Source organism: Mytilus galloprovincialis, chromosome 11, assembly GCF_965363235.1.
Source record: "Mytilus galloprovincialis chromosome 11, xbMytGall1.hap1.1, whole genome shotgun sequence".
In the NCBI taxonomy this organism is placed as follows: domain Eukaryota; kingdom Metazoa; phylum Mollusca; class Bivalvia; order Mytilida; family Mytilidae; genus Mytilus; species Mytilus galloprovincialis.
This window is the reverse complement of record NC_134848.1, coordinates 53,500,417-53,572,505: the sequence shown is the minus strand read 5'-3', so window position 1 is coordinate 53,572,505 and position 72,089 is coordinate 53,500,417. Positions and strand designations below refer to the sequence as shown.

At 30.9% G+C, this 72,089-nt stretch overlaps 3 long non-coding RNA genes across 5 annotated transcripts; 2 read left to right on the top strand and 1 right to left on the bottom strand.

Annotated features, from left to right (window-relative positions):
* Positions 1-16,639: 16,639 nt before the first annotated feature.
* Positions 16,640-23,270, top strand: LOC143051234 (uncharacterized). Of its 2 annotated transcripts, none has more exons than XR_012970665.1 (3): positions 16,640-16,685; positions 21,520-21,714; positions 22,994-23,270. It is a non-coding gene; the product is annotated as an uncharacterized LOC143051234 (long non-coding RNA). The 2 variants fall into 2 exon arrangements; XR_012970664.1 differs by lacking the exon at positions 16,640-16,685 and adding an exon at positions 18,855-19,582.
* Positions 23,271-24,660: 1,390 nt separating this feature from the next.
* On the top strand, positions 24,661-34,526 carry LOC143052380 (uncharacterized). 2 transcript variants are annotated; one of them, XR_012971104.1, is made up of 3 exons: positions 24,661-24,732; positions 33,778-33,875; positions 34,428-34,526. It is a non-coding gene; the product is annotated as an uncharacterized LOC143052380 (long non-coding RNA). The 2 variants fall into 2 exon arrangements; XR_012971105.1 differs by lacking the exon at positions 24,661-24,732 and adding an exon at positions 32,983-33,092.
* Positions 34,527-49,626: 15,100 nt separating this feature from the next.
* Positions 49,627-52,398, bottom strand: LOC143051233 (uncharacterized). The gene is made up of 2 exons (XR_012970663.1): positions 52,178-52,398; positions 49,627-49,963 (listed from the first exon to the last, which is right to left on the bottom strand). It is a non-coding gene; the product is annotated as an uncharacterized LOC143051233 (long non-coding RNA).
* Between the last annotated feature and the right edge of the window lie 19,691 nt (positions 52,399-72,089).

Below are 72,089 nucleotides of genomic sequence, written 5' to 3'. Positions count from 1 at the left end.
TCATTGAGAAGGTTCTCTATGAATCTTCTTTATACGAGTACAAAAAAAAACAAGTCGGGAAGTAATGATGCACAACTTATACCCATTTGAACACGACTGTCACTTATCACATGATCACCATATGTTGATCTCTATTTTGTATGTTGTTGAATGAAAATCCATGACATATAGCCCCATTGCCAAACCGTCCAAGAATTACTCGTTATAATTTTCTACAAACTCACTACACTCATGAAAAAATGTAGATAAATGTCGATAAATAAAGATCTTCAATATGGCCCTACTGATAAAAATAATGAAAACCGCAACACAAAATCTTGAAAATTTGTTCCATTGAAGTAAAAGAGGTTGGTCCCTATGGATAAAGACCTGCAAACTTATAAAAATCAGGTAACTCCTGCTGAAACAAAACATGCAAACAAGCTACAGTGAGGTAATGTTTTTCCCGGTAAATAATTCCTGACCAAAATGAAATAGGTCTTACATTGTGAATGTGCGAGTGTATATTGGTTTTGGGGTTGAATCTTTTTTTTGTATTACTTATATTTACATGTATGCATATTTTTATATAGACCAAAGAATTGAAAAAATCTAAGAAAATTGCAGTTTGCAGTTATTTGTTAACCCATTTCAATTAATGTCATGTTAAAATAAACCACACATCCTTTCTAAAATCTTACAGGAATCTTTGATGACGGGATTTCTATTCCATATTGTAATTTTGTTTGAAAATTGCCCTGGTTTAAAACTATTTCCAGGAATATTGACCAACTTGAACATTTTGAAGGTCAACCTAAAATACATAATTTATATTTTCAAGGGAAACTGGACTTACATCTTTCAGAATAATCTCATTAAGTCAAACCGTACATTATTTTACAAAGATTTTTAATGCATTGTCTACTTTAATTTTTCATGATATATCTTGCGTGTATGTATACAGTTAAATAAATGTAGGTTATTGACAATAAAAATTACATCATAATATATATATACTGCGATTTCAAACATAATTGTAAGAGGTGAGCGCTAAGTGGTATGTGCCCCAAAGAAAATATATTCAATTTATATATTCTATAAGTCTAAACTGGCCGGTTCAACAGAATGATTCAAAATTGGTATTTACTGCCGTTCCGTTTTGCATGTGGCATTAACGTGAGCAAGTACTTGTCGGTTCGAAGTCATTGTAATATATATGGCTTGTTTAAAATTTCATCATGTGGACTAGGATATTTAAAAACCCGGCTCAGTATGTCAAAGGGCAATGAAGGGTTCACCTTCTTACTGATTTCTGACCTTCTACAATGAAATTTATGAGTACTATTGGTTTTTTGTCTACTGACAATAAATTAAAACAGAAACATCTCTATTGAAATTTAAACAACGCGAGTTGAACGTTATACATTTATTAAGTCTACTTTCAGTTTTAAAAAATCAAATATATTTGAATACCATACTTTAAAAGACAAATGAAAGATACCGAAGGGCCATTCAAAGTCAAAATAAATTGACAACGGTTTTGAGGAGGAAAATGTTTAATCAACATATACATTGGGTTGCTTAACTATATGATAAAATGCTTACCTTTATCGAAATACATAAACGCACTTATCGTTTTTCTTCTCGAATGACATTGCTTTGTTTATTTATTTCGACATGTTGTGTACATGTAATCTCAGCTGTTCCCCATTGTTGCTCATAAAACTGCTCAGGTAAGAAAACATAAATACCCGTCTTTGAAAATATCAAGTACTATATATTTTCTCGAGATGAGCAGTTGATATTTTTCTCTTAAAGACTGTTTACAAAAATCTGCAAGAAAACAAGAAGAAATTATTCGATTTTAAATGTAGAGACCTTTTCATAGCATATGCCCTCTATCTTACATTTGTAAATGAAAACATAAAAAAACTGAAGGGATACACAGCATTGCTTTTCTATGTCAGCGAGGAATTGTGTCTAACATATAATGAAAAGTAAAATGACAAAAATACCGAACTCCTAGAAAATTTAAAACGGAAAATACCTTATCAAATGGCAAAATGAAAAGCTCAAACACATCAAACGAATGGAAAACAACTGTCATATTCCTGACTTGGTACAGACATTTTCATATGTAGAAAATGGTGGATTAAGCTGGTTTTATAGCTAGCTAAACCTCTCACTTGTATGACATTCGAATACAATTCCATCATATTGACAACAATGTGTGAACAAAACAAACAGACATAATAGGTAAAAATGTCAAAAATAGGGGTACAGCAGTCAACATTGTGTTATAATCTTAATCACTATGAAAACAAACAAATAGTTTTCTCGTTTGAATTGTTTTACATTGTGATATCGGGGCCTTTTATAGCCTGACTATGCGGTATGGGCTTTGCTCATTGTTGAAAGCCGTACGGTGACCTATAGTTGTTAATGTCTGTGTCATTTTGGTCTCTTGTGGACAGTTGTCTCATTGGAAATCATACCACATCTTCTTTTTTATAAATATGTCAGCAAAGAAAAACAAAATGGCATATAGACAAAGCACATAAGCAAAATGAAAGACACGAATACAAAAAATGACGATCGCACAGTAATACAATGGCGGGATATATAAGTACCGAGTCACGTCAAAGGATATTACCAAACATTGAGTAAACAGCAAAGTAAATGATTTACAAAGACAAATAAAATAACACTATAACACGTAATTAAGATGGTAAACAACGTCAGTACTTAGAATTTATACTTCAAGACCATCATGTATTATTTGTGAAGTTGATACGGAATATTGAAATATTGTAATTACCTTATACAAATTATATAAACAGAAAAATAAGTTTCTAAAAAAAATTAAATAATCACATGTCTGTCTTTTATTATATCACATTATAATTTTGATGGAAAAAGTGGGCAAAGACATTAGTTCTGTCAGGCATTCATTATATTAAACTACAAATAGAAATGAATGAAAGAAAAATAGTTAAGTTACATTTTTTGTGTTCTATGAACATGTTATGGATGGTGGTTCTCAACTATTATCGCCTAAACAGATTTTTTTTCCTGATTATGTATCATCCAATCCAAGGGCTATTGGTTGTATATAATGCTGATTATTTCTTCATTTTTTAAGTAATAATGTTTACTTAGGAGCTTTATCGATAAATGTGACCAAAATAGTTAAAAATAGTGTGCAAAACGGTATCATTTAAAAAAGTTGAAAACTTAAAAAATTAACAGGTTCTGCTGTACCACACATAGCAAAGAAATACCATGAATATGATCATTTTACAAAACGAGAGACAAACCCAAGGTGTTAAAAAACAACCAAAGACGTAGATGTCTGAAAAAACAAATAATGCAAATAATATGAACAGACAAACAGCAATTCACAAAACACCACACAGTTAACCTAAGATTGAGCAACACAATTCAGACAAGAACCATTGGTGATCTGAAGCCGTACCGAATGGTTTATATTATACAAGAGGTAACAGTACCACTCCAGTACTATAAAAAGGCCTCACTGTGACATCTTGGATGAAGAATGACAAATTGTTGAAGTGATATTGAAATAGGAATTGATATAGAAAAGGCGAGTTTTATTGAAAATAGTCTTACTAGAAAAACTTCTAAGTTCTATCGAATATATTGCATTATTGATAAAAGATTTAAATTAGAAATGTTTTAAACTGCCATAGTTTAATAACGACTAAATGATTTTTTTTTCAGACATTTTCAATGCGATAAATCTGTGGAATAGAAAACTTCAGATTAGTCACTAGTTTGATTGATAACTCGTACATTTAGTCTACATTGTAGATATCAAAAGCTTTTTTTATTACAACTAAACACAATTTCCTGTGAGGATTTATTGAATTTGTAATCTATATAGAAGGCACATTCTGTTGGATTCTTTCAATTTGTTAACATTGTTTTACTATCGAATTTGTCCAAATTGTATTCAAAGGCTAAACTTTTGGTCACAAATTATTAGATATGAAAATCAAATTCGGTGGCATAGGCTTATACATATGTAAGTGAGCCACCTCTTTTCTCAGAGGTGTTAAATCGGGTACATTTAGATTATATCCCTCGTCGTTTGATTAGAATTTGCATATTCATAAATGATTTGTCTCGAAATAGCCGAACAAGGTGCGACTGATAATTGTGGTTATGTATTTAGGGGATTTTTTTCATGGTAATTTTATGACATAGGTATCATAATTCTTTATCATCGTATGTTAAACGGTTAAATTAGGATATACAAGTCATACAGAATCAATTGAAAGTATTTAAAGCCAGACGGACATATAATATTAATCAATATAATATTTTCAACTTATAAACTTACATTTGCAAAGCATTTTTCCTAAATTTTCAAACGTAGAGTAATTCACGAACCTGACATATTGTATATACCTTAAATATTGTTTATATCTTATGTAGATATGTTTTTGTTGCTGAGTTCCTGTAGCATTAGCGTAAACCCCAAATTTTCTGTTATTATCATTCATGTTTGTTTTGTTTATCATGATATGACATAGCTCAGCAAACATGACTGTATACATGTCTTAATCGGTTAATAAGCATATATATGTTGTAATCACTAAACCTATGAACATGACGAAGCTTGATTTCCGTCCTTTTACTATCACTTATAATTCATTCATAAAGAATTTTGAAATATATATTCATGTAATATCTAGATAAGCAATATGCACCGCATATCAAAATAAATCACTGAGTGGTGATATTAATAGACAGAAGACATTTTCATATTTGTTTCTCATTGCTAGTGCATTCGTATCAATATATTGTGACCGAAAATAGTTTGAGTTTTAAAACTACTATAAATAGTTGTATATAAATATGTGGTTAACCCCGTATTGATAGGATCAGCCTTTAATACAATGAGTCATTTTGCATGCAAAATATTTACATTAATGAGTCCTAAAATAAAGTTTTATTTCCGCTGTGAAAATGGGTGTTATATATTGTGGGCGTATAACTGTACACTCGACAAAAACTATGGTTACATGGTCATGTCTTACTTAGAAAAATATATCATTTTTTGTTAGTACATAGATCAAATAAGGTGTGCACAATGTTTTTCCTTATTACAGATTTTCAGAATTTATGGGAATAGAAGAAAAATTAGATGAGCAGTAAATGTAACATAAGTTGTTTACGAGAACCGTACTGATTGACAAAATATCCTTGAATGATCATTGATCAATCACCCAGAGCGTATTTAACGCATTTAAATGATTAAATGTGGGAGCTTTCGTGACAAGGATTAGCGATCGATCAGTCAAAAAATATATGCATTAATGTGCTGTAAACACACAGTTATTATAAAATTGAGTCTTTATTCGGTGAATACAAAAATAATTTTAAATAGTATAGTTTTCAGACAGGTCCTTTCAATCAGTCCATATATTCCCAAAATAAGATCGAAGTACCGATGCTGTGAGCTCCTCTGAAAGAATGATCAAACAGTTAAACAAACTAAGCTATCAGTTTATATCGTCGCTTTAGTAAGCAGGGGTATAACAAATAAGAAGAATGATGAAATAATTAAAAGAAGAAAATAGTGTGTGAAATTTAACAGAATTGCATCAATGTCAATAGAAAAGTACAAAATATAATTACATTTAAAATATATTTGATTTTGAACGTTTCGATACTTTTAATTTGTTTTGTTACATAATCAAATGTTCAAATTTAGAATTGTATTGTTTTAAAATTATGTAAGTAGTGAAACAATAATACTGGTGTCTTTACTTGACAAGAGAGAAAAAATAGCGCGAAAAGCCGTATATTTTTTGGACAATTTTTCATATCTGTTTGTATTTCTTTTTTCAACATTTTATACATCTTACATTTATTTAGAAAATATATGCATCTATTTAATATTATTAAAATCTAAACATTATCCCCCATTTCAATGATTAAAACACAGTTTGATTTATATTTAAATAATGCACGTTCATGTACTTCAGTAATTGCATTTCACATATTTATTTATGTTTTTAAATATAAACTTAATGTAACACATACGACTTAGTTATTTTATAAACAGTATAATGATGTTTTTTTTTAAATATTGATTTCTCAAATATTAATATACGACATCTTAAACTGACAGATACACCAGATTCAGTTTTGTTTAGGATCACACATGAGGAATCAGTAACGCTACTTTTATATATTGACAAACGAACCATTTTTTAAAATTAATTTTGACTATTTTAACTACAGTTATTCAATTAACATTACCATAACTGCAGGATTACTATTATTTTTACATGATTTTTAAACCAATATTTTATCAAAAGAAGAACTTGGTGACTCGTAAACCATACATTTAAACTTTGAATATTTTTTGCATTTAATATTTTATATTCATTAACATATACAACCGTTTACACTAGAACATTGAATAACGTTTGCTAAATATATAAAAGCTACAAATCCCGACAAACCAACATATTGCAATCAGTAAATAAGACAACATCATTCAAGATAGATGATCATTAATTTAAAAAGTGGAAATGCTGCTGATGCCTCTATCAGTACGTCTAGTAATATATTGTTGGGAATAAATAGGTTTTCCAAAACAGTAAGTTATTTTCCTAGTAATTCCGCTCGGAAAGAGGGATATTTAAGTAGATTTGGTTGTTGGGAGATGGTTACTATATTGATGTAAAGTAATACAAATGAGTGTGGTATGATCATAGACACCTCAATCACCGGTTATTATAATTTGTTCTAGTACTGGTTAATTAGTATGACATCTTAAAGATAAATCTTCTACAGCGCCACTTCAAATCGAATAAAAGATATTAAATATACAACTCTTCAAGAACTGACGATTAGGCACAGCGTAGATTTTAATTTATTTATTGCAATATCAGAGTGTTCCACTTGATAAATATGTAGCAGCTGACTAAAATAGAGTGGATTTTATATTAAGAAACGTACTGTGAACAATATTTAGACAGTATTTATAGCAATTTCAATTGTAAAGACAAAGAAAACTCTCTAGCGTTAAATTTGTAAAGTAAGATCAATGTATTCTGTAGTATTTTGTAATTCAATATGTAATTTGTAATGCAGAAATTTATTTAACAATATTATCCATTTCATTCCGATGATAATACATCAATTTCGTAAATAATATAAGATGAATGTATCTGTTTATAAATATCTTCTATTCACCGAAATTTACATTCACAGTATATAAGATTTTATTTTGTGGTAAGCTGTGTTGTAATACGATTCTTATAAAATATGTCATTCATACTAATTGATTAATCATCAATATTATTTATAAACACGCATTTAGATGCACCTTAACAATTGATAAAATATACTTCCTAAAACACATATACATGATACATGTGTATATGTAGGTATCTATACTATGATGTTAATCATAATAAAAAGTGTATGTTTTTAATAACATTCATTAGATTTATTTCACGAAGAATATCGATTCACATGGTTTACAATATACATTCTATGTGCATCATGACTACGTGCATATTGACTGGATCCCGACTGATTAACTCTTACCCTTTCAAACAAGCTTAAATTATAAATTATATGAACGTCCGGTAAAATGTTGTTGTCAAAAAACTATTCATTTAAAACTTTATATAACAACTATATTAGTCGTTAATAATGTATCATTTTCTCCCTCACCGACTTTTCTTCTTTCGACAATATATTTTGAAAGAAATGGCATCAGTAAAAACAACTTTGATATTATACAAAGAATGGTATAAAATAAATTCTGACCGGTGTCATATTCGCAGTCTTTCACTTACAAATAATTGTAAGCATGGTCAAGTCTTTATACAATAAGTAAGAAAAAACCTTACCGCTTCAGTTTATTATCTTTCCAGAACATATGTTCGACACTATTTATCTATGTATAAGTTACGTAATGTCATAACGACTAATTGAAATCACGTGATTAAGAACTGAAACGTAGCGTGATCAACTGAGAATCATTTCCGTTTAACCACAAATATTTTTAGATATACATTGTACTTATTTTTTATTTAAATATTTTCATTATTTGATAATTCTTTTAACATTATATGAGGTATATAATGCAGTTTTGATTATTTTTCTTTGATGCTTTTCGGTAAAAAACAATTTCTAGATATTAAGGATAAATTTTTAGCATGATTGTTGCCAACATTCTTTTATTTGGATTGCTTATTCAGAATTTGATTATAAGATTGTATTTTTATCAGTTTAGTTTCAATAAAATATGAAAATGTATACTTATTCAAATCTAAGAGATGTCGTAAAGGAGAATAAAACGATTAAAGCATATAATCTTATCTTGAATGTCATGCCTTCTATGCATTAATTAAATGTGCATCAATGGCAAAGTATGAATAACTAAATAATAGATTTACACCACCAAATCCACTAAGGATAATAAAACCGTAATAACAATAACAAATATTTATAATAATTAAAATGTCAATTGATCAAAAACAATTGAGAGTTTTTTCCTTTTCATAATGTGAAATATATGTTTAAATAGACGACGTAGAATGCATTGAAAAGCTTTTAAAACATAAAATCCTTAAATTAGGATCAAAGCACAAAATTCGCTATCCAGGACATGAAATTGGACCTTATGACCTGTGTAAAGGTCATTGGTCCCTGATGTCATTGTGAACAACCCATGGATTTAGGACCTTTGGTTTTATAGTTAAAGTTAATTTTGTCTTTTCGGAAATCGTTCACTTGGGTTATGCCCTCTACAAAAAGGCCAATTTTCTTCGATCACCATACATACAGTGATAGTAATGATAATAAGAATAATAAGAAGATCTTTCCACTAAAAACGATATATTTGGATAACATATTAAAGTCCTATTTAAAAAGTCATTTCCAAAGTCAAATGATAGCCTATTGTATGCTGATTCCAAAAATATATGAATTCTTAACACTTTGGTTTAAAATAAGTGAGATAATGTGTTACTTCTGGTTTGAAAAATGTTACTTTCAGTATTATCTCATAGTTTACTTGACACTGATTCCAAAAATATATGATTCTATATATTTTCACATTAAATAAATACAAAAAATAGCTACTTCCGGTTTACACAAGGTCATTTCCGGTTGGCCTTTTTGAATGTCATATGGCTAGCAACCTAATGCGAAAGTCCTATAGCTTTATCATATATGCATATGAAGTTAAAGAAAAAGGTCAAAATCTACAACGTCAACATTGCATATGACCTTGACCTAAATTTCAAGGTCATAAACCAAGGACCTCTAATCAAAAGACCCTAGGTTTTTATTATATATGATTAATGAGTTGTATCACCATTCGCGTAATTTCAAATATAAGAGGGGAGAAACTGCCATTTAATGTCAACGTACCCTTTCAACCAAAATTTATGTGTTACGACATGTTGCAACTAACAATTTAGCAAAATATGTTGTTGATATCTTAAAAGATTTTTGAAAAGATGTGAAAAAATGCCAAAATCAAAATTTAGAACATGACCTTGACCTTTGATCTTGACCTAATTTTCTTTTGATTGGACCAAAGATTTCAAATCAAAAGACCCTAGGTCTCTATCACCTGGTTTTTCCAGTTACAATTACATTTCACTTTTTTTAAATACAGAAGGGGAAATAACTCTCATATGGAGTCTACGGACCGCTTCAGTCAAAATTATTCTTAAGATCCTAAAATTATAACGAGCAAATTGGTAAATAATTTTGTCGTAATCTTTTAAGGTTGCAAAGGAGATGCGCACACAAGAAAAACAATTTGGAGAGATAACTCTTACAATAAAAAAAGTGGTTGGTTAAACAGGGTCAGATTCAAATTCGCAATAACTTTTCGATATCATATGCAAAAATCTAAGCGACATCTTGCAAAACCTCTATACACCGTAAGAAAAAAATGTGGCGGAAGAAGAAAACATAATAATAATTAAAAACCAATTGTTCAGAGAACAATTGAAGGTCTTTCCATCCAAAACTATGTGTTTTAATATGAAAGTTGTAAAATTAATTTTAAAATGTCATTTCAATCGTTAAATGATAGCTTAGTGTACGCTGATTCCAAAAATATATGGTTTCTATACTATTTTTTTTAAATAAGAGAGATCATTTGTTAGTTCAGGTTTGAAAAATGTAACTTCAGATAATATTTAAATATTTTTGACACTGATTCCAAAAATATCTGGTTCTATATACTTTTATATTGATAAAGTACCAAAAAAAGCTACTTCCGGTTTACACAAGTTCACTTCCGGTTGTTTTTTTCAAGGTTAAATGGTTTGATACCTTTTGCCAAAAAACTCATGGCTTTATCATGTATACATGTGAGGTAAAAGCAAAGGTCAAAATATAGAACGTATGACCTTGAGATCAATTTCAAGGTCATGAACCAAGGACCTCAAATCAAAAGACCATAGGTCTTAATTATATTTGGTTAATGAGTTATATCACCATACGCATATTTTGAAATACAAGAGGGGAAAAAAACTCCCTTCTATGTTCAACGTACCTTTACAATCAAAATTTACGTGTTATGACATGTCGCAACTAACAATTTAGTTAAAATAATTTGTTGATATCTTATACGGTTTTTGGGAATAAATGAAAATAAGCCAAATTCAAAAATTAGAATATGACCTTGACCTTTGACCTTGACCTAATTTTCATTTTTTAGGACCAAGGACCTCAAATCAAAAGATCCTAGGTCTCTATCACTTATGTTTTACAAGATAGAAATGCATATCACTTATATCAAAAGCATAAGGGGAAATAACTCTCATATGGAGCGTTCATATTGCTTCGGTCAAAATAGAACAAATCATGCGAAGGATATAATGAGCAATTTTATAAAATAAATTTGTCGTAAACTTTTACGGTTGCGAAGGACTTGTGGACACAAGGAAAACAGTGTTTGGGGAGATAACTCCTACAAAGAAAAGTATTCGGTAACGCAGTGTAAATTTCAAAAGCGTATAAACTGTTCGATATCATATACCAAATATCTAAGCGACATATTATGAAACAAATATTTATCGCAAGAACAAAATTAGGCGGAAGAAAAAAAAAGAAAAAAAAAATAATCAGAAGAAAAACAATAGGTCTTTCGACAGAAAAGTGGAAAGACCTAATAATAATTAAAAACCAATTGAAGGTCTTTCCACCCATAATGATTAATTTTGATATAGAACTATGAAAAATCAGTTTAAAATATAATATTCAGCGTCAAATGATAGCTTATTGTACACTGATTCAAAAAATATATGGTTTGTATAACTTTTTTTCTAAATAAGGGAGATAAATTGTTATTTCGGGTTTTATTTGATAGTTTACTTGATACTGATTCCAAAAATATATTGTTCAATATACTTTTACATTAAATAAGTACAAGAAATAGCTACTTCCGGTTTACGCAAGGTCACTTCGGGTTGACCTTTTCATGGTCACGTGTCTTGCAACGTAATTCAAAAATTCATTTGGCTTTATTATGTATACACATGAGGTTAAAGCAAAGGTCAAAATCTAGAACGCCAATTTTACCTATGACATTGAGTTCAATTTCAAAGTCATAAACCAAGGACTTCAAATTAAAAGACCATAGGTCTTAATTATATATGGTTAAAGAGTTATATCGCTTTATGCCTAATTTTTAATATAAGAGGGGAGAAAACTCCTATTTAATGTTAGCGTACTCTTTCAACCAGAATTTTTGTGTTTCGATATGTCGCAACTAACATTTTAGTAAAACTATTTTGTTGATATCTTATATGGTTTTTGAAAAGAATTGAAAATAAGCCAAAATCAAAATTTGAAATATGACCCTGACCTCTGACCTTGACCTTATTTTTTTTATTTTTGGATCAAGGACCTCAAATCAAAAGAGCCTAGGTCTCTATTACTTATGGTTTACAAGATAGAAATGCATATCACTTATATCAAATGCATAAGGGGAAATAACTCTCATATGGAGTGTTCATTTAGCTTCGGTCGTTATAGGACAAATCATGAGAAGGATATAACGAGCAATTTTATAAAATAAATTTGTCGCTTTCTTTTACGGTTACGGAGGAGATGTAGTCACAAGGAAAACAGTGTTCGGGGAGATAACTCCTACAAAGAAAAGTATTTGGTTACGCAGGGTAAATTTCAAAGGCGCATAAGGTTTCTATATAAAAAAATTGAAATAAGGGAGGTAATTTGTTACTTCCGGTCTGAAAAATGTCACTTCCGGTATTATTTGATAGTTTATTTGACACTGCTTTCAAAAATATATTGTTCTATATACTTTTAAATGAAATAAGTGCAAAAATAGCCACTTCCAGTTTACACCGGGTCACTTCCGGTTTTTTTTTTTCAAAGTCATATGGCTTCTAACCTAATACACAGAGTCCTATGGCTTTATGATCTATAAATATGAATTTATAGCAAAGGTCGAAATCTATAACGTCAAATTTACCTATGACTTTGACCATAACTTCAAGGTCATTAACCAAGGGCATCAAATCAAAGGTTCCTTAAGGGTCTTTAATATGTATGGTTATACCACTATACACATAATTCTATATAAAAGAGGGGCGAAAACTCCAATGTAATGTCTCCGCACTCTTTCAACCAAAATTTATGCGTTAAGACATGTTACAAATGACAATTTCTTACAAAGGTGTTATCAAAATATTGTACGGTTAATGAAAAGTAGCGAAAATAAACAAGATCAAAATTTAGAATATGACCTTGACCTTTGACCTTGACCTATTTTTTTTAACCAAGGACCTCAAATCAAAAGATCCCAGGTCTCTATCACTTATGGTTTACTAGTAAGAAATGCATATCACAAATATCAAATGCATAAGGGGGAATAACTTTCATATCCTGAGGATATAACGAGGATATAACGAGCAATTTGGTAAAATAAATTTATCGGTTTCTTATACGGTTGCAGAGTTTTAGAAATAGAGAGATAACTCTTACATCGAAAATAATCGGCTAAGCGGTGTCAGTTTCAAAAGCGTATTTACTGTTCGATATCATACCCATATCATATATCTAAGCGACATATTACGAAACAACTTAACAGCGAAGTAAAAAAATTAAGCGGAAAAAATAATCAGAACAAAAGCAATAGGTCTTTCCGTGGAGAAGTGGAAAGACCTAATAATAATCAGAACAAATACAATAGGTCTTTCCACGGAAAAGTGGAAAGACTTAATAAAAAACAAAAGAAAATCAATAGGTTTTTCCACTGAAAAGTGGAAAGACCTAATAATAATAATAATCAGAAGAAAACCAATAGGACTTTCCACAGAAAAGTGGAGAGACCTAATCAAATGTGAGAATTAAAGACACGAACATTTCTTCTGGAGGATAATAACAGCATTTGACAGACATTTTATAATCCCACTTACAAACTTATTATTCTCTATAGTCAATGTACTATAGATTGTTTATTCCCACGCGTATCTAAAATATTTTCTTTATTTTGTATCCTTTTGTTTTTACCTGCTACAAATCTTTTAATTATTTTTTGAACTCTTTCAATCTAATATATTGTCAAAAACATATCACGTATATCTGTTCTACCTAACAGAAGTTCTCTTGGAAATTGTAAAATAAACAATGCCATAACATATGTTCCAGCATTCTAAACAATCTACTCTTTTAGGAACAAATACTGTAATATTTGTTCCTGGGGAAATAATAGTCCATGACATTTCTTCCATTTGAAACTTATATCATGAGGAACTTATATTTCATGACACGTTAACTATATGCGTTTTACTTCTTGTTAAATAATTACACAGGATATTATTTATACAGTGGAAATATTACAATAACGATATTATGGTAGAAAAATTGTCTCAAAAAAAGTAAAATAACAAAAATACCGAACTCCAAGGAAAATTCAAATCGGAAAGTCATTTATCAAATAGCAGAATTAAAAGCTCAAGACATCAAACGAATGGAAAACAACTGTCATATTCCTGACTTGGTACAGGCATTCCCTTAAGTAGATAATGGTGGATTAAACCATGGTATATAGCTAGCAAAACCTCTTACTTGTATGACAGTCGCATAAAATTCCATTGTATTGATAACAATGTGTGAACAAAACAAATAATAAGACATAATAGGTCAAAATGGCTTAAAATATTGGATCTCGCAACGGAGTAATTATTGTAATTTTTATTATTTCTTGCAACAAGTTTGTATTATATTAAATAGCTTATGGTAGAACAAAATAACTGTGTAAGTAGATATAAGAAGATCTTGTATGAGTATCAATGAGAAAACTCTCCATTCAAGTCACAATTTGTAAAAGTAAACCATCAGTGGTCAAAGTACGGCCTTCAACACGGAGCCTTGGCTCACACCGAACAGCAAGCTATAAAGGGCCCCAAAAATAACTAGTGTAAAACTATTCAAACAAGAAAACCAACGTTCTAATCTATATAAATTACTAGAAACGAGAAACACGTATGAACCACATCAACAAACGATAACTACTGAACATCAAGTGCCTTGATTTCCATGAATTATGCTTATTGTTCATATCTCAGTATATGAAGAAATCGATATAAATGAACGTGAAGAACAGTGTCATTGCATGATTAAAAAATTAACAAAAAGCTATGGGTTCATATATTTCAATTGTCGTTCACATTTTGGCCTTCCAATTGATTTAATACGATAGGTACTGATGAGTCTTTTGAAAGAGAAACGCGTGCCTGGTGAAGCAACCACTAACATGTTATTTTCGATCCGTTTTTTTAAAGTTAAAATTGCAAAACATTCTTCGGGCACTGCCTTTACGTAGTCTGAAATTTGACGATTGTCCTTCAGTCGTTCCGTTGAATGATATACTGTGGATTCATAATTATTCGTTGGATACCAATTTTCGTGTTTTTCGTGGGTACAAGTGAACCACGAATTCAAATGTTCAACGAATAACACATATTATATAGGCTTTGTATGCAGAGATTGACAAAACCACGAAATCAAATATCCACGAAAATGCTGGTTTTCCGAAATCCACGAAAATTGATACCCACGAAAATAAATGAATCCTCAGTAGTCCCACGTTTGGTTTTATATCAGGTTTAATTGATTTCCCCCTTGTAGTTCGGTATTATTGTTAATACATTTGTTAACGGAATATGGACAACATCTTTCTGTACCACATTTCAACACCCTACATAATTGACGTTTTTGTAATAAAATGTCTATATCCTTTTGAACAATCCGGTTTAATATTATGCATTTCATGATTACACGTAAATCATATTTGATAACATGTCATAACCTTTGCCTCCAAAATGAAAATAACATTTTTAATGTGACAAGTCGAATTATACATGTTATAATTGAAAAGGGAAATCGCTTTAGCAGGTTTACAGTTTAGACGCCATTGTAATATATTTTAGAACGCAATACAAAATACTAGTATCAGGTTGGCCAGTACTCAACACTTTTGTATTGACAGGATATATAATTGTTATTTTCATTTTCTGTTTATAAAAGTTTGAAATATTCTAACCGATTAGGTTGTTCTAGCCAAAAGTATAGATTGACTTAGCTGACTATGCTGTATGGGTTTTGCTCATTGTTGAAGGCCGTACGGTGACCTATAGTTGTTAACTTCTATGTCATTTAGTCTCATGTGGAGAATTGTCTCACGGCTATTATACCACATCTTTTTATTTTTATACTAGCCGTAATGCATACAACTTTATGGAATTTTCGGTTATTTATGCTCTTCAATTTTGTAATATTTGATTTGGCTTTGCAACTGTTTGTTTAGAGCGCCACTGATGAGTAGACGAAACGCGTGCCTGGCGTAAATTTTAACTGAAGTATCTTAGATTTATTTTTAACTGAAATTATCAAGGAAATTGTATACATTAATGGTTAGAATGATAAAAGGACATATGATTAAGAATAATAAGAATATAAAACAAATAATAAATACTTTTTATATATTCTCAATGACAACAGGTATGACAAATCCGTACTGAGAACATCACAACTTAAATCTGCACGTTTTTATTGATTTGAATAAGGAGTTTTAAAATGATGTGAAACAAATTTATTAAAAGTATGTGTATAAATTTTTCCTGTTTGTACTTCTAGGGATTGGCACTGTTTCTGACTGTTAAGTGTTTCCCGTTAAAAGTTAATTACGAGTATTTGCTTCCGCATTAGCATTTGCTAATAATGCTAGCCATTTCGTATGTATAATGATCATATATCAATTTGATTATAAAAGTTGTCATATAAAATGAAAATGGAAACCTATAGCGTTTAATGTTCAGAATTATAATGTTATTTCCCTCCTACATGAACTCCAGCAGTTTCAATTTTCCTACGATTGGGGGTAAAGGTTATGATGATTGATGCACAAAACAGAAACAAATGGCCTATTGTTAAATCAATACAAATAATGACTTTGTTTTAGAAATTAAGGTGCTCTCTTTGATATGCATATTTTTTTTTTTAATTTTTTTTTTTTTTTATGAAAAACGTATTTAAACATCTCCAAATTGAATGTGTGTACATCAAATTTGCATTATCCAATCAAAACGGTTGTTTCAATATCAATTATGACATAGATAAGAATTCAAATAATAATCGGTCATAGCTTGTAACGCACAAAAAAGGTAAGAATATATTTGATCAGCTTAAACTTATTACTGTTATGACAGTATATGTATCATTCAGGCAATTGTGAATATTTTTATCATTAGCATTCATAAAACATCTTTTTTTTTAAGACGAATGAATTAATTAATAAAAACATTACTCGTTAGTTCTTAATTTTTTGTTTAATTTTGTAATTTACTAAGTGGTTTTTTTTTAACCTTTATTATTGATTTTTGCAAATAAATGAGTTTTAGAAATTCAATTATTCTTTTTATACTTTTACGTTAGAAACTTGTACCTTTTGAAGAAGACAAATACAAAGAATAACTGATCTCAAAGGTACCTGACACAATTGGTTTAGAATAGTTATTTCAAATCCTTAAAATCTATATTCACTTATCCGACCAAAACTTCCTTTTCTTAAACAATTATTTCTCAAAAACATAGACAAAAGTTATTTTATTTGTAGCATTATAAATTTGAAAACATGATTAACATACGTGTATTTTATTTTATCCACACACTATAGGCGTATTTCCTGGATTAAAGTCAAGTTTTGTTGTAGTTCGAAGATTTGTGCTCTGGTCCAGTATAAACTACTTTAGATAAGTAACTGCAATGTCTTTGTTTTAACAATTATTCCTTGCTTAATTCAGTGGAGTCACAGCTGATATTTCATTACAAAAAGCTTTTAAATTTCTTTGTTTTAACAATTATTCCTTGCTTAATTCAGTGGAGTCACAGCTGATATTTCATTACACAAAGCTTTTAAATTTCTTTGTTTTAACAATTATTCCTTGCTTAATTCAGTGGCGTCACAGCTGATATTTCATTACACAAAGCTTTTAAATTTCTTTGTTTTAACAATTATTCCTTGCTTAATTCAGTGGAGTCACAGCTGATATTTCATTACACAAAGCTTTTAAATTTCTTTGTTTTAACAATTATTCCTTGCTTAATTCAGTGGAGTCACAGCTGATATTTCATTACACAAAGCTTTTAAATTTCTTTGTTTTAACAATTATTCCTTGCTTAATTCAGTGGAGTCACAGCTGATATTTCATTACACAAAGCTTTTAAATTGTTAGGACGTAGCTAGTTTCATTTGTTTTCCCAGAAGGAGAAATATCACTTTATGAAACAACTGAAAGAACTAGTTTTTTTCAGTTTCTTTGTTGAACTTTGTCCCAGTTGTGTTTTCCATTATTGTTGTTTCTAGAAGCAGTGTTGTAATTTGTAGGATGCGATTTGAATGTTTTCATATGTAATGATCAAAGAGAAATAACTCAATGAATAAACTGGGGAAATGTCAATAGTGTAACATTATTCTAATATTACTCTTAAAACTCTTAGTCTGTATGTAAAAGGTAGCAAAAACAAGACGTAAAAGACATAACATTTCAATGCTTTTATTTTATTTCACTAGACAATTTCTATATATATGTGTAAGAACTATGGAAATAAAAATTTGAAATAGAACAATCATTAAAATTGCAATTCACAACAACCATTATTTCAAGTTATAGAGTGAAATGAAAAGACATGAGTCTCGTGAAACACTGATTAGAACCAATATAACAGTGGAACTTTTTTTGTTACGGAAGTGTTATTTTTTCGAAGTCCGCATTCGGGGCCGAAATAAATATGGATATATGATTTGCTCAACGTAAAAGTGAAAAATGGAAGACATGCTTTAAGTTTAGTTAAACATGAAATAGTTATATTTTTCTCTTTCGTATGAAGTGAAATCATAATTGTTTCAATGTTTGCAAGAATAAATTATTTACAGACAGATTTGACACCTTTTAAATATATACATTTAGCCTTTGACCTTGTGTATTACATCATGTACACAAATATCTATGGTAATTTGTATTTCCGTCAGTTTGAATTTATGAAGTTAAAATTGTATCATTTTATTCTTGTTTTTTAATTTAGTTTTGTCATCCTAAATAGCATGTACATTTCGAATACAATGAGAGATTAGATTTCTGATACTAGCATGAAAAGGTTTATAGATACAACATACATTGAAAGGATAATTAGGGAGAACGCTTTTAAATTAAAGCAATTGATTCTGGATATTTGTTTTTCGAGAATTGAAACAATGTCCTGTCAGCATTTCTCCCTTAAAATGGTAATCATGGTTTTGTCATTAGGTGTCAACTTAATATGTGGTTCGAGTAATACACGTAATAATCTGTGTCTTGTTTTTCAATAATTTAAAGGTTTTAGTTCTGTTCCTGATTTCATTTGTTGGGTTTGGTGTCTGCTTTGTGTTGCCCATACCGTTCTTTCAAATATTTATTAAAAATTCTAAGATTATTAGGTCTTAAATTCAGTTCTTAATTCTATCAATTGAGCTGAGCTTGGATCAATGATTGGTGAGAAATAAACAAGTACCATGAAATGAGTAATTCATGGTGAATGCTAGTACCATCTTCATTGATTAGAAGCCTGATTCCATACCCCCTTTTGAATCCAATTTTGCCAAAACTCCAACATAAACCTTACATTTGCATTTTGATAAAAGCATTGAATGCTATAACAAATTATGGTTAAATGGTTCTTACTTACCAACTAAACAATTTGAAACTATGATGAAAATCCAATTTCTTCTTTCTTTTTTATGACAAAGTGTTTTCATGTCATCCACAGGAAGTATTCAATGCAAGTGGCGCCCTCTTTTTATTAGAATTTGCAAAATAGTAAACATGGTGAATATGACACATTTCTTTAATTGCATTTGATAAACTATTTGTTTTTTAAATATTCGTGAAAATATTTCATTTCACTTTTGTACTTATTTTGGTAAACCATCTACGTGTCATTTGTTGCAGAGTACACATTCAAAAGCGCGCGAATTTTGGGGAAAACCCTTACATCAGACATACATACACTGCCAGCGACAATGGTGAATATACATTTATTTCATAGACATTTACATATACTGTCTCGTTTATATAGCATCACAATTGAGTCTTCATATATTTTAACTGTTGTTACATGGAACACCAAGGATGACTGGGGTCGTCATATATTTCAACTGCTTTAAAAAGCACACCAATGGTGATTAGGGAATAGAAAAATTGTCACTTGTGGTCTTCTTCTCACCGGCTGTAAAACAAAGATGGGCGTCTGTTTAGTTGTGTGGAATGTATAAATACGAAGTCACAACAGATCGGAACTGGGACTCTAAATCCGATGCCTCGTTTAGAGGGAGTGGCAAACACACTGCACGTTAAGAATCGTTGCAGAAAATCTATGAGTGATCCGTTGGTAGTCTATCGCTGGGTTATATTGTTACAAGACCAACTTTTTGTGTATTTGTCATGTTTGTTTTCATCATGATAATGCATGAATAATTGTAATTCGACATAAAGCAAACATCAATTAATCAATCAATTATTGTAACATGTGGAATCCTTGTTTTTTCAAATTAGCACAAACTATAATACAGAGGATAAGACCGTACACTTTATTTGAACTTTAACAAGATGTAAATCTCTGATTTATGCTGGGTTGTTGTAAGTTATATTATATAGAAAGACACAAATTACAGTGTACAGTTTCAAGTTTGCATTTTTAGAAGACTTTTACTACAGATTCTGAGGAGTTCATCTTGTCTAATTTCAAAAATGTCAGGATCATTGGGTAGTGATTGGACCAAGTGTTCTGTACTGCTCTTATAACCCTAGATCACTCTAACTTCTACCCCTACCTTGCATTATTGGCCTTTTTCTAAAGAATATAACACGATGATGATCTGCCTGGAAATATTGAATGTTTAAAAACTCCTTGTATTAAAGCAACAGAAAGAATTAGTTCATGAAATGTAACATTTTCAAAATATTATCTTCTGGGTATAAAACTATCTTTATGTATGCAAAGCTCATTATTATAATCAAACCGAATAAAATTGAAAGCAGCAATGTTTAAAGTGTAAACAGACATAAATAGCACGTGTTGCTTAATCACTATTCCATATATATTAATTAGAGTTGTTTCTCTTTTGTCATGTGTGGCAACCATAAAAGAACAGTTCACAATAACATCACAAAAGAATACAGATAATATCTTGTAATTAGCGATCACACAGTAGTAGATTGGTAAATAAATTATACCTCACCCTTAAAAAGAGGCGAAAGGTACCATTAGGACATTCAAACTCAAAGTCGTAAATAAACTTACACTGCCATGGCAGAAGAAGGAAACAAAAATACAAAACGACAAACATTTTAAATCAATTGAAACATTTTTTTTTTACACTTCTACATGATCGAAGCAAAGGTAAGGCAATCAAGAACATTATCAATCTCAAGTTTATTAGCATAAATGATTGATCTGTTTTCAACGCAACTTTCATCACTATAATGCTATTTTGTTGCAATCAGGTTTTTTACTGGTGGGGGAAGACGGAGAAATATTAAGATGAAATACAACACAAAACATTAAGCCCATAGTATCATTACCACCATTATAGACTAGGTGTGTAATGATCAATTTTTTAATCTCATTTTATTTGATATTCTGTTACTAAAGTTAAGAAAAAAATTGTGAACTTTAGTAAATCTGCAAAACCAAGGGCTAAGTAATTACCATTATCCCTTCCCCTTTATATGTTATGCTCATATATGAAATAAAAAGTGGGATTCGAGATTATTTCTGCATGTAATATGTGTACAATCCCGAATTTTACGATAAGATGTATATGCTTTTTATTAGTTCAAATACAAATCACATTATTTGTTCAGAATATATTTGTGCTTTTTACTGCATATTTGGATAAGGAAAAGTTAAAGCACTATATTATATCATCATTCACAAAAAGATTCTTTACATTTTTTTCAGAATGGAAACTCTCTCAGTGAGACAAAATTTAAAGGATTGATCAACAGCATTTCTATTAGAATTGGTAGAACAATACCAATTATACCCAATGATGAGTTTTACTCTTTACACAAGAACCACATTAAAGGGACATATCCATGGATTACACCTAAAGAGATCCACATAAAACTTGGAAACACAACTCCAACACATAAGGTAAATATAAGATACATACAATCGTCTTTAAATTTTGTTTAACATTTAAAAAGAAATAAAAGATTGCTAAAATGTCTTAAGTGGGTGTTATAGTCAATTTTAGTCAGAAGTTATTTGATTAGAATATACCAGGAGATGTAGATCTTGTAAAACGTCTATGAGCCTTGAGCAAAATAGTTCACTACAAAAGATACATACTTTTGTGAACCTTCTTCACTACAAAACTTGCATCGCATATTTTGTGAAGTTTGAGCGTACAATTTTATTCAAGGTACCAAATTCATTTCACAAGAAGAACATTTTGACAGTTGATGTATCTTTAATAATGCTTTAGGACAAAACATTTAAATATCCAAAACCTAAAACAAACTTTGAAGTAATGTTTTATTAAGCATATACGTATGCCGACTGACAAATCCTAAAATAAATACAGAATATCCATTGTATATACCGGTAGAAAAGGTTAGTTAAATATAAAAAAGAAGATGTGGTATGATTACCAATGAAACAACTATCCACAAAAGACCAAAATGACACAGACATTAACAACTATAGGTCATCGTACGAAATACATGTTTCGCATTTATCTAAGGTCTACCGAAATGGAATGTTATTTCATTTTGATTATTTAATCTAGATTGTCTAATCTTTTTTTAAATCAGAATCGATATAAATATAGTCTTACTGTGACAAAATTACCAAACGAAAATCTTCTTCAAATCAAGTATGCAATCCAAAACTTTACAATTCGATTAATTTGTCCCCCATCCCAAACAAACAGTCTACTCAGCTTATTTTTTTTTCTTAAGCAAATGTTATATCCTGATATTACTTCCAAACTATATATGTTTGGTTCTTATGTGGTTCCTTGGGTAAATCTTATGACATTTGCTTGTTATCAGTATTCTCATGATCCGACATCACACGCAGTTAATAAATTAATAGCATGTACATATAAACAAGCCAAACACAGGACTGAAAACTGAAAAGGCACGTAGTATCGATTGAACAAACATCTACTGCTTTGCATACATCAGCTGTTATAAAATTTCCAAAGACTCTCATTTCCCGAATAATAAGTTTTAGTGAATACGTGTACAAGATATGAGAACAGTAGTGTACAGATGTTGAAAAAATAATTGAATAATTTTGGAGATAATCGTGTAAAAATGATAAAGATCTTGCCTTTGAGTTTGTTTTTGTTTTAAACTTATTGTTGTGGTGCTGTCGCATTGACAACTAAATTACAAAAAACAAAACTTTTTTCTTTTATTTGCAGAATTTAGACGAGGCTGGAAAAACAACACAGTTAAAATGTTAATGAAATCCTAAGATTCTTTTGTACTACATGAAACTTTTGGAAAAGAAAAGTAATATGCAAAATAGGACGAAAAAGAACTTCGGTACAATCTAACAAAAACCTGGGAACTATCTTTTAAATAAAAGCAGAATACAAAGAAATATGTTATTAGTGATATGCACATGATAATATTTAATAAGTAAGTTCGTTTATTGTTTTTTAATGGTTTAACTTTGAATAAAAACGTTACTATTATTATTATTATTATTATTATTATTATTATTATTATTATTATTATTATCAAGACATTAATACATTTGAACAACAAGAAAAAAAGTATCAATATCATATGTTAATGTGTTGATTTGCACAATTCCCATCGAAAGGGCAATTCAGAAACGCACAAATTGACACTATTTGTAAAATAAGGTCCTCAACAACAAAAAAGTCTACACACTATGTAAAATTGTTAATCAACCCTAGCATATAAATAACTTATAAAAATGAGAAAGGAAATGGGGAATGTGCCAAAGCGACAACAACCCGACCATAGAGCAGACAACAGCCTAAGGCCACCAATGGGTCTTCAATGTAGCGAGAATTCCCGCACCCGTAGGTGTCCTTTAGCTGGCCCCTAAAATATGTATACTATATATTGTTTGTTATAGTTTTTGTTAACCACAGGATTGCAGAAATGTGTAAACGTTCAATGATGGTTCAACTAGCTATTGATTAACACGTGACGACAAGGTGTAGCTGGGAGAATGCTACAAATAATATGTAACATGTGCTTCCTGTTTATTTCCTACATAAATTTCACTCTTTTAAATGTCCGATTATTTGGTTTTAACCTTTGTGCGTCAGGTTGATAGTTTTTTATAAGAAGGATACATTATTAGAACTAAATATATCACACATTTTCAATTAGTTTATCTGGAACACACATGTTTGTCGTAGAAACCGGAAAAAATGGCAATATTGACCTTCATACAATTTAAAAAATGTTTATTTTTATAAAAGTATAACATATTAGAATGTATATGCAATCATTTGGCTTGATTAGTCGGAATCTTTCCATGCAAATACTTTGAGATGCACTGTTTGTAAATACAATGTAAACCATACAAATCAAAACAAGTATAAAACCTGTTATAAAAATAAGGGTTATTAAAAAGTTCATACTAAATAGCTAAATAATAGAACATCACCAAGCAAAACCATCCACTATTCATTTACCATGTTTATGTCTGAATTATTCAATTATTAAAGATGAATTAACCACATACTAGTAGATGGTGTAACATCTATGATTTGTAATACGTCAAATGATATATTTCAAAATGGGTATATTATTAATTAGACTTTCGATTTTAATCAGATGCATAGGAATTAGAATTTGAAATATGTATTCTGAAATACTCTAATTGCTTCCTTTTTCTAAAAAAGTTGAATAGTAAATTGTGTAGAGAAGGTATCATGCTTCTGATTATCAATGTTTGATGTACAAAAACTTACAAAACTGGTAAACAAGATGTAAAAAAACACATTCATATTTCCGTTTTCTGTTATTTATACACCCGGAAATTAATCATCAAAATAATCTATATATAATGAGGTGATTGCAATTCGTCTTCATCACATAACATAACGGATATAACGTGTCACCATTCTATATAAAACTGAGAAGTATCTGCGATTGGAATTTATTCGTAAAAATGGTAAGCATGTCTTGTGTACTTTGAAACATCTAACACACATTGGCTTTACACAAACAGTGATAAATGTAATTAACATATTGAGAATTTAATAGCTTATTACTAGATAATATTGCAATTCATTTAACGGACATAATGTCAAAGCGTTTGATTTGATAACTGTTTATTATTAAATGTAAATCTTTAAAAAAAAAATCAATAACTTTAAAAGGTAAGACATATCATTAATGACGCTTTATTCTCTTCGAAAGAACATGTTTAAGTTAAATAGTAATACCAGTATGCTTTGAAAGAAAGAAAAAACTTTTACTAGATATATAGGTCTTTGAAAAATCAAACGCCTCCTGATATACTACGTTTAATTATGTCTAAGTTTAATAATGTCTAACAATGACATTTATAAATTCATTTTTGTGTGATGACATATCACCGGATATGTAAACAACAGATTTAAACCAACAGTAGCATAGGGGTGTCACTAATGGAGCAGGAACTGTTTTTTAACTTTAAACACCTGAGTTATTAGCTGGGTTTTTTTTTCTGTGAGTTGATTCTTTTATATAGTCATTTTTATTTACCAACGTAGCAGTTTGAAGAGTTATGGAGCGGATTGGTTTTATTTTTCATAATCAAAGATTTGCTTTTCAATATCCATTTGATATCTTTTGCCCGTTTTTGATAAATGAATTAATAAATCATTAATTCATTATACGACCTATATATGTATAATGTTCGCTAGTATGAATACTGATTATTTGTAATGAAAATGAAAATAAAAGGTGTGGTCTGATTGCCTATGAAGCATCTTTTCACCAGAGACCAAAAACCGTTCGCAACATAAGATTACTGTAAGACCTTCATATGCAAAACATCATAGCTTGTGAATTTTATTCAGCACTCTTGTATAGACAAATTTTTATTACTTAGTAAAGTGCACGTATGATACTCAACAGTCTTAAAAATAAATAGAGATACGGTGTGGTATAAGTGCAAATAAGACAACTCTCCATCTACTTCACAATGTGTAAAAAGTTAAACAATTATAGGTCAAAGTACGTTTATACTAAAACTACTTTCAAATAGTATCCTCGGAAATTTCTCTTACGAAGCAGTTTTATGTACAAATATAAAAAAAAATAGAGAACATCTATTAAAGAACAAAACCCATATGATTCACTTTTGTTAATCCTGATGATTGCGTGATCAAGATTTTATATCGTGTTTTTAAATTTGAAAAAAGAAATAAAATCTGTACACTACAATCAAGAAATTTTCAAATGATCTGCAAAAAGATGTGTTTCTTGTGACGTCATTTTTTTCGTGACGCCACCACAGGAAATTACTCGGAAAGCAAACAAAATAGACGTCATCATCGAATTTTGCTCAAAGAACAGCTGATATCAAACGAACCACATGTTGATTGAAAAAATAATCAGCAGGTCAGGAAAAGGATAAATCGGGAAGGAATTAAAGAAATTGTCATATCAATACATCAAACAACATATTGATTCTGCAAGCATACTTTTTTGAAGATTTATTAGATGCTTAGTGTAATATTTAAACGCCATTTTCATCACTAGTGGTTAGTTTATGGCGTCCATTTGATATTGGTGGACAGAACGGAATTGCCCGGTAAAATCTACCAAAATTTTCAAGAAAAATAATTCAATAATAAATAAAACCAAAAGCACATTCCACGTAGAACTGCTTAGACCAAACGGTCATCTCAAAAATAAGAATAAATAAAAAAGACTTCGGCATTTATAAAAGGAATTATAACGCACCAATAATAATAACTTATGATAGATAATTATAATTGATATACTTTATACCAAGAGTCTGACATTTATTTATTATAAATGTACCAGTTTGCAATTTATGATATGCATGTATTAAATAGCGTTTTAACGAAGAACAAGATGTGTACATGTGAAAAAGGAAACTATTCGTGTAATCAGTTTCCGTCATTCAATTTAGAAATATAATGCACGGAAGAACATTTTTAATTCACACGGAAAGAGATAATTAGTTTTGAAAAAAATAGACATAAACGTTGAAGTAGAAAATGGCTTTATATAATAAGCTTGTAAAAATATAAAATTTAACAGTAAATGTTTCAAAAACAATCTGGGGTGATAGTAGAAGGGTGATTTACAGGTCCTATTAGGTTAAAAGTAACAAAAAATTCAAAAAAGTTTTAGAATTAATTTACAACCTTATTTTTTATCAGCTGAAAATATACTATTCACGTGCATGTTAATGATCGTAGTATTTAAAAGTTAAAAAGAAAATACATGCATAGAATAAAATGCAAGGTTTGAATATTTGGTAATTTTGTGTTAACGTCATCATCGTCATAATCATCGGATCATGATATCCGCCATTTGCAAAAAGATATACAAATTACATCTTAAAATTAAACACTTAGTCGTCCTCAGTTATATACAGCAATGACCAAACTTATACCGGCCTCACACAAGAGTGTATAGCTCCGATGTACACCGGGCGTGGTAAAAACTCATGTACGCTGCCAATACGATAGTAATATTGGATGCATTCAACCTGTCAATTATATCTGTATCGAGTGCAAAACGAGCTTTAAGTGTGTATTAGGCGTACGAGAAGCGTGTACCTAAGCGTTTATCGGGCGTTCAAGTAATGTATGGTGGCATTGCGTTTGTCTAACGTAGATGGAATGCACGCTACGAGGGAATAAAGACTCTAGAACGTATTTGAAACGCGTCCCGGTCGTATCTAGGACGATAATCTATGCTTTCGGCGTATCTGGGACGTTTTATTATGAAGTGTTTGATACAAACACACCCGCATACATTTCAGTAAAAGTCGAACGATCTTGAAGCGTATACAACGTGCCTTAAACGGTTCTCAAACTTATCTGTAACGTTTTTAAACGCGCTTGTAGCATATGTATTACGTGCGTGTAGCGTACAGGTACACGCTAGACAAACGCTTGAGCTAATTGAAAATTTGTGTGCCGCATAAACATTTCCTGGAGTTATAGCGTTCACCAAGCGTATACCTTTGCATGTCGACGTACTTCAAACTTATGCAACGCACGTTTAACGATTGATTTGCGTTCACCTGGCGTACAACTAACGTATACGGTCAATTGTCTCTGTACATCTGGGGCACAACGGTCTATACGCCAATTTGTGACACCGGCATTTACAAATGATATAGTTAAAAGATAAAAATAAAGTACGCTCCGATAGGTTAGTGGAAATTCAGTTTAGGTCATTATTCCAAAGGAAGAAAATTATTACTATTTTGAAAAAGTCAAAATTTAGTAAACAGTTAATTTATAACTATAGCATATTAGTTCTTACTGATGTCAACACAGAAGAGATGACATCTTGGCTGGTAATACCCTCGGGGTGGAAACCTTCACCAAAATACATCTTTTGATTTAAAATGGTGACTGTGTTTTTTTCTATCTAATTCAATTATTCATTTGTTAATACGATATGTTTTCATGATGCCACGAACACATCTGGAAAGAAAAGCTATATTGTAGTTGACGAGAAACACACAAATGTACAGTTCATATAGATTACGGATATATGAACCTAAACATTTAAATCATGCAAACTATCCTCATACAGGTATGTATATATCAAAATGCGGGCTTGACATTTAGGAAAACACCTAAATTGATTGCTATTTCGAATGAATTGTAAAGTTTACTACGATTACTAATTAATTTTTGTTTTGGCTAATAACAAATCCGAAATAACACCTTATGACAAGAGTGTATTTGACTGGTCACTCGATTTTTGTTTTATCATCGGCAACATAGCGAGTGTTTCTGATGTTGGAACCTTTTCGGAGCATCTGAGGTTCCTACCGCCTTTTTAGCTCACCTGGCCCAAAGGGCCAAGTGAGCTTTTCTCATCACTTGGCGTCCGTCGTCGTCCGTCGTCCGTCGTCGTTAACTTTTACAAAAATCTTCTCCTCTGAAACTACTTGGCCAAAATCATCATTGGGGTATCTTGTTTAAAAAATGTGTGGCGTGACCCGGTCAACCAACCAAGATGGCCGCCACGGCTAAAAATAGAACATAGGGGTAACTCAAAAAACCAAAGCATTAAGAGCAAATCTGACGGGGTAAAAATGTTTATCAGGTCAAGATCTATCTGCCCTGAAATTTTCAGATGAATCGGTCAATCGGTTGTTGGGTTGCTGCCCCTGAATTGGTAATTTTGAGGAAATTTTGCTGTTTTTGGTTATTATCTTGAATATTATTATAGATAGAGATAAACTGTAAATAGCAATAATGTTCGGCAAAGTAAGATCAACAAATAAGTCAACATGACCAAAATGGTCAGTTGACCCGTTTAAGAGTTATTGCCCTTTATAGTCAATTTTTAACCATTTTTCGTAAATTAAAGTAATCTTTTACAAAAATCTTCTCCTCTGAAACTACTGGGCCAAATTAATCCAAACTTGGCCACAATCATCTTTGGGGTACCTAGTTTAAAAAATGTGTGGCGTGACCTGGTCAACCAACCAAGATGGCCGCCATGGCTAAAAATAGAACATAGGGGTAAAATGCAGTTTTTGGCTTATAACTCAAAAACCAAATGATTTTCGGGAATTTGACATGGGATAAAAATGTTTATCAGGTCAAGATCTATCTGCCCTGAAATTTTCAGTTGAATCGGTCAACCCGTTGTTGAGTTGCTGCCCCTGAATTGGTAATTTTGAGGAAATTTATTATCTTGAATATTATTATAAATAAAGATAAACTGTAAAAATCAATAATGTTCAGCAAAATTAGATTTACAAATAAGTCAACATGACCGAAATTGCCCTTTATAGTCAATTTTTAACAATTTTTGATAAATCTAAGTAATCTTTTACAAAAATCTCCACTGAAACTACTAGGCCACAATCATCTTTGGGGTATCTAGTTTGAAAAATGTGTCCGATGACCTGGCCATTCATCCAAGATGGCCGCCACGGCTAAAAATAGAACATAGGGGTAAAATGCAGTTTTTGGCTTCTAACTATGAAACCAAAGCATTTAAAGCAAATCTGACAAGGAGTTAAATTGTTAATCAAGTCAATATCTATCTGCCCTGAATTTTTCAGATGAATTGGACAACTGGTTGTTGGGTTGCTGCCCTCCAATTGGTAATTTTTAAAGAAATTTTGCCGTTTTTGGTTATCTTGAATACTATTATAGATAGCGATAAACTGTAAACAGCAATAATGTTCAGCAAAGTAAGATCTACAAATAAGTCAACATGACCTAAATGGTCAATTGACCCCTTAAGGAGTTATTGCCCTTTATAGTCAATTTTTAACAATTTTCATTAATTTGGTAAATTTATGTAAATTTTTACCAAATATAGTTCTCTGTTACTAATGGGCAAAGTTCATTATAGATATAATTGTAAGAAGCAAAATCGTTCAATAAAGTAAGAACTTCAAACACATCACCATCACCAAAATACAATTTTGTCATGAATCCATTTGCGTCCTTTGTTTAATATGCACATAGACCAAGGTGAGCGACACAGGCTCTTTAGAGCCTCTAGTTGATAGATTCATTTGTTTCTTTTATCTGTATAGTGTATTCTTGATTTGTTTGTTTTGCTATGTATTGAAAATTTCGTCAATTTATTAATGCTTCTTTTGAATCATTCCCTTTAAATACAGAATAAGGCTTACAACAATTATCATGAATAAAAACTGCACACGCACCCCTATACGCAGATTTTTATTATGAAAACTTCCTTGCAAAAATCAAATGATAGAATTTACGTGCTTACAACACGTGTTTCTGGTATAACCTTGATCAGTGTATACTGTAAAACAACATTATTTTCGCGGATACTATATTTCGCATTTTACCCAGTTCAATCCACTTCGCGGCTGTTTAATTTCACGACTTTCTAAAATATTTGATGTACATGTAATCTATTAAGGAAAGATCCAAGTTTTATATATTCGCGACATTTTAATTTCGCGTTATTTTTTTACTCGCGGAAGTCGCGATAATAAATCGCTCGCAAAAATAAGTTGGTTAACAGTTTAATGATTGATCAGCAATGAAACATATATCGCTAAAGACAAAATGAAGCAGGGGAGAAAAACTATAGGGTATCATATGACCCCAACATGGTAAACTTCTCATACCAAAAATTGCAACGATTATAAAGAAAACAACTGACATGGCAAAATGTCTAACAATTCAAAAGTGAAAACCTAGGTAAAACGAAAAAGAAAAAAAAAACAACCATTACATACAAGAAAACCGATACCGAAACTCATAACACTTATCAGCAAACAAGTTTCTTGAAATCTTTTTTTCCAAATCAATTCATAACGTTTTTTTGAGAGCATCACATCAAGATAAGCATTTAGTTGATAAATGAAAATACCGTCAAATGTCAAACAAGACCTAGACAGACATGATAAACATATCATTTGATTCACACAAATCCCGAAGAACTGGTAACTAGATGGATAGAAAACCTATTTAACTGATGGTCTGTCAGTAGTAATATCAATACAGTTTTTATAACAAAAACTGACTGACTGTTTTTTGTGCGCATAACATTTTTTTTTATAAATATTCATCCTGTGTGCACGTGATAAACACGTGAAAGTCGCACATATAGAACACCACACAATATCGCTGATCCCAACTACCATTCATATGGCACCCATTCCTCTTTAAGCAACGAGGAATGAAAATTGATACACAACATTGAAGTAGCTACAAAAGGATAAAACAATGTGTTGCAAATGATATAGTTGTGATAGACAAACTATAAAAATATGGAAGCGACATGCAAATACAGACGTCAATCAAGGAGATGAAAGTATAAATCCGATAGGCACGTGTTGTTGACATCAAATTCAATAGAAGCATTGATAAGTATACATATTTAAGATTTTAAAAAAGAATAAAAGAATATAAATCAAACATGTTCTATTTTTTTCTAATTTCATAGGATTAACAAAACTTGGTCCATCAGAACGAAATTACTGCTCATCTATTGAAACTTGCATTACTTGAAGCATTTTAAAACAAGTATTTCATTTTTCTTAACTGAGCAGTAAAAATGACGTCTATGAAAGGACCGACACAAAGACAAGACGATTATTACTGAATCAGATGCATTATTTTGTTTTCTAATATATTATTGAGTATATGTTTAAGGTAAGTATAAAGGAATGTTATATTGTTGCTAAGGAATATACCAAATATATTAGCTTGTGACATACATTTAAAAACATATATGTACGAGGCTGTATCTTCCGATTGTTAAACATGAAGCAAACACAATTCATCAAAAAGTTTAAAAACAAAATACTCGAAAGGCATGTCGAAATATATAATGGCCGTGTGTTACCATTTACAAAAGTCATTAATTATTCCAGGGTATTTCTGTACATTTTTGTAAATACATGTATGCGTTTTATGGTTTTCACCAGTCAGTCATGCTTTGCATCATGCAAAGATATTAGTATAAATCTATTGATAAAGGCTTCCAATAATGACAGTTGTGCTTACCGTATTTATAGATAAAAAAGAGAGCAAGCATCTAATAGTTGAAAGTTTAGTCATAAATAGCAAGACAATTTCACAATTTCGTTAATGTTCAAATTTTATTGTAGTACCCTTACAAAAGTACCCAAACTAAGTTTGTGCACAAGTTAAAAACATTTTGAACACGTGTTGGAGGTGAAGACTCTCGGTTGTATGTATTACAAAAACAGTATATGAAAATCGGTTTATATGTACGGTTCATTTCCTCTAATAATTTATACGAGGAAATTATTGAACTTAAGATGTATCTGTAAATGCAGTAGTAAAAAACAGATTTAGAGAAGTAAATTTACAATTATAACATTCATGCAAAATTTCAACAGAAGGTTATGAAATTTTATTTTATAAGAAAATGTATCCGATTTTTTTTAATTTTTTTTTTAATATTTCCTATAAGTTATTGTATCGGTTTCCGTCATTTGTCGTTGACTATAAAACAAAAGAATAGAGCTCATGTAATTATGTTTGTCAAATTTCTTTGTATATAAAGCCTTTTATTTTTGTCGAGAGAAAATAACACGTTTTAATTACATGTGATAAAAAGAAACAAACACTTTTGAATGTATTCATTGATAAGGAATATCTGTGATGAAATACATTAAATAATTAAAATATTAAATAGTTTAGTGATCTTTATAAGTGATGTAATGGAGATAATATTGAATTGTAATTTTTTTCAGTACATTTAATGGAACTACCATGCATACCTATTAAGTAAAAGTAAAATGTATTAAACTGAAAATTGGTGTGAATAAAACAAGAGTACAGACAGAAAAATAAGGTATGTTGATTTTGATTTTGAAATAGTTTTGTGCATTGTGATAAATAACATGTCATTGCCAATGTATACTGTATATACTTCAAAATATCTATGCGAAAACTTGAAAAAAAACAATGTTTTTTTCTTTATACAACACACACGACTTAATAAAATTTATAGGTGAAGCACTTCCTATATTTGATGGCAAAATTTTCACAATTTCCACATGAACAAAGGATTATTTCAATTATAAACTGTAAGAATTATTCTTTTTTTAAATAATTTTTCTAAGGGAGTTTTTCAAAGGTTCTTCCAATACAACAAAAACTCGAATTGATATAATATTATTGTTTTTTGCACTGTGTTGAGGATTAATTTGTGGCCTTCGGCCGTTTTCGTCTCTTTCATCAGGTTGGCGTCTCTTTGACACATTCTTAATTTCCATTCTCAATTTTTTTTTTTTAATATCACTTAGTTGATTCAGCAAATTAAATCCTTGATGTACTATTTAAACAAAATCAAAACAAAACAAAACAAAAATTAAAACAAACATACATGTACTTTGAAAGACTGTTCCAGTTTTTACTTAATTTCTACTTGTGGAATATTTGTGATGAAATACATTAAAAATTAAAATGTCAAATAATTATGTGACCTATATCAGAGATGTAATGAGATAATATTGCATTATATTTTTTTTTCTCAGTATATTTAATGGATCCATAATGTACACCTGTTAAGCAAAAGTAAAAGGTATTAAACTGAAATGTGGTGTGAATAAAACAAGAATACAGAGATAAAAAGGTATGTTGAATTGGATTTCAAATTTGAATTAGTTTTTGATCATTGTGTTGAAAACATAGCATTCCCCTTGTGTACCGTCTATACTTCAAAATAACTATACAAGTACTTGAAGAGAACTTTTTTCTTCTTTATTCAACACATACGACTATAGACATGTATAGGTGAATTGATATAATAATTTTGTTTTTCTCACTGTGTTGAAGACCCATTAGTGACCTTCGGCTTCTTTCTTCTCTTTAGTCAGGTTCGTCTCTTTGACACATTCTTAATTTCCATTCACAATTTTATTATATCACTTTTTGAATAAGAAAAAAATCATTGATGTAGTATTTAAACAATAAAACAAAAGACAAACAAAAATAAAAGACTAACAAAAATAAAAGCAAAAATACAGGTACTGTGAAAGGGTGTTCCAGTTTTTAGTTAATTTCTACTTAAGGAATATTTGTGATGAAACACATTAAATAATTAGAATATAAAATAGTTAAGTGATCTCTATAAGAGATGTTATGGAGATAATATTGTATTGTTATTTTGTTCATTGCATTTAAGGGATCTATCATGTACATGATGTATACCTGTTAAACAAAAGTGATATTTTTAAACTGAAAAATGGCGTGTGTAAGACAAAAGTACAGACAGAAAATTAAGGTATGTTGAATTTGATTTTAAATTTAAATTTATTTTTGTCAATTATGATAAATAACTTTTCATTGCCAATGTACACTGTCTATACTTAAAAATTAATATACAAATACTTGAAAAGAACAATGTATTTCTTTACACAACATACACACGACTATAGACATGTATAGGTGAAGCATTTTCTATATCAAATGGCATAAATTACACAGTTTCCACATGAACAAAGGGTTATTTCAACAATACACTAGTATATCTTTTTTTATAAATAATAATGATCTACGAGCGGCAATCAGTAAATTAAATTGGTCAGACCTCTAGTATGTTTTTTGATCAAAGGTTCTTACAATACAACAAAAACTCGAATTGATATAATGATATTATTATACTCACTGTGTTGAAGACCCATTTGTGGCCTTCGGCTGTTTTCTTCTCGTTGGTCAGGTTATTGTCTCTTTGACACATTCCAAATGTCCATGCTCAATTTTATTATATCACTTTGTTGATTAAGAAAAAAAATAACTGATGCAATATTTAAATAATAAGAAAAAATCAAAAAACAAATCAAAACCAAACATACAGGTTCTGTGAAATAGTGTTCAAGTTTTAAATTTATAAGAAAAAAATCAAAAACAAATCAAAAACAAACATACAGGTTCTGTGAAATAGTGTTCAAGTTTTTACTTATTAAAACATCTCTGTTTATACAATTTTGAAAATGGTTGAGCATAATCAGGCGCTTTCGCAGTTTTTTCGCAAGGTGAATCTACATTCTCAGGATCAAACATGGCAAATTGTGCCACCTTGATATTTATCAAAGATGAATTGCTCAAATACGCCATTGTAACTAAGTTTTATAAAACAAAATATATTATATACTTAATAGAAATAAATGTTAAAATAGTGATGATATAAGGGAGATAATCATTAATAAAATTGATGAGAAAAAGTCTGGACTCTCTCAAATGTTATTTTGTTTGTCCAATTTCTTTGTATAAAAAGTCTTATATGTTTGTATGAGGAAATCTGAATAATCATATTCTTTTGGTTCAAATAACACATTTTTAGTAAATGTTATAAAAATAAACAAACACTTTTGAATTTTTTCAAAGAAAATCAATATAGTCATTGAGAAATTCCTACTTTAAGAATATTTGTGATGAAATACATTAGATAATAAGAATATAAAATAATTAAGTGATCTCTATAAGAGATGTAATGGAGATAATATTGTATTGTATTTTTTTTCAGTACATTTTATGAATTATCATTTATACCTGTTAAGCAAAAGTAATATGTATTAAACTGAAAATCGGTGTGAATAAAACAAGAGTACAGAGAGAAAAAAGAGGTATGTTGAATTTGATTTTAAATTTAAATTAATGTTTGTGCATTGTGTTGAAAACATGACATTTCCATTGTGTACCGTCTCTACTTCAAAATAACTATACAAGAACTTGAAAAGAACAATGTTTTTTTCTTTATACAACACACAGTGAAGAACTTTCGAAATTTAATGACATAAGTTAAACAATTTTCACATGAACAGAGGGTTATTCCAATAACACGAATAATACATTATTAGAATTATCTTTTTTTGTTAAGAAAAAGTAATGATCTAAGGGAGGTAATCAGTAAATAAAATTGATCAGACCTCTAGTGTGTGTTTTTATTCAAAGGTTCTTACAATACAACAAAAACTCGAATTGATATAATAATATTGTTTTTCTCACTGTGTTGAAGACCCATTAGTGACCTTCGGCTTCTTTCTTCTCTAAAGTCAGGTTCGTCTCTTTGACACATTCTTAATTTCCATTCACAATTTTATTATATCACTTTTTGAATAAGAAAAAAATCATTGATGTAGTATTTAAACAATAAAACAAACAAACAAACAAAAATAAAAGCAAACATACAGGTACTGTGAAAGGGTCTTCCAGTTTTTACTTAATTTCTACTAAAGGAATATTTGTGATGAAATACATTAAATAATTAGAATATAAAATAGTTAAGTGATCTCTATAAGAGATGTTATGGAGATAATATTGTATTGTTATTTTGTTCATTACATTTAAGGGATCTATCATGTACATGATGTATACCTGTTAAACAAAAGTGATATTTTTAAACTGAAAATTGGCGTGTGTAAGACAAAAGTACAGACAGAAAATTAAGGTATGTTTGGCGTGTGTAAGACAAGAGTACAGACAGAAAATTAAGGAATGTTGAATTTGATTTTAGATTTAAATTTGTTTTTATCAATTATGATAAATAACATGTCATTGCCAATGTACACTGACTATACTCAAAATTACTATACAAATACTTGAAAAGAACAATGTCTGTCTTTACACAACATACACACGACTATAGACATGTATAGGTGAAGCATTTGCTATATCAAATGGCATAAATTACACAATTTCCACAAGAACAAAGGGTTATTTCAACAATACACTATTATATCTTTTTTTTTATAAATAATAATGATCTACGGGCGGCAATCAGTAAATGAAATTGGTCAGACCTCTAGTATGTTTTTTGATTAAAGGTTCTTACAATACCAACAAAAACTCGAATTGATATAATGATATTATTTTACTCACTGTGTTGAAGGTCCATTTGTGGCTTTCGGCTGTTTTCTTCTCGTTGGTTAGGTTCTTGTCTCTTTGACACATTGCAAATATCCATTCTCAATTTTATAATATCACTTTGTTGATTAAGAAAAAAAGATCATTGATGCAATATTTAAATAATAAGAAAAATTCAAAAACAAATCAAAAACAAACATACAGGTTCTGTGAAATAGTGTTCAAGTTTTTACTTATTAAAACACCTCTGTTTATACAATTTTGAAAATGGTTGAGCATAATCAGGCGCTTTCGCAGTTTTTTCGCAAGGTGAATCTACATTCGCAGGATCAAACATTGCAAATTGTGCCACCTTGATATTAATCAAATATTAATTGATCAATTACGCCATTGTTACTTATTTTTATAAAACAAAATATATTATATACTTAATAGATATAAATGTTAAAATAGTCATGATATAAGGGAGATAATCATTAATAAAATTGATGAGAAAAAGTCTGGACTCTCTCATATATTATTTTGTTTGTCCAATTTCTTTGTATAAAAAGTCTTAGATTTTTGTATGAGGAAATCAGAATAATCATATTCTTTTGGTTCAAATACATTTTAAGTACATGTAATAAAAATAAACAAACACTTTTGAATTTTTTCAAAGAAAATCAATATAGTCATTGAGAAATTCCTACTTTAAGAATATTTGTGATGAAATACATTAGATAATAAGAATATAAAATAATTAAGTGATCTCTATAAGAGATGTAATGGAGATAATATTGTATTGTATTTTTTTTCAGTACATTTTATGAATTATCATTTATACCTGTTAAGCAAAAGTAATATGTATTAAACTGAAAATCGGTGTGAATAAAACAAGAGTACAGAGAGAAAAAAGAGGTATGTTGAATTTGATTTTAAATTTAAATTAATGTTTGTGCATTGTGTTGAAAACATGACATTTCCATTGTGTACTGTCTCTACTTCAAAATAACTATACAAGAACTTGAAAAGAACAATATTTTTTTCTTTATACAACACACAGTGAAGAACTTTCGAAATTTAATGGCATAAGTTAAACAATTTTCACATGAACAGAGGGTTATTCCAATAACACGAATAATACATTATTAGAATTATCTTTTTTTTGTTAAGAAAAAGTAATGATCTAAGGGAGGTAATCAGTAAATAAAATTGATCAGACCTCTAGTGTGTGTTTTTATTCAAAGGTTCTTACAATACAACAAAAACTCGAATTGATATAATAATATTGTTTTTCTCACGGTGGTGAAGACCCATTAGTGACCTTCGGCTTCTTTCTTCTCTTAAGTCAGGTTCGTCTCTTTGACACATTCTTAATTTCCATTCACAATTTTATTATATCACTTTTTGAATAAGAAAAAAATCATTGATGTAGTATTTAAACAATAAAACAAACAAACAAACAAAAATAAAAGCAAACATACAGGTACTGTGAAAGGGTCTTCCAGTTTTTACTTAATTTCTACTAAAGGAATATTTGTGATGAAATACATTAAATAATTAGAATATAAAATAGTTAAGTGATCTCTATAAGAGATGTTATGGAGATAATATTGTATTGTTATTTTGTTCATTACATTTAAGGGATCTATCATGTACATGATGTATACCTGTTAAACAAAAGTGATATTTTTAAACTGAAAATTGGCGTGTGTAAGACAAAAGTACAGACAGAAAATTAAGGTATATTTGGCGTGTGTAAGACAAGAGTACAGACAGAAAATTAAGGTATGTTGAATTTGATTTTAGATTTAAATTTGTTTTTATCAATTATGATAAATAACATGTCATTGCCAATGTACACTGACTATACTCAAAATTACTATACAAATACTTGAAAAGAACAATGTCTGTCTTTACACAACATACACACGACTATAGACATGTATAGGTGAAGCATTTGCTATATCAAATGGCATAAATTACACAATTTCCACAAGAACAAAGGGTTATTTCAACAATACACTATTATATCTTTTTTTTTATAAATAATAATGATCTACGGGCGGCAATCAGTAAATGAAATTGGTCAGACCTCTAGTATGTTTTTTGATTAAAGGTTCTTACAATACCAACAAAAACTCGAATTGATATAATGATATTATTTTACTCACTGTGTTGAAGGTCCATTTGTGGCTTTCGGCTGTTTTCTTCTCGTTGGTCAGGTTCTTGTCTCTTTGACACATTGCAAATATCCATTCTCAATTTTATAATATCACTTTGTTGATTAAGAAAAAAAAAAGATCATTGATGCAATATTTAAATAATAAGAAAAATTCAAAAACAAATCAAAAACAAACATACAGGTTCTGTGAAATAGTGTTCAAGTTTTTACTTATTAAAACACCTCTGTTTATACAATTTTGAAAATGGTTGAGCATAATCAGGCGCTTTCGCAGTTTTTTCGCAAGGTGAATCTACATTCGCAGGATCAAACATTGCAAATTGTGCCACCTTGATATTAATCAAATATTAATTGATCAATTACGCCATTGTTACTTATTTTTATAAAACAAAATATATTATATACTTAATAGATATAAATGTTAAAATAGTCATGATATAAGGGAGATAATCATTAATAAAATTGATGAGAAAAAGTCTGGACTCTCTCAAATATTATTTTGTTTGTCCAATTTCTTTGTATAAAAAGTCTTAGATTTTTGTATGAGGAAATCAGAATAATCATATTCTTTTGGTTCAAATACATTTTAAGTACATGTAATAAAAATAAACAAACACTTTTGAATTTTTTCAAAGAAAATCAATATAGTCATTGAGAAATTCCTACTTTAGGAATATTTGTGATGAAATACATTAAATATTAAGAATATAAAATAATTAAGTGATCTCTATAAGAGATGTAATGGAGATAATATTGTATTGTATTTTTTTTTTTAGTACATTTTATGGATGTATCATTTATACCTGTTAAGCAAAGTAATATGTATTAAACTGAAAATCGGTGTGAATAAAACAAGAGTACAGAGAAAAAAAGAGGTATGTTGAATTTGATTTTAAATTTAAATTGATATTTGTGCATTGTGTTGAAAACATGACATTTCCATTGTGTACCGTCTCTCCTTCAAAATAACTACACAAAAACTTGAAAAGAACAATGTGTTTTTGCTTTATACAACACACAGTGAAGCACTTTCGAAATTTAATGGCATAAGTTACACCATTTCCACATGAACAGAGGGTTATTCCAATAACACGAATAATACATTATTAGAATTATTTTTTTTTAAGAAAAAGTAATGATCTAAGGGAGGTAATCAGTAAATAAAATTGATCAGACCTCTAGTGTGTGTTTTTATTGAAAGGTTCCTACAATACAACAAAAACTCGAATTGACATTATAATATTATTTTTCGAACTTTTTTTGAAGACCAATGTGTGGCCTTCGGCGGTTTTCTTCTCTTTTGTCAGGTTGTTGTCTCTTAGACACATTCAAACTTTCCGTTCTCAATTTTATTATATCTCTTTCGTGATTAAAAGAAATTATTGGTGTACTATAAAAGTAATAAGACATTATCAAAAACAAATCGAATAAACATACAGGTACTTTGATAGAGTGTTCCAGTTTTTACTTAAAAAATAAAACACCTCTGTGTATGCAATTATCACAATGTGTCTTCGTAGTTTTCTCGCAAGGTGAATCTTCTACTTCTACTTCTTCTATATAATAACCACCTTCAACACGTTGAAGTTTACGTCACGAATCTACATTATCAGGATCTAACAATGCAAATTGTGCCACCTTGATATTAATTAAAGACTAAATTGATTAATCAAACCCTTGTTACAAAGTTTTATAAAAAGAAAATACAATATACACAATAGAAATGAATGTTAAAATAGTGATGATATAAGGGAGATAATCCTTTATCGTGATTTAAAGTAATTTCTCGCAATTTGATTGGCTAATATTGTACTAATAAATTTCGGTACAATTTTTATAACGTCAAGTGGAATTATCTCCTTTATTTATTACGTCAATTGGAATTATCTCCCTTGGACCATTGACCCTAATGAAAAAAAAAATCTTTTTTTAGTTGCATTATAGTCCTAATGCTTTAATTTTTCACAGTTTTAGGTTAAATATCTAAATAAGTTTGGTCGATATTGTTCGTATATTTAATTTTAATATAATAATATGTAATATAACAAAATCAGGATACATTTGTTACACAGTGTGCAATTGTCCGAATACGAAATGTATCGCCTCACCCGATGTGAATTTTGTTGACCCGATAAATTCTCGTATTAGGACAATTGCACAGTGTAACTTATATTATCAAAATTGATGAGAAAAAAGTCTGGACTCTTTCATATGTTATTGTTCAAAGAAACTTGTATTACAATAAATATGTTATACCATGTTTTTTAAACAGGATATACAATTGTTGATTTAGAAATCAAAGATATATCGTTTAAGTACCATTTCAATTATTATAACATAAATACATTGTTGGTTTAGCTTATGCGTATTGCGTTCTAAAGTTTAAACAAATGCAAAATATTTAAGGAATAACTGTAATATTTTTTCTGTCTATGAAGAAATAACATAAAAAATTGGGTGCGCACTGAATAACGCGCGTAGCGGGTTATTTAACAGTGTGCACCACATTTTTTATGTTATTTCGAATTGACAGAAAAAACATTTCAGTCATTTCTTATAATTTAATTCTAAATTCCATTTTAAACCGTAGAAAACAATGAAAAAACGTTGATGACGTCACGGTCACATGACTAAATTATGTCTATGGGCTGAATACAGAATAACGTCAGCCAATCAAAAGACGCGTTACATCCAAAATTAAATTATTCTCATATAGTTATGTGATAAAGATACAATGGATAAGCGTTGATTCTTGAAAAAGAAACCATGAGCCTAGAATGCAAAATATTCTCATATAGTTATGTGATATAGATACAATGGATAAGCGTTGATTCTTGAAAAAGAAACCATGAGCCCGGAATGCAAAATATTCTCATATAGTTATGTGATATAGATACAATGAATAAGCGTTGATTCTTGAAAAAGAAATCATGAGCCCGGAATACAAAATATTCTCATATAGTTATGTGATATAGATACAATGGATAAGCGTTGGTTCTTGAAAAAGAAACCAGGAGCCCGGAATGCAAAATATTCTATCATTTGAAGGTCAAAATCTTTCAATCTATCACTATGTTCATTTGTTTTCAGAGCATATCTATTATTCAAACGATTCACTCATAGAGTAAGAAGAAGAATACGAATCTTTAAAATTTTAAATCAAAGCAGTAGGATAGCTACTAAAGATAAACATAAACATAAAAACACGATAGACAGAAAACAATACAAACCTGTATCTTGAATAAAAAGAAAAATGTTAATATTTACTTCATTACTATTTTTGATAAGATGCCTCCTCTAAAAGTTACCATTTCAAATATCTAGAATATGTGTATATTATATAATCTTACTTCATTTATAACTTGTTGTATTATGATTTATTTTTTCTTTGAAATAGCGTCCAGTTACTCCGTACATGTGGTAAGGCAGTCTTTACTTTTACCGTTTGTTGTTTTTTTTTTTTTTTTGCTTTAAAGTCAAAAACTTTGTTTTATGGTTTTAGCTGCTTGCTATTTTTTTTTCAGAAACGTTTGTTTAAGATATAAAGCTCATATTTGGCATCAAAAGGACCACATTAATGTTTAAAAAAAAAGACATTTAGACTACTGTAACACAAGGTTTTAAACATAAATAAATATTGTATATGTAAAGGTGTCGACATACAGTTAGAACTTACTTTTACTATTAATTAATTAACTTAATATAAAAGTTTTAATAAAAGGTCGTCACACCTAAATCGTGATGGACGCAACGACCTTTTAAATCAGGCCCTACCTATATTGTTATGTTCTTCCCATCCTTCCATTTATGCCTTGCGCGTCTGGCGTATGAACAAAATTTAGTCCTGGTATCTATGATGAGTTTATTTACTATATTAGTTTTTACTTATATTTCACTAACGTTTTCAATTTATCTACTGTTCTAGGTATTCAAAATGTATTGTAATGTGATGAAGCTGCTTCATGACCATTGGCTAATATAACAGTCATTATAAAAAAAAAAAGATAGTAACAAATGTGTGGGGCAATTCAGAAGTTGCTCTAGCGAAAATACAATTCCAGTTGGTAGATTCTTGATATTTGATGCAGACAGTTTTTATTAACGGAAAATACAAAAATTTCGGTTGTTTATAAACATGGTTCCTGTCATTTTTTAAATGCAAACTATAAGAACTGTGTTATTTATGGCTTAGAATTATTAGTTTTAAGTAATGTCTTTTTAAGCGAACTTCAAGTTTATTATCATTTATTTTTATTTTTTTTCAGATGGCATTTTGGAATTAAGAGTCAAAGGTGTATGAAGGGCAACTCTGTCTATCTAAAACACACGAAGCTTTAAAAGTGCATTTTTATCCATGTGTGTAATGACTCATGTCTAAGTAGTTGAAATAAATCAAAGACGAGTATATGTTAAGCTGTTCCAGAGATTTTGATCTTTTGTTTCATTTTTAACTGTATATTGTGTTTGTGTATGCTTAAAAAATGTCTTCAGTGGGAACTCCAGAGCTGAATCATGAAGACTTCAGTTTAGCAGAGACGTTACTCTATAGACAGTTTTTGTCAGTTTTGTACATATGAACTTTACAGACACAGTTAGTGTAGCATAGTTGTGTTTCCCAACTACATGTCTACTTAGCTATATAATGATACATTAAAATAAAGACATTCCCAAAAATTTCGAAATTCTTAAACATACAACACATCCTTTCGTATTAAAAATAAATATTGTATATGTAAAGGTGCCACATATAGTTATAAAAAGAATTTACTTTAACTGTAAAATAGTTAACCTAATGTAAAAGTTTAAACAAAAGGTCGCCACACATACACTCTGATGGACACAAAGACCTTTAAAAACCCTACCTACATTGATATGTCCTTTCAATCCTTTCATTTATGCCTTACTTTACTACTTCTTCATGTACTTATTTTACTAATAGTTCATTAACGCTCTCAATTCATCCCGGGTTTAAATTTGTCTATTGTTCGAGGTATTCATATTTATTTTCCTTTGATACAACTGCTTCATGACAAGCGCCAGGTATTACAGTCATAATACAAAACAACGAGAGAATCTTGTGCCACTTGTAATGCAGGATCTTCTTATCCTTCCGCAGCACCTGAGATCACCCCCGTTTTTAGGTGGGTTGCGTGCTGCTTATTCTTTATTTTTCTACGTTGTGTTTTGTGTACTATTGTTTTTTTCTGTTTGTCTTTTTTTAGCAATTGCATTGTCAGTTTATTTGCAATAAATGAGTTTGAATGTCCCTTTGGTATATCTTGTCTCTCATTCAATGCCCTTAGAAATACTTATACCTACACCACCAAATAAACAGTGAGCTGTCATACAAACTTGTACCTACGATGTTATACGAACAACATGTTTTGATTTTTTTTAGATAAAATATATTGCATTGATTACTGTTATGGTCCCCGGGAAGATATCCTCCCACGATGATGACCAGAAATGTTTAAACATTTGTGAGAATGGGAGCTGGAAGTTGCAGTGTCGTTGCAGTAGCGAAAAGAGACAAACCGTGTTTAAACAAATGTAAAACCAAGTTTAAAGAGTGCAAATCATGTTGCAAAAGGAAACGTACCTGGCAAAGTAGTTTTGAGAATGATAAAACGACATTCAAGCTAGATTACCTGTTTGAAGATGATGTACATGTAAAGCGTACATTGAAAAATACATTTGAGGATGAGGGTTGATGGCCTGGAGGTCTAAGTAGAAAAAAGTAGTTGTACATGTACTACTGCAACACTTGCCTGTCAAAACATTCATGAGTGTATGAGCTCGAATCCTGCAATTAGCATGTGCACTCAACTGTAATCTTAAATTATTTCCTACCGAAGGTCGATGGTTCTCTCAAGACACTTCGACTTCACTCAATTAGTTGAACGAAAATTCAAAAAAGGGATAAATTCTAAGTTATAACAATAACGGAAAGGACATTTAACATTTTTATAGTATTGATCCTACTGAAACCAAATTAACAGGATCATGTCAAACATGTGTTCATACAAGTCGTATTGAAATATGTACACAGTAATGTACAATAGAGTTGTGTACGTACACGAAAAACATATTAGTACACATGTACAATTACAACGTAATATGAAATTATGAAAATTCTTTCAGAGATCTGAATTTGCTTTGCTTTATTTATAATATTTCCATACATGTAAAACTCCTAGTTTCTTGATACTTAACCTTTACCTTTAACGAGGTGCAAGGTAAAACTTTTCGAATACTACCTACACAATGTTATGATATTTATTCATGTATAAGAAGATGTGGTATGATTACCAATGAGACACTTCCACCAGAGACCAAATGACGTAGAAGATAGCAACTGTATGTCACGGCCTTCATGAATGAGAAAACCCCATACCGCATAGCAATCTATAAATGATTGATGAACAAAACACTACACAAACAAATAAATAAACAAATATGATATTCAACAACAAACGACATATACTGAATTAAACAGGCTCAACAAATCTAGCTTGACCATCCAATACATACATATCTTATACGTGCTTGTTGTTCGGTGTGAGTCAAGGCTCCGTGCTCAAGACCGTACCTTGACCTATAATGGTTTACTTTTATAAATTGTTATTTGGATGGAGAGTTGTCTCATTGGCACTCATGCCATATCTTCCTATTCCTATAGACTACAAACGTACATACAACTTTATGTTTTATTATTATGGTCGTCCTACATCCATGTCAGGGTGTTGACTTTGTCATGGAGCATACCTGATTACTTTTGTGGAGAGCCGTAGACTAGTGTAGTGGTTAGTGCATCAGACTACTAGCACAGAGGTTCCTACTTCGATCCCCGTTTCAGGGACCGAATTTTCGGCTCTCCCTTGATATCATTTGCAAGTATGGTCTTGCGAAATGATAATAGACGTCGGAAGGTGACGATAAATGGCTTACCCGTATTAAGCGAGAGAAATATCTCTTGCACCTAAAAATACACCCTTGTAGATTTCGAAAAAGAGTAGGCTAAGGGCAGCACTCGCACCCGCAAAATAGGAAGGGATTGATATAAGTTGTAATATATTGTTCCCCTATCCACTATAAAGATATACGTTTAAACTAATTACTTCTCAGGTAGCAATACACAGTTAGAAGTTTAGTTTCGCATTATGGCCCCTGTGAATTTTTTAAATATGAAAGTTTTTGTACAATAAAATTGATTTTTAGATAATTGAAGAATAATATAGCCTTCTTAGTGGGTTTATATGAACATTTTGATTATTTTTAACATGTTTTATAGGCCAATTATATGATTGACAGTCCGTATTTTCCTATCCGTACCGTTCATAGGTCCATAAATTATTGTAGTGTTTATCAACAAAGATTTTGCGCTCGATCTTTTCAATTCAATTTTATGGAAAAACGAGCAGATAAGCATATGATTTTTTTTGGACCACTTGATAGATATAAACCTATGGATTCAGGAAAGGTATCACTGTAATTGATTGAAATTTTCCTTTAGACCAAATTTTGGAGACTTTTGTGACATGTTCACCCCCCTTTTTTGCTATATTTTGTATCTAAGAAATGCAGATTGTTGCCATGGTTACACCCAAGAGGGATTATATTTCACCCTTATGACCATTAGAAATGAAATCTATGGAAGATTCTCTTTCTATAAGTATATACATGCATAACACACATATAAAGCCTTCTTTGTTAGACAGGAGGGGAAAGAGGATGTTTAAAAATTATGAGTGTCAATTTTAAGTTTTTTTCCTAACTGTGTATTGCTACCTTATGGCATTTGGCAAAGCAAAGAATTGCTTTTTTTAAGACAAATCATACCACCAATCTATTGATAATTAGGTTATAGATACAATGCTGAGGGAGAAACAACCTTTAGAATGACAATATATGTTAGTTTTGTTGTTTATTGTCCTTAGCAACCAATATAGACATTTTGACACAAAGACTTGGTTCCGTCATAAATTGATACTTTATTGGCTACCCCTTGGAAAAGAAGATTGCGCGTTATGTAGAAACCTTAGAAGGAAACGCTTTATATTTTTTCATGCGACTAAATCAAATTTATTATTTTAGCAAGTATAAAGTCACAATTTAGCATGAATTTAGCCTAAATTTTTTCCAGCTGTTATAAATGAATTCAGTATTTACTAAATTTTAACCAAGGCTTTGGTATGGTAATACACATTAAAATTGACATTCTAGAGCTTTAAAATAGCTTTAACTTGTATAATTTGTCTACTGTTAAGGTTAATTTAAGTTTTTAAACTAGAAAAGACAGGCTTAGAAGGTAAAGTTTTAGAAATTTGACTAAAAAAGAAGAAAATGCACTTTGACATGGCATGTTTCATAAAATCACTTTTTTGTTGCATTTCAGTGTCAACTGCTAACCTTCATAAAATATTTATTTCTGAACCGATTTTCAAAACTAGCAGGCCAATTTGCTCGTTTTAGCTAGTAGAAAACAGAAATCTATTTAAAGTGGAATTGGGAAAAAAATTGTTAATCCTTAAGGTACATGTAGCAATACACAGTTAGAAGTTTAGTTTCGCATTATGGCCCCTGTGAATTTTTTAAATATGAAAGTTTTTGTACAATAAAATTGATTTTTAGATAATTGAAGAATAATATAGCCTTCTTAGTGGGTTTATATGAACATTTTGATTATTTTTAACATGTTTTATAGGCCAATTATATGATTGACAGTCCGTATTTTCCTATCCGTACCGTTCATAGGTCCATAAATTATTGTAGTGTTTATCAACAAAGATTTTGCGCTCGATCTTTTCAATTCAATTTTATGGAAAAACGAGCAGATAAGCATATGATTTTTTTTGGACCACTTGATAGATATAAACCTATGGATTCAGGAAAGGTATCACTGTAATTGATTGAAATTTTCCTTTAGACCAAATTTTGGAGACTTTTGTGACATGTTCACCCCCCTTTTTTGCTATATTTTGTATCTAAGAAATGCAGATTGTTGCCATGGTTACACCCAAGAGGGATTATATTTCACCCTTATGACCATTAGAAATGAAATCTATGGAAGATTCTCTTTCTATAAGTATATACATGCATAACACACATATAAAGCCTTCTTTGTTAGACAGGAGGGGAAAGAGGATGTTTAAAAATTATGAGTGTCAATTTTAAGTTTTTTTCCTAACTGTGTATTGCTACCTCAGCAAACACCAACATTTGACTCTTTCGAAAACATAGACATACATAAAAACATAAATTTAAAAAACGACCCAATTCTTGAAAAATAATCAAACGCATCAAATAGAAAGGAAGGGTCCCTACACGTTACAATACACGTTCGGTACTATATAATTCAACTGCAATGTATGCAGATGAAAATAAATTTAAACACAAAATCACAATTCAAAAATAGAAATTCTGTCAAAATTAATGCCGACATGTTGGTCCCGAATGTACAATTTAATAAACTGTTACTGCGAATTTAAAAAGTCAAAAAGGAGAATTATGTAGAAAATTCGTCGAAATAAAAAAAAAAAAACACTTAATACATTGTGTGCATTGAGCTCTTTTTATGTCTTCCTTTATCAGGAACGAAACACCTAAAACATGCAGGGGTGAAAAAATACTATACACATGTTTGGAGCTTAATGACAAAAACGGAAGGAAATACAATCATATTTATAAATTTGGCCAATTTAGACGTTTCAGCCAGCAACATGTTGTGTTGACACTTATACACAAGAAGATGTGGTATGATTGGCAATAAGACAAATCTCTACAAGAGACCAAACACACAGAAATTAACAACTGTAGGTCACCGTACGGCCTTCAACAATGATCAAAGTTCATACCTCATAGTCAGCTTATATAGGCCCCGAAATGTAAATCACTTTAAACGAGAAAACTGGTCTGTTGTCGATCGTCGTATTTTACCACCCAACCGTTTTGTTTTTGCTTGTTGTCATCGGTTTGTTGTCTCATTCACGTATGTAGCTAGCATCTTCCGTGTCGAATAAAATGGAGAAGCAAAAAGGGGAATGTGTCAAAAAAGCAAAAAACCCAACCAAATTAATTTATATAAAACTAAATGCACGTATGCAGTGGTATTTCCATCGAAATGTATAGCAACTTCTTTTTAAATATTGGTACTCATATATAAAAAAAAAGCACGAACACTCTAAAATTTGACAAAAGTAAAGCTCATGAACATTTCTTTTTCATACATCTGTGGCTTTAAATATTTGCCCTGAGCGTTCCTGGCGAAGATAAAACCAGGAAAGCGCTTCGGACCCATGACATTTCTAAACGTGTTCTTTTCATTTTTGACCCACAAGCAAATAAAAGAAAGCTATCATTTACAAAATGATTTATTACATATGATTACCATAACATCTATTTACAAAGTCAACGTTTAAATGAAAAGTCTATTCATCGTTATCTTCATCATCAAGAGCTTCTTCGGCCTCATTAGGTGCATGCGCAATACGTTTAAAATCATATTTGCATAGCGCCATGCAGTCTTTCTTGATCTTATTGCACTTCCTCTTGCAAAATTTGTCGCTGTGACTTAGACAAAACTCCAGCTTGCAGATTCTGACCTCGTCGTTACAGATCATCTTACATTCCCCGGCCCTCACTGTCGACACCATTGCAATGGCTATGACCAGGACTAATACAAGTGTTTTACTCTGAAATGAGATGCATAGATAATGATTTCAAAATATACGAATAAACAATTCGTTCTGTGATTGTCAATGGGACAACAAGTCACAAAATTTTAGATGGTGTAGATGTTTGCAAATATAGGCAACCATATGACCTTCACAAATGAGAAAACCCATACCGTATAGGCGGCTATAAATAGCCCCGACATATCAAAATTTTCAAGCGCAAAAACTATCGGACTAATTAAAAAAAGACATTTTATGAAAAACAAAAATGACACATGAACCAAATGGTAATCTCTGTCCTGCTTTTTATTTTTCGCTCAATTCTGTTCTTCCATTTTTTTTATTAGATCATCTTGACTTTTTTCATGATTTGTCAATCTAAACCTTTGGTTTGCAAAGCAAGGGCGGATCCAGCCATTTTAAAAAGGGGGGGTCCTAACCCAGGACAAAGGGGGGTTCCAATTACACATTCCCATTCAAATGCATTGATCGTCAAAAAAAAAGGGGGGTTCCAACCCCCGGAACCCCCCCTCTGGATCCGCGCCTGCAAAGTGTCTCATTCTGCCTTTATTACTTAAAACACCTGTCCTGATTTTTTTCTTCTGTCCTAGCCCCACCCCCTTAAAAAATGGTAACTCTCTCAGTCAGCTTAAATGATCAGTTCCATATTCAATTTGATTGGTCAGTATGTTTGATAAACAACGTTTTATATCATCGAGAAGCCGCGGAAGATGTTCTAACGGAACACACTTTACAATGTGAGAGTCAAACGGAGATGAAGTAGATTTCCCATGAATTGATATTTTTTTTTTCTAACCTCCTTGAATTGAATATTGATGAGTTTAAATAAAACATTATAAAAAACTTTAGTTACAACAATTTTACTCATATGAATCAGTTTTCCAGCACTTCATTGTTTTTGATGACAGAAAGGCACACAAATTTGGGGCCTTGTACAGCTGACTATGCGGTATAGACTTTGCTCATTGTTGGAAGCCGTACGGTGACTTATAGTTGTTAATGTCTGTGTCATTTTGGTCTGTTGTGGACAGTTTAGGTCTCATTAGCAATCATGCCACATCTTCTTTTTTATATATACATTATATGTTGGTAAACTAAGTGAAATTCAACACTTGTATATTCAAATTATATATCGTAACCAAAAAGTGCTTGAAAGCCACTGACTGTTGGAATATTCGGATACTCTCTCGTATGGGGATGATAACTTGGAAATACGCAAGAGTCTTCTCGGGACCTTTCATACCAATCTTATTTGTAGTCACTTTTTTTCAATTTATTTTTAAAAATTTTTCGATTTTTTTTGTTTTCAATAGAAACATTGATCTAGTTGTTTTAAATTCCACTTTTGCACGTTTCTTATTTCATAACAAATTGTAAGGTGTTAGAGAAAAGAAAGGAAAAAAAACCGTAATTGCTGTCAGCCTCCCTTTAAAATAGATATAGTATAAGATTGATTGTTATTTTATACTCTTTTTTCCCATTTTGTCCAATTCACCATTTTGTTTTGCCCAATTTTCTTTATTCTGTATACCGGATCATGCAAACCCTTTCACATACAAATGGTATGTTTAACAATGATACAGCTATCCACCAAATTTCAAGTAAAGTAGGTGTAAGCCATTATAGGCAAGCATACGGCCTACAGCAATGGAAAAAAACAATACCGTATAGTCGGCTACAAAAGTATAATGAAACAATTCAATTGAGAAAACTAAGGCTACACAGCTACTTTTGCACAGGTACTATGTCTGTACTAAAAAAATGCAGTACTGGAAATTTACTTTTAATATTAAGTACTATTTCTTTACTTTAAAACTATTGTAATATTTAGGTACTTGTATTTTACACTACTTGATTTGCACTAAATATTTTGGTACAGAAATAATACAATATTCCATGTTTGAAAATCATAACTTTAATAGATTTGAAATAGAAAAACTTTCAAAATGCTGAAAATGTAACAGTAGTAACCAAAAATCTGTAGTACCTAAATTTCAAGTACAAATAAAGTACTGTAAAATACAGGTACCTAAATATTACAATAATTTTAGAGTAACAAAACAATACTGAATATTAAAAGTAGATTTCCAGTACTACAAATTTTTAGTACAGAAATAGTACCTATGCAAAAGTAGCTGTGTATTTAAAACAAACATAAAGCTTTTGATATCAGTTTTAAATAATAATTTAAACAAATACAAATTAACTTACCTGCATGTTTCTGTGTTGTAAAGTTTCAAAATCGTAAATGAAGTTGAATGAACCATTAGATATTATTTCAATACGTATACGTTGACTGTAATACCTTCCAGGAACAATTAACCCATAAAGATAAATGATAATGCATTTGTTCGTTAAACAGATGGTTCTCTCCCCTTTACAACATACGGGTATGTAAACAAAACAAATAAAAAGAACAGGTGGTTACTCGGTATACATATGGCGCGATCAGATATTTCAGGAAAATGAATCTACACAAAAAAGGCATGTTTGTAACAACCGATATACATTGTACATAGATAAGACTTCACATATTTTGTTACACTAATTTGACGTATAAAATTTTCTGACGTCAGACACACAAATCAATGAATGTGTTTGTAGATCATAGATGTTTTTGTGTTCTGTTAAATTGTTCCTTTTAAAATTGTTTAATGAATGGCTATTATCTATTTTGAATTTATTGAACCATAAAACTAATTTTTGACTCTTCACATTGAATAATCCGCGTGTGTGAAGAGTCAAAAATTAGTTTTATGGTTCAATAAAATCAAAATAAATTATTGCCATACATTATAAATAAATTTCTATCAAAAATAAGGCTAAAAGAACTTTTTATATTATTTATATTAACAATAACAACGTACACACATGTTGGCGTATGAATACACAACGTCAGAGTGGGCGTGTGGCCATTAAAATTGACAACATTGAAAATAAAACTAATAATTTTAACCAACCAGAAGACAGTAAAAACACCAAATTTATTTATTATACGATGATGACTGATGTACCTATATTTTGACTATTTTATTTATTGTGTCTGTTTAGTTAACGCATCAATGTAAATATAACGGAATTTGATGAGACTGTTATCAAAGTGAGAGGGTTAGCGCTATAAAACCAGGTTTTATCCACCATTTTATACCTTGGAAAATGCCTGTACCAAGTCAGGAACATGACAGTTCTTGTCCTTTCGTTTTTGATGCGTTTTGTTATTTGATTTTGCCATGTGATTATGGACTTTCCGAATTGATTTTCCTCTAAGTTCAGTATTTTTGTGACTTTACTTTTTCTATATTGCTATTTTTACAGTATCTTTTAATAAATAAATGTTTAGTGTTCTTAATCATAACAATGTGATATAACATGTCATAACAGGTAGTTTAAAAGCATTATTATAGACAACAATTGTTGGGGGTTAGAAAGAAGGTAGATTTTAAACAAAAAATATATTTATGATATTTGGCGAAAAATATATTGTTTTGGCGAAAGAGGTTGCGAAAAAAATAATTGACTAAGGGGAAACTTTGTGTTACATGTCTAATCCCTTTTGCTACTTTTGCTATATTATTATATGCTTAATGAATAATGATATTACTTTTGTGTGTTGGTAATTTCTTTGTTACTTTCACATCGTATCACAAATCGCATCACATGTACATGTAGTTTTAAATCATATATCGCAGTTTGTTTGTGCTAAGGCGGCGTAAACCAAATATCAAACAACCATATTGGTATTAATCGTAATATAAGCCTGAATAATTTAGTTGTTTTTTTATCAATTAAATTTTTCAGTTTATCACTTTCAAATTTTTTTTCGACATCAATTCGTCAGTCACGTATTTCAATGAAAGATGACAGCGGTCCGTTTAATTAAAGTATAATTAAAAGAAAAACATTTAAAACTGTGTGTTGCCATTTTCTTTTGCCCAATTTTCTTTATTCCATTCTGTACACCAGATCATGCAGCCCTTTCACATAAAAATGGTATGTTTGACAATGATACAACTATCCACCAAAGTTCAAATGAAGTGGGTGTAAGCAAATATAGGCAAGCATACGGCCTACAACAATGAAAAAACCCATACCGTATAGTCGGCTACAAAAGGTTCCAACTAGAAAAGTATGAAACAATTCAATTGAGAAAACTAAGGCTATAAACAAACATGAAGCTTTTGATATAAATTTTAATTTGCCTCATTCGACCTATTTAATAAAGAGTTTCGACCATCATTATGGAATTTTTAAATAGACTGTTTTGCGAAACTTCGAATAATTTAATGCAACAAATTTTTAATAAATATCGACGCACTGACTATTAGTATGTGTAAGAAAAGAGGATTGGCTCAAATTAACCTTTTACTGCACGAAAATCGGAAAGAAAAAAAAAACAGGCTTCCAGAGTTGTCTCCCATTTTCGGCTAACCATAACTTTACGTTACGACAATCCGCTTACCATCAGTGGTACATGTACACACAGGAAAAGTAGCAAGTATACATGCATGTAAATATAATCCAGTAAAAGGTTATACTTCATACAGTCAATTAAATTATCACTTCTTTAAACGACCTTTGTAGTGGATTGGACGGATGGTGATGGGTTATTGTTCATCGTCCAGTGCCAAACATTACAAGCATGTTACGGACTATGGATAGGCTAACATTACTTACAAAATCATGACTTAAACTACACACTCTTTTTCGTACTATTTACACATACTTTAGAATAAGGAGATATGAATTGATTGCCAATGAGATAACTATCCACCATACAACAACCACTCTAAGAGTGACTGAGGAATATAAATATGGTAATTTTTAGTCTTCTGCCGATCAGCAGTAAAACCTCTGTCCGTTTGGCTGTGGGGGATGTACAAGGACGCAGCCACGTCCAGATAGAATAGGGATACTTAATATGACGCCTCGTGTACACAGTGATATGCACTCTGCACGTTAAGATCACTAGCAACAACTCATTTAGGGATGCGTACAATGTAGGTGGTCTATTGCATGGCTAAATGACTGCCCCTCCATAATCTATCTTAATTTTAAAGTGGCAGTTTAAACATTCCCCGACCACCTTCATCCCAGACGGCCTCAATCATATAAGGTAATTCATTTGTTTTTATTATTAATGTGGTCTCGTCCTGAATGTGCATGAAATGTTTGCCACTGGAAGTAACCAACAATAAATTAATCAAACTATTTTTCAAGTGACATGGTTTTAAGTAACGACAAGTTATCTTACAGCCAGCCTTAGACAATGAGCAAAAACTGTACCATATAAAATTTGTAAGTTTTAAAACAAAATATTAAACAATTCAAACGTTTAAAGATACACTGATATATTTAAATGTTCAATAAATAATTCGAAAAATTTAATCCGCAAGTAAAACGGTTGATGATGATGGTTTGTAAATGATAATTTTAATTTACCATTACAGATATTTTCGTTTATACATCTTTATTCTGATCCACCTTCGTCAATACAGTGTTATGCAGAAATTTGATGTAATAACTAGTACAGTTATTAATCAAAACAAACATAAAATGTACATCATTTACAAATCTAAGTTGAAGTTAGCCAGGATAACACACACATGTCACCGTACGGCCTTCAACATTGAGCAAAGCCCATACCGCTTTTTTAAATATAATTGGTTTGTCATATGTATTACTTCCTTAAATTTATTAATTATATTTGGATAATTATTATACTTTTTATCATTATACTTTTGTCTTTCTGTAGCAATAAATTTTCACTTCTTTATATGAAAGCTGAGAAGGATCATTTAAAATTCAAAATTCAGAATTCAAAATTCAAAATTCAAAATTCAAAACAAAAAAAATAAATATTGCGAAAACATACATGTAGCACGTGTTTCCGGTATGAAGAACTGTCATCCTGACAATTTTTAGACAGTTCTACCTAGAACTGATCCTGACAGTTCTACTCTATAGAACAGTTTTAGACAGTTCTACATTGTACCTAGAACTGACCAAAGTTTTAGACAGTTCTACGACTAGAACAGTTCTACGACTAAAACAGTTCTACGATTAGAACTGACCAAGCTAGAATTGATTTAGTCAGTTCTATTGTCTTAAATATTGATTAGTCAAAAGAATATAATATATTTTGCGTGTGGCTGTATCAACGATAGTAATAACACTGAATGGTGACCAGTGAGATACCGTAACTGCAGTGACGTAATTTAGAACTGTTCTACAATCCTGACAGGTTTGGTAAGTTCTACGGCTAGACAGTAGACAGTGACAGTTCTACTGACAGATCTACGGTGAGAATTGATTTGGTCATTTCTGCTGACAGTTCTACGACTAGAACTGATTTGGAAAGTTCTACCCTAGAACTGATTCTGACAGTGTTACTTGGTACAGTTCTAGGGTAGAACTGTTCTAGGTAGATATATTTTCTAGTGACACGTTTAGAATTTCCTTATTATTTGACGGAATCGAAAATCCTAGTTTGTCGTAATTTGAATTGTCGATTATACCTGTGGTTGTTTTGTTGGTGTGTTTCGTTTTTGTTAACTCTATAGTACGTCGGAAATGAATAACAGTATTTTACAATCCAAACAATTTAGGCCCGTTTTACTGAAATGATAGAGGTTCCGTACTGGAAAGTTATTGTAAATCAATACACGAGACTGGATACATGAACGTTCACATACTTTATTTTTCCATCCAACATATATACAAAATTAATCACAGTTCATAAAGCATATTTACAAAACAGTAATCATGGCAACATATATTAACCCTGCTCGTAGATCGAGAGTGGGGCGAACCGGTGCGTCACATGGTTCTCTCTATTTCTCTCTACCCCTTCGTTATAAAATTAATCTTTATAAAACATGATCATAGAAACGTTTTGACCAATGAAAAAAAAAGAAAAAGGTGCTTATACACAAATAGTTTCCAAACAATGAAACGTACCAAAAGCAGATTAAATTAAGACTTAGTGTTAATTGACATTATTCACTCTATATACAGTTTGAGTGTTGAGAAATAAATTACATTGATGACCATTGTTGTCAAAAAGTATTCTCACGACATAATCTTAATCTTAATCCATAAATATTTCCTAGTAACGCTAAAATGACTAATTATTACGGTACAATGAATAAAATGTCTAATTTTCGGGCCCCCGCCACAATAGAGGAGAAATTAAGTGTTACCCTTTTCCGTCTCATCGCCCGACAGTCCGTACGCTGTCTAACTTTAGTTTGCTCCAACAAATAGTATACAAAAGTTATATGCAATGTTTTGCCCCACAAATCACAGAAAAAAATAATCTAGGTTGTGTCAATTTTTCAGTTCTATCGTTATGCTCCTTTAGAAATGAAAAAATAGCCGAATTTTTCGTTTCCATTCTCTAAGTTATGTTTTCTTAAACAAAATGTTATAAAAATACACAATACATATAATCCCAAAACTCAGATCAAGTTGAAATAGCGGGTCACCATATGTGTATGTGTCCCGTGGACAAAACTTGAAGTGTGGCGAAGAAAATGAACATGAAGCCACGACGCCGAGAATTATGTGTGAGGCTTAAGTTGGCAGTCACGTCGATTCTTGTATGAGTTGCCCGAGAGACAGTTGCGGAATGTTTTTTTTTTGTTTCTTGTAGAATTTTGCAAAATTTTGCAAAAGGGTCTAAGAGAACTGAGAATTGTAATGCAGTAAAATAAATTCTTCACAAAGCACACTATGAATGAAACAAGAGGCTCTGAAGAGTCTGTGTCGCTCACCTGTGTATAAGGGTTTTGGAAATCATGTTAAATAAGGTGAAAATCATAACAAATAGTACAATATACCCATATAACGATTAAGACTAAGTTTGGTTTAATTTGGCCTAAAAGTTAAATTGATAACTGTAGTGTAGTCTAATACTGAAGACCACTTGTCATTATTTAAAAAAATGTTCAAGTTATGACCATTTGAAATTGTTTTTTAACATTTCCCATGGACCTCTATACAGAAAACCCCTATGCTTTAATTTCGTCCTGAACATGCATGTAATTTTTGCCACTGGATGTTAATCAAATAATCAATAGATTTTTAGCCATGGCGACAATGTTAATTGGATGGCAGGATCATCGGATACATTTTTTAATCAAGATACTCTACTGAAAATTGTGGCTAAGTTTAAATCTATTTGTACGAGTTGATTGAGTGAAGAAGATTTTTGTAAAAGTTTACAAAATTTACATAAAAATGTTAACAATTAAGTATAAAGGGCAATTACTCCTTAGGGGTCAATTGACCATTTTGGCTATGTCTGATTATTTGTTGATCTTGCTGAACAGTATTGCTGTTTACAGTTTACCTCTATCTATAATAATATTCAAGATAAACCAAGAACTGCAAATTGTCCTTACAATTACCAATTCAGGGACAGCAACCCAACTACGGGTTGTCTGATTTGTCTGGAAATTTCAGGGCAGATATATTATAACCACATGGAATCTTTTACCGCATTTCAGATTTGCTTTAAATGCTTTAGTTTCAAAGATATTTATATATTAGCAAACATTTGCATTTTACCACCTATGTTCTATTTTAGCCATGTCAGCCATGTTAGTTGGTAGGTGGGGAGATCACACTACGCCCACAAGTTCTGGTAGATGATGGTGGCATGTCAGTTTTGTGTTCGGGAATTATACGCATCAATGACAATTGGAAGGAATGGAACAGTATTAATATGGAACATGATGTTGACATTATTGATGAGAGCGGTATGAACGTGATAAGATCGTATAATGATCGTGATAAGAGCGTGCTATAATTGCAGAAGATGCTTGGTAAGATCGTGTTTCTATCGGATAAATCGTGGTATGTCGTAGTGAGAACTTGATGAGCGTAGTAAGATCGCAATAATCGTATTGATGTCGAAGAATAAGAGTGGTGAGAACGTGGTATAATCGTTGCGGGATCGTTGAAGAAGCGTAATGAGTACATAGTAGCATCGTGGAAACATTTACATTTTTATGACGCTCATACCGCGACTTCACCACGATCTGAATTTATTTTAGATCGTAGTGAGCGTAGTGCGATCGTGGTCTAGTGTGACTGGGGCATTAGGGGTTTATTGACAATTGTGGTCATTTAACTTATTTGTAGATCGTAGTTTTCATAACATTATTGCTGTTTACAGTTTATCTTATAATTATCTATAATAATATTCAAGATGATAACCATAAATTTCATAATTTCCTTAGAATTGCTAATTCAGAGGCAGCAACCCAGCAACGGGTTCTCTGATTCGTCTGAAAATTTCAGGGCAGATATATCTAACTCTTATCAACATTTTTACCTTGTCAAATTTACCTTAAATGCTTTAGTTTCAACGATATACTGAAATTTCATTTATTTTCGATGGTATCAATTTTCGTGGATTAAGGAAAACTTGCATATTCGTGGATATTTACTTTCGTTGTTTAGTGAAATTGTGAAATAGAAGTCTATATGTTCTTGCTTAATTCTTTTTCGCTTTGAAGGTGTCATGTGTTTGTAGTGTTGTGTCGTTGTTCTCCTCTTATATTTATGCGTTTCCCTCAGTTTAAGTTTGTTACCCCGATTTTGTTTTTTGTCCATGGATTTATGAGTTTGAACAGCGGTATACTACTGTTGCCTTTATTTATTCATGCATTTCATCCTCAGCCTAAGCAATGTGATACTGTAACTTGAATTTCAAAATGACTTGAGTAACGCTTTTTTCGACGCACAGGTCAACTCCACCGTAGCGAATCACATGACTTTGACATAATCAATAATATATTACAGTAAATACGAGCGACAAATCTCTTTATAAGTACAGAATTGTCGCATAAAAATAAGATACACGCACGGGAAATAGCAAAGTTCAAGAGGTCTGATCTGACTAGTCTGATTAATCATTGTACAAAAAACAAACGTGCAAGCAAAAAGGGGGGCTACGCCCTCTACGACCCCTCTGGATCCGCCACTGCAAGCACAAATTAAAGGAAAGAAATGCTGTAACAGAAAGGAGATGTCATGAGAAACGACTTTGAAATAACTTATTAAAACCGAGATAATTGCATAGAAGAGATACATTCAATATGTAACGTGACCGAGGGGAGGAACGACACTGACACAGACGTACGGACATAATCATACTATGGCACAACAATACCACAATGTATCCTATAGTAATTCCCTTGAACTAAATAATACGTTAATAATAGTTGCAAGTTTATTAACAAATTTCATTACTTCAGATGCATTGACAAAGCTAGCTACAAAGTTTTAACCTTATAAACCAATTCTTTCAGTATCTATACTAATTAAAACAATCAAGGAAAATTCTTACAGTCGTGACAGTACTACAGCTTCTAGTTTATTGACCAACTGACCTTTATCATAGAGTTTTATTAATTTCTCTTTAGACAAAACAAATAGGCATAACTAATTGTTATTACCCTATACCTCGAGACATCGTTACTTGTGTTAATTAATCTCACAGTTCAACTTTAACTGCAGATAATAAAACTAGCCATTTGACAAATAAGCCTTGCGTCATCAATTTTATATGTACACAAACAAACAGTTATAAAGCAAATGAGTAAAAGGTATATTTACAAAACATTAATATATTTCAATATTAAAAAAATATTGGTTATTTATATTTTGCCAAAAATGCTCCTGTTTCTTTTATTTAAACTTTATATCAAAGTAGATGTTGAGCGTTTTTGAAAGAGTCCTATTCATCCAATCTTTTTTTTTGTAATTGCAACAAAATTGTTAGCTAATTTTCTTTAGCCTTTTTGTAATTATTATTCATTACTTCAATTAATAAATTAGTATACATTTCTTAACATTATAATAAACACTGTTACATCTTAACCAGATACCATCCTTCACCGAGGTAAGTCGAGGCACAGAGACCACGTGACAAAGAAATGGCGGGAATCGGAATCGGAATTCTTCATGTGAGAATTTAGAGTTTTGAATTATGAATTTTAAATTTTGAATTTTGAATTTTGAATTTTGAATGATCCTTCTCGGCTTTCGTATCTTTACATAGTGGAATTCAGCTCCAAAATCTCCAAGTCACATAGTTCGCATATTCGTTTATCTCTCTATCGGTAATCTGTGATCAATTTCCCGATTGATGCACATTTAAAACATTGCTGGTCTGCATGAATTTGAACAAAAAAGAAGCGCAAATTAATCCATAATGCTTTTAATAGATTTTTTTTGTAAAAATAGCTTACACTGTACGCCCCGCGGAAATTCATTTTCCCTTTTGTATATATTTTGTATTCTGATCTATCTTGCATTTTGTGATGCAGAATATTCATTTTCAATCCATCTGGTTGTGCAAAAATATTTATATTCAATAATTACCAGTCAATGTTATTCATTTTAAATATCCCCATTCCCAAAAAATCAAATGGTCGTCCCCTTACATAACGTATTGTGTGCTCAAGCTTCATCTGGTCCAAGGACACAGTTATCGTCCTTTGATTTTCGTTGTCTAAGAATATAGTCCCTAGTGTAAACAGTGTATAACTTGCATGTTTTTGGAATTTTGGATCCTCAATGCTCTTCAACTTTGTAATTGTTTGGCTTTATAAATATTTTGATATGACCGTCATTGAAGAGTCTTATGTAGACGAAACGCCCGTCTGGCGTACTAAATTATAATCCTGGTACCTTTGATAACTATTATTTGATACACTTTCCCAATTTATTTCTTGATATTAAATGCATGAAATATTAAGTTGGGGGATGTTATTACCTGTTAAACAAATTTGGGTGCTAAATCTTTATGTTAAGTAGTGATTTGGTCCAGTTCAAAAAGGTCATATTTTATCACGTCTAAAGCTGTCAAACTGAATTTTACACCCCTTAACACAGAATTGTCAATATTTTGAGTTAGAACTGGTAGAAGTTTCTATAATTTTGATATTATTTGTCTCACTGGTAGTACCCAGTCACTACGCTGTAAAAATCTTTTTGAGAAAGAGCAGGTGCGATTTTTTTAATTTGAATTTATTGTCTAAAAGAAATGCACTACGAAATAACTGTGTTCTCGGGCCATCTGTTGTAAGATTCAGCAAGTAAAATTGGTGTATCACATATTTTGTTATTGCTAATATACGAAGATTTAAACAAAAATACATATTTACGTTTTAATTAAAAGGCGACTAAGAAAATTACATTTTGATATTGCTACATTTTAATTTGAAAATAACATAATTGTATGTCCAACCGTTTCAGATGTTGACCACAAAGTCTTAACGGTCAGAAATTTGACATTTTTCGTATTTTGTAAATTATTCCATCGGAAAGACAATATTGCGATCATTAATTAAAATATTTATTGTTAGAAATGTAATACCGTCAGAAAATATAATAATGTGATTAAATTGATTTTATGTTGTATAGTATAGGTGGCAAAGAGATGCGATGAAAGATTTCAGCCTGTGGTCACTATTTATAAAACATGTATATATAAAACAAGATTGCAATCAGTTGATTACTATAAACATCTTGATGTGCTAACAATACTATATTTATTGGGTTATTCTAAATTTAACTTGTCATTATACTAGTACTTAAAGGTCGTTTTAAAATGAAATAAGACACTAACCTATCCAGTATTTATGTTTAGTATAATACACATTTTACTATGTTTAGATACAAGCTCATCTATAGAAAATATTCGTTCATTTTTTCCTTTGTTTATTCAATTTTTTTTTTATTATTAGTCATGTTCTGCATGTTTCATGCATAAATATTATCAACATCTGTAATTTAAATGATCTAGATTTGAAAGTTTGTTGTATTGATGAAGTTTATATTTTTAATCACAATTGTGTGCATGTTGGATCGTAAAATTGCAGAAAATAATCTGCTTATATTTTTCATGAAAAGTAGCATAGATTTTTGTTTAATTTTATATGATAATGTAGACTGTTTTATTTATTTTTTTATTATTGTTATTATTTTATTTATCTTTTTGGACAAGTACAGAACACATTTTAACTTTATACATTTAAATATGAAGTGGGACAATCCATGTTATATTTAATAAATGAATTGAACAGTTAATTTGTCTATTTTGTATCAGTGCAAGAAAAAAGAAAGGCGTTTTACGAAAGTGTGTCTTATATTGATTTATAAACAGTTGCGCCACGAGCGCATGATACGCCCGTCGTCTTGTGTGTGAAGTTTTATGCAATAATCATGATTAGTTTCTTAGATACAGTGCGACATGTGAAAATCCCTCTTTTTTTTTACAAAACACTCAATAACTCTAAAACAAATTTTTAATCATCACCAAAAATATAACAGATCTCTAGATTAATATAACCAAGAAGGGTGTAAATTTTTCAGCAATACTCATTAGTATTATGGAGATACTGTGCGACATGTGACCCCCCTTTTATTTTCCAAATAACTCATTAAAATGTATCTCTAGAAATAATATTTTGAATCATCACCAAAAATAATACAGATCTTAAGATTAATATAACTGAGAAGTGTGTAAAGTTTTAAGCAATAATCAAGAATCGTTTTTGAGATACGGCGCGACATGTGACCCCCCTTTATTTTTAACAAAAAACTCTGACCCAAAAATGATTTTTAATCATCACCAAAAAATAATTAGATCAATATAACTAAGAAGTGTGTAAAGATTTAAGCAATAATCAGAAATCCATTCTAGATATGGCGCAACATGTGAACAAAAAAACACACCCCTGTTTTATTTATAAAGTCCCGCAACTCAAAAAGTCTAAATCTTGTTTTCGACAGATCGTTTGATCATCATAAGAAACAACTATGTTTAGTTTCATGAAATTGAATAAGTGATTATCACGTTACAGCGCGACATGTAGACGCCGGACAGACAGACGGACGGACGGACGGCGGACATTTGTATACCATAATACGTCCAGTCAAAAAACCAAATAAGCCATTTTTCTGTTTAATACTTTGAAAACATATACCCATTCCAAATAACCGACTTTTGACTCCGGAATTTATATTATATATTATTATATATTTGATTATTCTTTTTTTGTTTGTCGCTCTTACTTGACTGAGTACCAGGATGTCCAACAACAGAGTACATTGTAGGCAACATGTCGAAAAATTAAAACTGCGGTAACATGAAAATAGTTTATTTATAAATTTTCGCAACCTGTTGCTTGAAATCAAGCTTGGTTACGATTTATATTATAATTTATAAATAAGTCAATGTAAAAAACGTTTTGGTCAAGTATAAAAATATTCTGTCATTTTTGTTTATGCATTGTACCCCGGTTCTACCTTGACTCAAAATTTGATGTTTTATAAAACATTAAAAAAACAAAAAAATCAATTGTTATTTTAAGAAAAACAGCGTGACACATGTTGGGTTGCATGTCTTTAACAAATATTAGATATCAAAATAAGCCAAATTATCAAAAAAGTATACGTATTGGCGGATCAAAAATGGGTATCGAACCACTTTTTTTCATTTTTTTTTTAATTATGCGAACGTTTCATGGTGTTTTAGGGGTTGAATTCTCCTTTTCAAAGACAGTGTATCCATGCAAATACCGTATTATAATAAGGATTGAGGTAAGACAATCATACCCGGACAAGGTCCTGATCTAGGACAGACACATACATGTATACTGATTGTTTTATGCCTCGGTCACACCTTACCGGATAGTACGAACGAACGCCTAACGGATGAAAATAACAGTTGTCCGTTGACAAAATTGTTATCCGTTGAGAGTCCGTTGATGTACTGACCGAATAAAACGGATGTGTAACGAATGCATAACGGACACACACCGGATATGCAACGTACGAGAAACGGATACGTACCGGACAGAACGGATGTCAAACATACATCTAACGGACGAGTACCGCATAAAACGGACACCCAACGGAAGCGTACCGGATAAAACGGATGAACAAGATATATGGAAAAATTAAAGGCGACAATAATAATACATGTCAATCGCATAAATATTCAAAATGTTTCTGTGTAACTTGTTTTGGTCTGTTTTTCAACTGCCAAAGGGAAGTGTTTGGCCTGAATAAGAGCTGCTTGATTGTGAAGACGTGCCTTTACTCTAAGATCAATTATGAATAATAAGATTTCACAACCCTTAAGAAATCTGACATACCAATAATTGGCATTTCTGTTGCGAAATTTTCAGTTGGCATTTATCCGTTTCAGATCCGTTCATCATCCGTTTTATCCGTTATACGTCCGGTAGAAGTCCGTTTCGACGTCGCGTACGGTGTTGGTGATAATACGGGTTTTGCTTTCCAGTTCGCCTTTATTGCTTTGTTAGAAGTTTCGGAATTGATGACTATACAAATGTATATATCAAAATGTGCGTAAAAAAAAGTAGAAATGGAATATACCTTAAAATCATTACTTTTTTGATTTTGTAAGTCAATACCTTATAACACTGATTTTGAGCGTGTGGACAAGTAACACACAACAAATGACCAGTTGTGTTTTAGTGCTCTTCTCATTTTTAGCTCACCTGGGCCAAAGGGCCACGTGAGCTTTTCTCATCACTTGGCGTCCGTCGTCCGTCGTCCGTCGTCCGTCGTCCATCGTCGTCGTCGTCGTCGTCCGTCGTTAGCTTTTACAAAAATCTTCTCCTCTGAAGCTACTGGGCCAATTTATACCAAACTTGGCCACAATCATTATTAGGGTATCTAGTTTAAAAATTATGTCCGTCGACCCGGCCAACCAACCAAGATGGCCGCCATGGCTAAAAATAGAACATACGGGTAAAATGCAGTTTTTGGCTTATAACACAAAAACCAAAGCATTTAGAGCAAATCTGACAGGGGTAAAATGGTTAATCAGGTCAAGATCTATCTGCCCTGATATTTTGAGATGAATCGGACAACCCGTTGATAGGTTGCTGCCCCTGAATTGGTAATTTTAAGGAAATTTTGCTGTTTTTGGTTATTATCTTGAATATTATCATAGATAGAGATAAACTGTAAACAGCAAAAATGTTCAGTAAAATAAGATCTACAAATAAGTCAACAGGACTAAAATGGTCTGTTGACCCCTTTAGGAGTTATTGCCCTTTATATTCAATTTTTAACCATTTTTCGTAAATCTTAGTCATCTTTTACAAAAATCTTCTCCTCTGAAACTACTGGGCCAAATTAAACCAAACTTGACCACAATCATCATTGGGGTATGTAGTTAAACAATTGTGTCCCTTGACCTGGCCAACCAACCAATATGGACGCCATAGCTAAAAATAGAACATAGGGGTAAAATGCAGTTTTTGGCTTATCACTCAAAAAAACAAAGCATTTAGAGCAAATCTGACATCGGGTAAAATTGTTTATTAGGTCAAGATCTATCTGCCCTGAAATTTTGAGATGAATTGGACAACCCGTTGATAGGTTGCTGCCCCTGAACTGGTAATTTTAAGGACATTTTGCTGTTTTTGGTTATTTATCTTGAATATTATCATCGATAGAGATAAACTGTAATCAGCAAAAATGTTCAGCAAAGTAAGATCTACAAATAAGTCAACAAGACTAAAATGGTCTTTTGATTTCTTTATGAGTTATTGCCCTTTATAGTCAATTTTTAACCATTTTTCGTAAATCTTAGTAATCATTTACGAAAATCTTCTCCTCTGAAACTACTGGGCCAAATTAAACCAAACTTGGCAACAATCATCATTGGGGTATTCTAGTTTAAAAATTGTGTCCCTTGACCTGGCCAACCAACCAAGATGGCCGCCATGGCTAAAAATAGAACATAGGGGTGAAATGTAGATTTTGGCTTATAACTCTGAAACCGCAGCCTTTAAAGCAAATCTGACATGGGGTAAACTTGTTTATCAGGTCAAGATCTATCTACACAGATGAATCTGACAACCTGTTGTTGGGTTGCTGCCCCTGAATTGGTAATTGTAAGGAAATTTTGCTGTTTTTGGTTATTATCTTGAATATTATTATTGATAGAGATAAACTGTAAACATCAATAATGTTAAGCAAAGTAAGATTTACAAATAAGTCAACATGACGGAAATGGTCAATTGACCCCTAAGTAGTTATTGTCCTTTATAGTCAATTTTAACAATTTTCATAAAATTTGTAAATTTTAACTAACATTTTCCACTGAAACTACTGGGCCAAGTTCATTATAGATAGAGATAATTGTAAGTAGCAAGAATGTTCAGTAAAGTAAGATGTACAAACACATCACCATCACCAAAACACAATTTTGCCATGAATCCATCTGCTTCCTTTTTTTTAATATTCACATAGACCAAGGTGAGTGACACAGGCTCTTTAGAGCCTCTAGTTTTAAAACTTAAACAAAACAAAAGCGGTATGTATAGAAAGAGCAGTCTTTGGTGCTGATGACGTATGTTTTATTTATGACGTCATCGTTTACTGGACGCGTCTGACCGGGACGAAAGGTGCACTCTATTTTGTGGCAGGCCGGAAAACGTAAAAAAAAATATGGAAAGGAGAGAATGTAAGACTCATTTAAAAAAAATCAAATATATAATTCCATAAAATGAAACATCGTTTTATTCCTTATAATGACAAGGAAAAAACAGTAAAGTTTTGTTACAATATTCCAAAAGATGGTTGCAGAATTTACGAATATTTGAAAATTTGATTTTTGTCACAAAACATAAATTTCTCATTTTATAAGGTGCTCTTAAACATTTGAACGAATTCTGCATACATAAATCACATTTTATTGTTTCCATCGTTCATGTGTCAAAATTGTACAATAAATATAGAACTTTCTATGTATTTCAGTAGTAAATATCATTTAAATTATGTCCTATACCGCTAGATTTATAAACTCCGATGAAATGTCACACTTGCCGTTTTGACGTTTTCGACGTATTAATTTAGTACTATATCAAAAACAATAGCCATTTTGCGGTCGTTTTTACGATCCTTTATTTTATATAAAAGTGTAAAGATGTTTCTAAAAGTGTAAGAAAAAAATTCGGAAAAGTTGCAAGGGAAAATATAATAAAGAAAAAAAGCGCGATCTTTTTGTTTGTGTCTAGTCAAAATGTCACAAAACGCGATTTTTTTACATTTAAGTAATTGTATGATAGGTCAAATATAACTGTTTTAGTGGGGGGAAATAATTTGAAAGTATAGCGCACAACAAACAACATAACATAAAAATTTAATTTTAAAGGATTTATTTGAACATATTTTCGACTATTTGTCGAATATATTAACGACACAACCAGCGCATACTTTTGTCTATTCATAATGTCACACCATGCTTTTTTTACTTGTTTTGACGTTATATACGTTCTTTTATATATAACATGTAGAGTCCTTAACGTCGCAACTCTTTTGCCGACTTATTTCATGTAAAACTATGATTTGTATCCGTTTTTAGTGTTCATACTTGACATTAAATTTCCTTTTATTTGCAGTTGGCAATTTATATTAAATTATTTAGAGTAGTAATTCTGAGTTTGCTTTCAACAATTGATACTTAACCTTTGATACAGGTGATGAAATAAACGCTTCAACTGATAATGTTATCCAGAAACTTTCAAAAGCAGATAGAAGGAAACAGCAGAAAAGAGAGTGGTTCGAAAAAAATAAAAACAAACTGTTACAATCAAAGAAAGAGAAAAGATCTTTGCTCAAAGGTGATACAATATAATTTAAATACTGTCATTTCTCTTTTAATGTAACTGCACTCGAAAATAATATGTGCCGCTTTTGCCTTTAATTTGGTCCTACACGTAGCAAGCGTGCCTGCATAGACATGTATGTTGCACCATGAAAACAAATAAATCTGTCTCTTCAAAAGTCGGTACTTTTTATTACACACAAAAACCAAAGAACTTTAAAAATTTAACATAATTATTTAGTTGAAGAACCATTTACTAATATATTTATATATATACATATATCTAGTACATTATATAGTGCGTGCACGTACGGTAATTATTTTTATGAACACATTTTGGCTTCAAAAGGCTCCACTACCCTAGGTCGATTATCCCTACATATAAGTTATTGTCAATGATATTATATAGGCAAAGAAAGAAAATACACAAATAAACAATTTACAACTTTTCCATTATAAATCTCGTGTAAATATATAAACAATATCATGCATTTATACATGTAGGTACATAGTATATTAAAAACTACTCGATTTTGTAGGTTTAAAATCTGTATCTGCTAGCACCATTCGCAAAAGAAAACAAAGAGTGAAAGAATTTATAATAAAAGAAAATTGTAAGAACAGAAAAAGAACTGAGAGGGAGCAAAATAAATTAGAATGTGAAAAGCGGCAAAATTGCCTTGAAAAGAAGCGCGAATATCAAAGAAGAAAAAGGGCAAGCTCTTTTATTACAACAAGAAAACCTGAAAAAATCCCACCGTTCTCTAACGAAATGAGAAAACACAGAGCAATAAAGAAGTTAAGACAAAGCCTTCCAGACTCACCAGGAACGCGCATTTCTACACTAGCAGCTTATCTTAGAAATGAGAAATCACCAACAATAAAAACACTGCAAAGCTCCAACATCATATACTCACCAGAGGAAAATAATGAAAACCAACTAGGTCTTGCTGTTCTTGAAGATATGAAAATAGCAATTTCAGAGACAAAACTTAAAAAGACCAGGCTCGATTATCCATGAATGTTTTAAGCGCGTCAGTAAGCGGCAACTGCGTAAAACAATTACGATCAAAACTGTCATAAGCAAAAAAATTGGGTGTACCTGCAAGGCGTATAAGCTCCGAATTTACATTCCGGAATAAAATTTCTAAAACTTTATCATCGTCTTATGTATATACAAAAAGAAAAGTAAGAACAGATGCTCTTTCGGATGCAAATAAAAACTTAATTCATGACTTTTGGTGTTCTTCGGAAAATTCCCATCCGACCGGAAATAAAAATGACGTGAAAAGAGTGCGTAATGGACCCAAAAAATATTCGAGTCACAATGTCCAAATATTAGAAAAGACTCAATCTGAAGTTTATATAGACTTTAAAAATAAATACCCGTCTGTTAAAGTTTGTCAAATTTTGTTTGAACGCTGTAAACCTTATTTTGTTCGTACTGCTAGCACGAAAGATCGTGTAACGTGTTGTTGTAGATATCATTTAGAAATGAAACATGTTTTTAAAGCTGCCATGAACAATCGTAAGAAATGTAACCAAAATCTGCCAGGTGACAGACAATTTCCCGTTTATGCTTCTGTGACTGATATGTGTAATGCAACTTTATGTAATCCTAATGAAAGCGGGTTTCATGACAAGAAATGTCTAGATATAAATTGTCCGAATGGCGGAGTAAAACTTCTCAATTTCTCCAATGAAGAACTAAAAACTGATGACTCCAGTGAAAATATTAATTGGGAATGATTTGAATATATCAATCAAAAAACAAAACACGGACCGAAAAAGAAACTTATGCTTGTGAAAAAAAAAAACACAAATCCTGGCTCAATGTTTCAGTACCTACAAAAATTACTTGGAACATTTCCGGCGCATAATTTTAGAGCAAAATGGCAAAACAATCAATTAAAACATTTGGTTACAAATTTACCGCAAAATCACGTGATATCTGTGCATGACTATTCTGAAAATTATAAATGCAAAGAGAGAGACGAACTACAATCAAGCTATTTTCAAAAAACAGAAGCGTCTTTATACGTTTCACTGTTATACAGACATGCAATATTAGAAGTTGACGGTGTCGAAAGCTCCTATATAGTAACAGAAAACTTTTTTGTAATATCAGAAGATGAAAAACATGATCAATATTTCACCTTTCAAGTTCAAAAATATATATCTGAATATTTGTCATCAATATCATGTCATGTGCATACAATGCACGAGTTTTGCGATGGATGCAGTTGCCAGTACAAGAGCAGACATTGCTTATGTCATCTTCGAAAAACATTAGATGAACTAGATTATGTTAATTTTATTCGAAACGTCTCATGCGAAAGGCCCACAAGATGCCGCAGGATGACTCATAAAAAATCAGACAGACTTAGCAATCGTTCGAGGAAGAGCAACTATACAAAATGGTCGTGATTTATTTGAATTTGCTAAAAGCAATCTATCCGTTCCGAAATCAAGTCATTGTAAACGTCGTTTATTTAAATATACTGAAAACATCAATATAAATTTCCCGATGTTTTATAAACCAATAACAGGAATTCGCAGCGTTCATCAAGTAGTTGTTAATAATGACCATCTTTTAATAAGACCTTTATCATGTTACACTTGCAATAATTGTTTAGAAGGTAACATTAACGAATGCGAAAACACAAACATACTAGGAAGTTTTTCTCCGGTACCAATTGTCCCGGAAATCGGAACGATTGAAAGACCAAACTGACGAGAATGATATGGAAGTCCCAATTAATGAACTAATATCTAAATCCACAATATGCAGTTCTTTGTGATGATGATGATTTTGATTATTACCTATTAAAAGCTCAAACTGAAACTTATCAGTTAACGAGTCGTGTAACAGATAGTTGGGGGGTGGGGGGGGGGGGGGGGGGTCTTATCAACCCGGAACTAAGGTAATCAAAGGAAACTATTTTATGCAAGGTTAAAATCCACTCCATTTCAAATTGATTAAAAGAAAGTATGGGCTCGTTCCTTCAAATTCATGCTTATATATTTGCACTGATGTTTGTGTACGTAATGGTGAAGTTAAACTTTCTGAAGATATTCACCAGAATATACTTAAATGTGTTGAAATGAGTACTTATGTGTTATAGATTATTTGAATAAAAAGATAAAATAGTGTAAATATGTAAATATTTTAGCATGGACTAAAATAATTAGAAATGGGTCTTGATTGAGATATAGACTAAAGTATATATCTGCATGACAAATATAATACGGTTTATCTCATTTATAAGATAAACCAATTTAATTATAGAGAAATGATTACTGCCTCATTCGGATCCCGCACATCAACGTCACATGACTCGTCAGCATTACATTACACTAGCCAATCTTGTAGATATGTAAAAGTTTCAAAAAATGTAATCGTAAAAAATCATTGACATCCGCATATCATATTCTAATATTTTGATATGAAACTATCGA